The 53,750-nt window shown below is 32.7% G+C and overlaps 3 protein-coding genes and 1 long non-coding RNA gene across 4 annotated transcripts; 3 read left to right on the top strand and 1 right to left on the bottom strand.

The window, feature by feature from the left end:
* Positions 1-13,674: 13,674 nt before the first annotated feature.
* On the bottom strand, positions 13,675-21,274 carry LOC133176566 (uncharacterized). Its single transcript, XR_009719485.1, has 4 exons — positions 21,195-21,274; positions 18,324-18,419; positions 13,943-14,047; positions 13,675-13,727 (listed from the first exon to the last, which is right to left on the bottom strand). It is a non-coding gene; the product is annotated as an uncharacterized LOC133176566 (long non-coding RNA).
* Positions 21,275-26,379: 5,105 nt separating this feature from the next.
* LOC133176553 (SLIT and NTRK-like protein 6) lies at positions 26,380-27,252 on the top strand. The gene has a single exon (XM_061311668.1). It carries the CDS (start codon positions 26,380-26,382, stop codon positions 27,250-27,252), a length of 873 nt encoding a protein of 290 aa, XP_061167652.1.
* A 9,076-nt stretch (positions 27,253-36,328) lies between these two features.
* On the top strand, positions 36,329-50,393 carry LOC133176552 (MAM and LDL-receptor class A domain-containing protein 2-like). Its single transcript, XM_061311667.1, has 18 exons — positions 36,329-36,332; positions 36,421-36,559; positions 37,551-37,626; positions 37,909-38,103; positions 38,374-38,506; positions 39,124-39,240; positions 39,564-39,670; positions 39,798-39,919; positions 42,961-43,103; positions 43,629-43,742; positions 44,395-44,486; positions 44,598-44,727; positions 45,088-45,263; positions 45,563-45,650; positions 48,890-49,141; positions 49,393-49,629; positions 49,946-50,068; positions 50,185-50,393. The coding sequence occupies exons 1-18, from the start codon at positions 36,329-36,331 to the stop codon at positions 50,391-50,393; spliced, it is 2,457 nt and encodes an 818-aa protein (XP_061167651.1).
* Positions 50,394-51,409: 1,016 nt separating this feature from the next.
* On the top strand, positions 51,410-52,806 carry LOC133176551 (plasminogen-like). The gene is made up of 3 exons (XM_061311666.1): positions 51,410-51,518; positions 52,154-52,399; positions 52,649-52,806. Exons 1-3 carry the CDS (start codon positions 51,410-51,412, stop codon positions 52,804-52,806), a joined length of 513 nt encoding a protein of 170 aa, XP_061167650.1.
* Positions 52,807-53,750: the final 944 nt, after the last annotated feature.

Below are 53,750 nucleotides of genomic sequence, written 5' to 3'. Positions count from 1 at the left end.
AGTGTTGGCATCTCCATATGAGTGAAAAATTCTCCAGAGGGACGTTAAACAACAAACAAACTCTCAATGCCCAAAACAGTTTAACCTAAAAGTGAATGCAGACATAGATTATTCTTTAGACCAAGTATAGTATACTCCATATTGTTTTGTTGAGGACACAAAGTTCACAGTGGACATCAAGTAGTTTTTCCTGCTATTTATACCAAGCTTCTTTTACACCATATAGTCACTGAGTGCATTCGCTTTCCAACTAATTGATGAAGTTCTGACCTATGCCTATATTTGTTTAAATTCTTTCTGATTTAAGAATACATTTGACCAGTTGAAACCAAGAGTACATGTACTACATAAAATTTCAAGGTTGTGATAAAGATTCAGTAAAAGTTATGCCCCATCCAGTATAGCAATATGTGGATGCCATGTTCAATATACATATTTGCTATCATTAAACTTGCAGAGACCATGAATCAAAATAATTCAAATGCTTAAAAATCATTTTATTTTTACTGCTAGTCAAAATACAGTCACTCAAGCATATCCTTTGTTAATTTGAAAAAAAAAAATGATAGTTTAACATTTATTATTAATACCATACCAAAGCACAAGATAGTGCACTTCTTACATAATCCAATGATTCATGCTGTGATTTTACCTATTTAGATGTTTCTTATTTACAGTTCAGTATACATGATATACCAGTACAATGTGACACTAACCTAGTATCAGTTAAATGGATCATTACTATTCTGTTTTTAAGAAGTTTGCAGGGTAAAAAGTATAATAAAATAAAAATGTTGATACATTTATTGATTGCATATGCTAAAAACTTTTATAAAATATCAAACATTGTATCATAACAGCTTTTACAAATGAATTCAATACATTCAAAGGTACAAAAATCAAATTATTTTCATCCACAGTTTTATCATATTCAGTTGAACAACAGCTACATCTATTATATAAAATGTATGGTAGTTGGCACTGATGGTATATATATCCTGAGCAAAGAAAAAACATACCTAATCAAAGAATACAAAGCTCACTTCTATAAATGTTATCTACTAGTAAGGCAAAGTCTCACTCAACAAACACTCTGGTAATTATATCACCTGGATCCAAAATCTATGCAAGTTGGTCTGGGTTAGATTTAACTGCTCAATAACCCTGAAAATGTATGTTACATCCAGCATCAGAAGCAGGATACATCATCTATGTTTACTGATCACCAAAGAGTATATTGTTACTTTGAATGAACCTTCTCTAAAAAACTGGTCATTAATCCAGAAAATCTAAGTCAAATCAAGGATTGGTACCCTGAAACATTTACATGTACATACATCATCTTTGCAGGTTTGTTCAACATAGAGTTTATAATTACATGAGAATAGGACTGCTCAAAACAATCTTGTGGAGTCCCCGATGTGGCGCAAAGGATAGAGTTTGTAATCTAGAGTCGCGAGTAAGGATTTAATCCTTAAGTCTCAGGTTCAAATCCACTGGGGATGTGGGGACCAGTCCTTCAGATTTAGACCATATAAACCGAGGTCCCGCCTAGCAGTTGATGTGGGCACAAAAAAGATCCCTTACTGCTCAAGGCCCTGAGTGCAAAGTATAGGTCAAATTTTGCAGCTCTCCACCAGCAAGTAGTGGTATCTCCATATGGATGAAAAATTCTTGAGAGCGATGTTAAACAACAAACAAACAAAAACAAAAAAAAAACACATGAGGAAAATGTAGATCAGGTCAAGCATCTGAAGTAAATCTGTAAATGTGCTTTAATCCATGCAAGTTTGTCCAGGTAGAGCTTAGGAATGAACCTTGCTCCTTAAATTTTAACTGGGATGACAATGCTAGGTATATAATAAGAACTCATCTAGACTGTCCAGAAAAGCTAAAAAATATTTAGCAATTTCTTGCTTGCATGATTTAAAAAAATCTGCAATCTAACATTATTTCAAAAAAAAATTCAACACATTTTCTAATTTTTAACAAATTCAATGCACTATGAGACGATTTAACATTTCTTAACCACATAAACTGTACTTAAAGTGCAAGATACATGCATTATACTGTATGTTAAATCTTTACAGTTTTCTTCAAGTACTCTAATAGTATATGAAATATGAAGATTACCAACAGTGATCAAGCTTTAAAGTCCATTGAAACAATACATAATTAGAGCAGAGCAAACACAGACCTCTAAAAACACCAGGTGCAATGGAGGAGAAAGCATTTCCTGCCATGTGCTCCTTGACATGATTGGGCAAATGGAAAAATCCACAAACAATTCAGTGTAAACAATTTTGATGAAAAACAGTAGTCAACATTCAACTTAATGATCGATTGAATTTGCTATAACAATTAATTTACACGTAATTGTACACACATGTATGCATACTAGATGAATTATTTCACAATATCCAAAATTGGACAATAATAGTTCCTAATCTAGCTAGACAACAGGAAATTTTCATTATTACTTAAATTACATGAAACTATTGAAGTCTGTGAGCTACAAATTATATCTAAAAATTATACACATTTTAACAAGTGTTTACAGTTTAGTGTATTTATTATACACAAATGATGACTTAGTAATTATGACATACTAGTAAAGTCCACAGATTGACTTCCAGATTTCAGCTCAAAGGCTTGAAGATTTTTAGTGGCTCTTTCATCATTTTTTTTTTTTCAATGAATATTTTCATTTTCAAGACGCTGTTTTTGTTGAGGTCTTTTAGCAGTTTGATGAAATCCAAGAACTCCAAGGGCAATTTAAGAACTCCTGAATTTCTTTCTTACCTGGAAAAAATAAAAATTTAAAAGTTTAAAATATATTCAACTTACATGAAGAAAACTAGTAAAACTAGTGATAATGTAATAGACCTTTCAGATGTTCCAAAGCAGCTACATGTATCTAATTAAAAAATATAAAGTTTGAAGTACTTAGAGTCACCTGTACTCTGAACAAGGGATATATGTATTTGACAGACAGATGAATGAATAGACTGATCACTATAGAGCACCTTAGTCTTTTTTCAATAATCTTTATATTAGTGAAAATCAAATAGGAACTAGAGTGTTTCAAGGAATGTATATGTCACCTACTAGGTATCGTTATTAAAGAGGTAAATAAATCTAAGAGTGGTCAGCTATTAATTTAATATTAGCATGGAGGTTCATGCATTTGCCTGCAAGGAAAAAAAGGATCCAAAAGTAAAAGACTGGGATAGAATCTGGCAATCAAAGAAAATATGGTTCCCCAGTCCTCAAATGAATAATTTAATTGAAATTATGAGGAATAACTATTTTTCATTTTATTAATACACATGTACAGTACCGACCAGACACAACCTAACACCAGAGCGAACCCAAAGCGCACCCCGGGTTCGCTTTCTGGGTTCGCTTGGGGTCCGCTACGGGTCCGCTTTGAGAAATTTTGGGTGCGCTCTGGGTTCGCTCTGCGTTCGCTCTGGGTCAGCTCTGGGTCTGCTAGAGCGAACCCGGCGTTCACTTTCAGGGTTCGCTTTACGCACTCATGCGCCAAGCGGACCCCGCTTTAATCTTGCCGCCAGTAAGCTCCGCCCCTTGTTTATTCGAAATACAGCAGTGAAATCGATCATTGTTGTTTTTGTGGCGATCGATACATGTGCATGTACAGTGTCTGCAATGTTATTGTTCACTACATACACGAACGATCAAGTTTTACACAAAATAGTTAAAAATATTTAGGAGTGGATTTAAAAAAAACAACAACAACTTATCAATAGATATTTTAGATTAAAAATATTTACTGCTGCAATTAATCGACTTTGGAAAACTTTTTGATACGTAAAAATGTAATTTATCATCGAATGCGGCATGTTTTATCACATGATATAGGTTGAATGTGAGTTTTGATTCAATTGGATTTTATAATATGCAGTATTGGGGTAAAAAAAATTTAAAAATGGCCTAAATAATGAATGAATACTTATATCCATCTTTCCGTTTATGAATTTCAAAAATCAGCATTTTTTTTTTAATTCATTCATCTGCAGAAATTAAAATAATAATAAGTATCAGGGATAAAAAGTAACCCAGACAATCATGTCGTGTACATTTGTCGACTAATTACTTATGTTAGTATTGGGAATTAATAATTTTTTTTTTTGTAAAAATGTACATTTCTAATGTATTGATATAAAAATATCATGACCACAATAAGCAGTTAACGGGGCCCATCATCAGAGAAAAAAATTAAACATCTTAAATATGCTTTATCATTTAAAGTTACGCTGTTTTAAAAGAATACAATACTGTACGACTTGTTATATTGCTTATTTACTACCGATAATTAGTTCGTTCAATAATGTACATGTAAATTGCGCGTTGTTTTCTTTTTATTTCAGTTAATAAAAAAAACAACAACAACAAGGTTAATCAAGCTTTACATTATTTTTTTGTAAAAGATAAATCAAAATAATACCACAGTAGTTTACGATTGGACATACTGTGCATGTACATTTATGCTGTTCTTTATTTATTTATTTATTTATTTTTTAGTCTTTTTTACTTTTTTTCCAATTAAGAAGATTAATAATTTTGATGTTGATCTGGATTTAAACAAAGATGTAAATTAGAATTATAAAAATAAGATAATTGAATGAAAGCATGTATCTATGCATACTCTTGTACAGTATCTCGAGATAATGAAATGCTATAAGTTGTCAAAATGCTTTTTTTTCTTTCTTTTTTTTAAGTTATAATTGTGATAACCATTATTTTCCTTTAAACATTAAAGAACTTTTTGTCTGATAAATTTACGCAATATAAATAAATGGATTTTAAAAATAAAAAATAAAAAAATAAATGTGTAAATATAACATGCTACTTGGATAATTAAAATATAAATATAATTATTTTTTTAATCGTGATAATAATAATTTCACACTGTACATAAACACGCTTTGCTTGTGGAATGTTTTATTTACATCGAATGACAAACTGGCATGCTGATCGGTCGACGCACTGATTGGTTAACACGTCTTATCGCTAATCCTGATTGACAGCTCAGTTACGCAACACTGAACGCGCGTTCGCTTGCTGGGTTCGCTACTGAATTTGGGGTTCGCTTTCGGCGTTCGCTCTGGGTCCGCTGCGGGTTCGCTCTGGGTCCGCTGCGGGTTCGCTCGGGGTCCGCTATAGCGAACCCCAAGCGAACCCGAAGCGAACCCAGGCAGCGAACCCGGGGTGCGCTTTGGGTTCGCTTTCTGTTAGGTTGTGTCTGGTCGGTACTGTAGGTGCTTCCAACAATCCTCGGAGGAAAGGAATTTCAGACTGTCTTTACTTTAATTGTCACTTTGTCAGTCAACACAATTCATGGTGGAATACTGATCCCAATGTATTTTCATAGTATTTAAATATAAGTTTGTGTGGTAACTGAATTTCATACAGTTTCAAAGTATAGTATCATGAGCTCAAAAACATATATAAATGCTAATTATCAAAACCCTGCCTCTCAAAATTTTGGAGATATAAGGTGTGACAGACGGACAGACAGACACCAGGTAAAGTGATCTCTAAGTGTCGTTCTGCTCTGCAGTTGACATAAAAATGAAAGTTAGTCAATTTTTGACCATGTATATCACTTCAGTGATGAAAGGAATGCTGAAGTGGTAAGTCTATCCTAATTATTTGAAAATACGGCATTGGTCAGAATACAATACATATGCTGTCCAGCCTTAATTTCATTGGCATAAAGCAGCACAAAACACGATTTGATTGGATGGTGCAACTTGTTTTTCTAGGGGGCGCTGTTGCAACCCTGGAAAAGAAAACAGGACTGGGGCTTGCCCCTAGGGGGCACTTACTGACCAGAAGTAAACAAACAACAGAAATAGCAATACACTAGAAATATGTCCATAGGACATGTATGCCTGCCGAGTGTATAGTAATGCAACATGAAATTTTGTGTTAGTGTATGAAGTTTGATGAGAATATCTTGAAAAGTTTCTTTAAAATTGAAATTGAAATCTAAAAAAAAATGGATATAGATGATAAATTCTCACCAAATTATGTATAGATGCATAGCCTTAGATATCAATATTTTAAATGGTTTTAAAACCATGCAAAATGCAAATTGAAGGAAAGTGAGGTCAAGGTCACAGGAAAGGTCAAAAGTTTTTGAAATAGTTGAATAGGTCTTACTAATTATATATGTATCAGCATATTAAGTTTGATAAAAAATATCTTGAATGATTTCTTTAAAACTGAGCTAGTCACAAGCGTGGCGCCATGGTTAGAGCGTCTGCTCTAGAATTGCGAAGTAAGGAGTTGATCCTTATGTCGCAGGTTTGAATCCCACTGTGGGACATGGAGACCAGTCCTTCAGATGAGACCTTATAAACCAAGGTCCCGTGTCACAGTAGGTGCTGGCATGAAAAAGACCCCTCACTGCTCAATGGCCATGAGTGCAGAGTATAGGACAGAATTTGCAGCTTTCCACTGGCAAGTGGTGGCGTCTCCATATGAGTGTAAAATTCTCGAGAGGGCCTGCAGATTACCTGTAATGATTGCGCAGCTATGTTTAGGCTTCCCGAAGCTTTAAAATGCGCTCAAAACATAATATGTCATTGCGAGGTTGGTTTTAGTTTTAATTTAAAAGTATTGAACTTAAGTACTTCCAATTTATATAGAGGATTTCCTCGGCTATGTATTAACATATTTGTTATGATATCACATGACTTTGCTGATCACGTGACGGTCATTTATAATTTTTTGAAGTGTTTCATATAAATCGCTTTGGCGCAGTTGATTTACACAATAATTATTTATTTAACATTTTGTTATAAAAATAAACTCATCGTATCCTTGTGTATCCGAAATGTGCTTGGGAAAAGTCATAGTATTACTTATATACTAGTATACAAAATATTTCCAGAGAAATTCAACTTACCTACAAATTTGAGGGTATTTTCCACACAATATCGTAATCTGTATTAAAACAAAGCCAACACACATTTTTCCCAAGCAAGATTCAGTTAGAGAACAACCTCTTCTTACAGATTTCAACAAAAATTCTCAGATTAATCCTCATTCTTCACCTGCGCCAGACTCTTTTATACACACTAAATAAATTCTACCTCCAACCACGGGTATAAAACAGAGTACATTTCAAAAGTATATTTTTCATAAGCATTTTGAACATGCTGAATTTCAATCAAGAGTAGGTAAGCGGTGTATTTTTAAAATATTCTGACATATACGACTTAAAAAAACCTTTAACGACCCGTGAATTTTGCAATAGCTACCTAGCATTTTACATGCAGTTTCAAATAAAGTGTAAAGTTCATGACACTCTCCCCGTCATAACACATCAAGATTTCAGTGACTTGACGTCATTTTCCATTATGACGTCATATTTTGGTAGTTCAGAGATGTGAAGGCACAGAGTGCACTGTGATATTCTACGGGAAGCCTTAACCTACCTGCGTGACCAAAATCCCTACTAGGCTTTAAACTCTTCATTCTTGACCTGTATTTCATCAAATAAGATTTTTCCAGTTAATTAAGGTAAAATTACTAATTGTTAAAACTGTAAATGATTTTTTTTTTTTTTTTTTTTAACCTGAGCCAGATTTTTACTTTTCTAAAAAGTGTCTGTATTTGACTGTTGGTTCCACCTATCTCAAGGAAATGATCTGTAAAAGTAAATGTTAGAAATCATAATCTGTTCTCTATCTACTATAATCATGAGAAAAGGTGTTGAAAATTTACAGATGGAGATAAAATCAGCAGTCATATTAAAGGCTTTTTTTCAATAATCAATTTATTAGTGAAAATCATAAAAGTATTAGGCAAAAAGGAAAAATAAATGTTGTCATTAATTAACCTTGCATATCTCTACAATTTTCTGATAAGAAAATTATACCCGATAGATGCAATATAATCACCCTTTGCCTGCCCCTAAATTAAATTATGAAATTTTGATAGATTTTGATCTAGTAAGCAATTATTTAAAACAAGGTTCTTTTAGAAGTGCCTAGGGTCGAAATTCATAGAAAAAAACTACAAAAAACGTGAAAACCTATTTCTATCATACTGGTTTATATTTATTACAAATGTCCTCATAGTCAGCATAGCCCAGAACGATAGACCGCAGACTCTCACCATGAACATTTTTAGTGTCCTGGTTCGAAACCATTTGTTGGCACATTTTTATTTTTTCAAACTTTTTACCTGTATAAACACTAAAGAACGAGTGCACTAATGGGCCCCGGTAAAATGTGACAAAATGAAGAATTAAATTAAGCATAATTTTCCATCTCAGATCATTAATTGATATCTAAACCATAAGATTCAACAAATTTTATCGCTGAAATTCATGAATATACAAAGAGCAAAGCCATACAATGTGGTAGGGGTCAGCCGACATTCGTGATTTTTTATAGTAAATCGAGGACGGTCATTCATTTCAAAGCTTTTGTTTATTGTCAGCCTAACATTGTACAAACTTGTGCGATTGACAAAAAATGCATTATACATTTATAAAACTTGTGTGAAAGTAGGAAATTTGTACATAATTAGGCTTGTACTTAAAATATTAAAAATGTATGAAAAGTTCAATGTTTTTCCTATAACAAGCAAGAGCTATTTACCTGTATGACCTATGTTGAACCCACCCGTGGAATAAATTATTTAAAATACTGGTAGTCACGTGAGTTCTACCCAGGTAAACATTCCTCAAAGATGCTCACTGTAAAACATAACCACGTTTTGTATCATTATATCGAAGTCAAGCCGCATAGAGAAGTTTGTATGTATTTGGTTTTAGGAACACGGGATGGTTAGGAGAGTTTAGTGTCGTTAAAATGTCATCATAAATAAAAGTGTCAAACATTTTTAACATTCATGCAAGACAATGGTACTGGTATTGAAAGCCACCTAAATACACTTTTTTTCATTTTAAAATTTAAAGGAACTAATGTTAATAGTTATTGTATTATTTCAAACGCAAGCATGCAAATTTCTTAGTTTGATCACTATGGATACAGGTATCTATACAACTTCATTCGATTTTTTTCTCGGGTAAAATAGCACAAGAAGTATCATTCGGCAAAAGTGGATGCTCTTGTGTATCCAATCAACTGAGAGATATAAACCCCGTATGCAGGTGATGAAGGTATATTGCTGAATAAGTAAGGGAAGTTGACGATTGAAAAGTTAAAGTCATCACGTTTATCATAAAGCTTGGTTGTTAGATTACCATTAATGTAGAACTAAAGCAATACATGAGAAACAAGAAACTACACACATGTGACCTAAAGTCAGTGACCGGAACATATATCGGTAAGCTTTTTCTAAAGACTGAAACCAATATTGGTCCTATAGGTCATCTCATATTTTTAACTAGAAGTGTTCCTTTGATATACTATATTTTACTTAATTTCTATAGACTTACTATACCCTGAAAAAAAAGAAGGAAAACAGGAACTACCTATTTAAATGACCCCGACCACCGAGGTTAATCTAAAGTTTGTCCCTGCCTACCTGAAAAACAGACTGCCTCGGGCAGTCAGTAATTTCCAACTCTGGTTATGAGATGCTAAATGTTTAATATTTACAATTAAATGCTTATATTTACATTTTTAAATTCATGATCGATTGAGAAAGTCGATAAAATCATTTCTATATTAAGTCTGTATACTGTATAGGGGGAAAATAACTCGCGGTGTTAATATTCGCTATATTCACGGTGTGAATAAATCCGTGAATTCAAGAAACAGTGAATAAGTTTTCAATAACCTACATGTTATATTTGGAAATTTGAGAATAGACTACGATAGGTAAATATACGTGCAGTGCATGGTCATTTCAGTAATTACGAATTGTACTTGTCATTCAATTATTTTAATTAAAATGCTTGACATTAATTTAGATCACCCAGCAGATAATAACCTGTATTTGTTTAAAAAAAAAACTGTTTTAATAGCCAACGCTACATGTTTCATCAATCAAAACACTAGGGTCATGGGTTTTGAATACCCGTACGTAACTATGTTACGACGTGTATTTGTTACCTGCATTATCATGTTTTTATCGACATTTTGGTTTTAAAAAATCATTCAAATAACTATTGAACTTGCTGATGTATATATAAATCTACCCTGTTGTTCGTGAAGTGAATACATAACGCTGATTAATGCCTTCTAGCTATGCTATGGATTAAACGGATATAGACATTGAAGGGAGTTACATGTAACCTTAGTTATATACCGATTCCGCGAATTCAACAAACCGCGATCGTGTCAGAGGAGAGAAAAACATGAAAATTACAACCCCTGAAATTAATCCCCTATACAGTACTTCAACCGAGAAATTAGTTGAAACTGGTTCCAGAAATGAAGCTGAAAATGTTCAATAGTTTACAGACAATACTTGACACATGATGACTGAACAAGAACAGATAGCAATAAGTAATTTAAATGACTCAGGTGAATTATAACCTGTTCAATCTTAGATCCATCTTTTTTCTAATACGAGGGTTGATCCAAAAGTTCATGGAATTTAATTATTTCTAAAATTTTATTGTGATTTGATGAAAGCAAACAATAGGCATATTTATAATATAGAGTCATTATGCAACAATACTGGAAAATTTCACCACGTTCCAATTACCAATAAGGTCACATGAGCTTTCTGAACACTGATAGTTGTAAAATCCGGGGGAGACTTCGACGTAACGTCAAGTTAAGTATGTCATGTCATGTTATAGGAGCATCTCACCCTCATGTTCAATTCAACTAAGTAATTCTACAGAATATTCTGCCTTTTTCTCTTTTTTTCTCTCAAGAAAAGCCTGGGTATCCACCAATCGACTTATCTTTATATTACACTCATATTTCAAAAATACTCCCCATCTTTCCATATGACGTTCCAATTTCAGTAGCAAAGTCAAGCACAGTACGTCAGTGGTCAACATCCATCAACGCTTGATTTGTCTACGAGAAAAACAGACCCTCCAAAAGCAGCCACACCTTTAATCAACCTCCATGGAAGTTCTGTTGTTCTTAAATTTCTCACGCCACTGGAAAATCAGTTGCTAAATGCATTTTTCTCCAGCCTGTATCAGTAGTATACCCCTTTAAGTCAGAGTGTTCCTAAGATTTTAACAAAACTTATAACTTGACTGAAATGTGACGTTCTCTAACAATTAAAAGATGAACAAGAAATCATCAACTAATAATCTATATATCAAGTTAAATCAGTAAAACTCTCACAGACAGGTATATTAGTGGTCAAGCAATCGTAATAATGACAAAATTCTCATTTTATTTGCCACTTAGCGCATGTTTTTTCTTATATCACGTATTAAGAATTAAAATGATAATGAACGAGTAAATGTCTCCCCTGCATTTTAAAACATCCTTTGCTATGGCAACTGCCATAGAGTTACTATCATTAATATTTAAAATATTTTTTTATTAAAAAAATTCAACAAGTGTCTATATTTTTATTTGTAATTTTCAACCACTTTCACTAATAAATAAATAAAATAAGAAGAAATTCCATGAACTTTCGGATCAATCCTCGTACACGTCAGTCATTAAATTTATATAATATACAGTATGCATAAGGGAGACCAAATGTATTATTACTGCATTAAGGAGACCAACCACTATCCATATGTAAATCAGTATTCAACCACTTTCACTAATAAAAAAATAAAATATGAAGAAATTCCATAAGCATTTGGATCAACCCTCGTACATGTCAATCATTAAATTTATATAATATACAGTATGCATAAGGGAGACCAAATGTATTATTACTGCATTAAGGTGACCAACTACTCTCCACATGTAAATCAGTATTCAACCGCTTTCACTAATAAATAAAAAAAAATATGAAGAAATTAGTGATGAGACATCGGTTAATTTTCATAATCGATCATCGGTTGGAATTGGTTACTGCTTCTGATGCGATTTCACCGATTATAATCGGATTTCTTCATAGTTTTGTATACAAAAAGCAGACTATTACAATAATTTCATTTATTTCTTTAACATAAATATATAAAATACATAATATATTATTTTCTTTGTTGTTTTGCTTCTTTTACACTTTCTAGACCTAAAAATATTTACAGTGGACACCCAACATGGCTGCCTAGTGGCAGAAAACGAACTTCAAAAAGTTAAGGGGGGAATTGATCACTCTATATTTAAGGTAAATGTTGACTAAGTTGCATATTTTATATCTCAAATAGAAGATACAATTAATATTTTTTGAATAAAAAGAATCAGCTGATTGATCAAACCAAATAGCAAACACAGATTTGGCAGAAAAAAAATTCACCCGGGGGTAAATTGAATGGGTCGGTCGGGTTATTACAGGAAACAAAAATAATTTTTTTAGGCCCTATATATGCATCTTCAGTTCTTAATCACCTCTGCTTCGTGCTAGTTGGCTAGTATCAGATGCAGATGCCATTTTCTTTCATTAAGAAGAAATGAATTTTAAACCAGAAATGGATAATTCCGGAATGTATTGTATTAGAAGTATGTTTCCAATGATCGATTATGAAAAACTATAATCGATCATCGGAATCAGTAGCATTTTTTTGTCGACAATCGATGTTTTCTGATTATCCGTACAACACTAGAAGAAATTCCACGAACTTTTGGATCAACCCTCGTACACGTCAGTCATTAAATTTATATAATATACAGTATGCATAAGGGAGACCAAATGTATTATTACTGCATTAAGGAGACCAACAACTCTCCACATGTAAATCAGTATTCAAAACTTGAGATTTTAATACCCTAATAATTTACATGTTTAGTTACACATGTTACATGAACTAAATCTATTTACCTTTGTCATAACGCAAGAACTGTTTTACATTCAGCCAACTTTAACATTACACATGCATACAGTGTATGCCATGCATTAGGAAGACCAGATGCATTATTTCAACATTAAAGAAACCAACTACAATGGAACAATTAGACAGTATTCCAAAAAGTTCATTCCAATACCATAGTAATTTCCCTTAATTTGGTTGTATTTAGATGACTTAAATCAATTTATCTCAGCCAGAATTGGAACAAAAAAACTAATCATAAAAGTGGCCAAACACATGAACAGACAGATGGACATGATGATTCCTATGCTTATATACTCCCAAAGTTGCCAAAGTAGAGCAGATGCAGTGGTTAGAGCGTCTACTCTAGAGTTGGGGAGAAAGAAGCTGATCCTTACATCGCGAGTTTGAATCCCACTGTGGGACGTGGAGACCCGTTCTTCAGATGAGACAGAGGTATTAACCGAGGTCCCATGTCACAGTAGGTGCTGGCTCGATAAAGATCCCTCAATGCTCAATGGCCGTAAGTGCTGAGTATAGGACAAAAATTTGCAGCTTTCCACTGACAAGTGGTGGCGTCTCCATATGAGTGAAAAATTCTCAAGAGGGACGTTAAACAACAAACACTCTACACCCAAAACTTTGTTTGCAGAAGATTTTGTGATACATGCTTTACAAGTATACATATTGTTCATAAGGGAATAAAAATGCTATAATATATCATTAAGGAAAGCAACTGAAATTAAATCTGCACTTCTAATTGAACTAAACAAAATTACCCTTTGTCAGAATGTAGATTTATAAACAGGAAGGCTGTTTTTCTTCATTTTTTCCATGTCAGATTCAGGCTGTTCTTGAAAAAATTCTGGCATTCACCCTGTAAAAGTGAACAGTGCAGATAATAAAGAGCTTCTAAATAAACTGCATAATATTTAAATGATCCACTTAAAAGGGATAACAAATGCATTTAACTCCATCAAGGAGACCAACTGATATCCATATATATATATAAATCAGTACATGTATTTTAATTGTGATATTTTAATATCCTAGTAATTTACATGTTTAGTTTCATGAAATAAATCTATTTACCTTTGTCCAATGACCAATGAGCACAAGCACTGATTTTTCCTCTTTTTTCTTAACGGAATCACCAGGGCCAGTCTGCGGTCCATATGATTCTGGCATATGTACACTCTGTAAAATGCATATTTGTACCATGTATAGGCATATGAACAATATTTCTATACTACATACATGCATCATTAAACTTAATAATCTTTTTTTTCCAAAATTCATTATTCATAGTGTTTTGCTGTTAGCAAAATTCAACAAAAACTATACCGTATATATACTTGCCTATAAGGTGGTCCACCTATAAGTCAGTTGTATTTTTTGAGGTTATTTTGGAGGGATTTGCTATTGACCCGCTTATAAATTGGTACAACTTTTTGCCAGAATCAATTGACAATTTCAAATCAATGCTCTGATGTTTTAACCTGGTTTCAAAATACTAATCTTTTTATGACTCACCTATAAGCTGGACATAGAGTATATACAGTACCTGCATTATACATGCTTTAGGAAAACCAAATGCATTATTGCAATATTAAAGAGACCATTGTGGCAAATGAAATCAATGTATGAATTGTATTCAAAACTACGGGTGTACTAATTTGTCTGAAGTATATCATGATATAATGTGATACACAAAGACTTTAACAGGATATGTACATATACCCACATGCCTAAATGTAACAACAGGAATTATCGTTCCACAATAATTTATTGAAATTGCCAATATGAATAAACAAAAGCAAACTTTGTTTCGATTGTATGAACTTTAAGTTTTCTTTTTCCACTACGGTCAGATAATCTAACTATCCCCCCTGGTTGGCTACCGGGTCCTTCGTTAGACTGCCTTATCGGACATGATATTTACTGAAGATTTGATTTTTGGTACTGACTTTTATACTCTAAATAATGTCTTTAATTGTTTAATTTCTTGAGGTCAATATCACTTTGATGTGTTCAGTGTTTACTTTGATATGTAATGATGTGTATAAGCGTGTATTTTCGATAATTTAAATTTCTAGTACAGTAATCATCCCCAAGCCGCTGTTTCATTATCGTGTCATAGTATCTCTGAGAGTGCATTTTATTAACACCTCCAAATCACCTGGCCTGTGTAATTAAATTTAACTACCAAAAACAACAGCTTGGGACTAATAAGGTGTGATTATCAGCAATGGTCCCATGAAGCCTGTGCTAGACCTAACGGAAACGTTCAACAGAACGTAAAATTAGCATAATGGGATTATTGTGTACTAAGGTGTGAATTCAGTGGAGCGATAATTTGTTGGACTTCGAGATAACGCATGTGTTTATAGCACTTGGGACAGTAAATCTACTTCGAGATAAGCGAGGTATTCAAGATTACGTGTTCGAGATACCGGGGGTTTTTTTAAATCATGAATATAATAAAAACGGCTGGGACCCTTGATTCACTTCAAGATATCCGTGGTATTCGACATACCGGTGTTCGAGATACTGAAGTTTACCTGTATATCGACACATATCTAGATTAATGAATATATCGTATCAAAAACAAGAGGCCCATGGGCCACAACGCTCACCTGAGCACATTGGCTAGGAAAAAGCACAAATCACTTCAGTATTGAAAAGTTTAAAGGGGAGGGGGCTTGGATTTTGAACTACCTGAGGATGCTTCCATATCAATATAACAAATGGCTTTACTGTTCTTGAGCAGAAGATTTTTAAAGATTTTTTTCCTATATATTCCCTTGTTAAAAATTTGATCCCCCATTGTGGACCCTCCCTACCCCCCCCCCCCTTCCATCATTTGAACAAACTTGAATCTACACTACCTGAGGATGCTTCCATATCAATGTGACTAAACATGGCTTTTCTGTTGATGAAAAGATTTTTTCCTATATATTCCTATGTAAAAATTTGATCCCACATTGTGGCCCCACCCTACCCCTGGGGTTTATGATTTGAACAAACTTGAATCTACACTACCTGAAGATGCTTCCATATCAGTATGACAAAACATGACTTTGCTGTTCTTGAGATAAAGGTTTGTGAAGTTTTTTCCTATGTATTCCTATGGAAAACTATGATCCCCCATTGTGGTCCCACCCTACCCCAAGGGGTCATGATTTGAACAAACTTGAATATACACTACCTGAGGAAGCTTCCATATCAATATGACAAAACATGGCTTTGCTGTTCCTGAGAAGAAGATTTTTCAAGTTTTTTTTTCCCTATATATTCTTATGTAAAACTATGATCCCCCATTGTGGCCCCACCCTACCCCCAGGGGTCATGATTTGAAAAAAAACTTGAATCTACACTACCTGAGGAAGCTTCCATATCAGTATGACAAAACATGACTTTGCTGTTCTTGAGAAGAAGATTTTTGAATTTTTTTCCTATGTATTCCTATGTAAAACTTTGATCCTCAATTGTGGCACCACCCTAACCCTGGGGGTCATGATTTGAACAAAGTTAAATCTACACTATCTGAGAATGCTTCCATATCAATATGACTTAACAAGGCTTTGCTGTTCTTGAGAAGAAGATTTTCAATTTTTTTTTCTGTATATTCCTATGTAAAACTTTGATCGCCCCTTGTGGCCCCACCCTACCCCGAGGGGTCATGATTTGATACAAACTTGAATCTTCACTACCTGAGGATGAATCAACATCAATATGACTAATTGTGACTTTGTTGTTCTTGAGAAGAAGATTTTTCAAGATTTTTTTCTACATATTTCTATGTAAAATTTTGATCCCCCATTGTGGCCCCACCCTACCCCTGGGGGTCATGATTTGTAGAAAATTTAATCTACACTACCTGAGAATGATTCCATATCAATATGACTAATTGTGGCTTTGTTGTTCTTGAGAGAAAGGTTTTTAAAGATTTTTTTTCTATAAATTCCCATGTAAAATTTTGATCCCCCATTGTGCCCCCCCCACCCCGCCCGGGGGTCATGATTTTGTACAAACTTGAATCTACACTACCTGAGGATGCTTCCATATAAATTATGACTAATTGTGGCTTTGTTGTTTTTAAGAAAAACAATTTCAAGATTTGTCCTACATATTTCTATGTAAAACTTTGATCCCCCATTGTGGCCCCACCCTACCCCTGGGGGTCATGATTTGAACAAACTTGAATCTGCACTACCTGAAGATAATTCCATATCAATATGCCTAATTGTGGCTTTGTTGTTCTTGAGAAAAAGATTTTTAAAGATTTTTTCTATATATTCCTATGTAAAACTTTGATCCCCCCTTGTGGCCCCATCCTACCCCTGGGGGTCATGATTTGAACAAACTTGAATCTACATTACCTGAGGATGATTCCATATCAATATGACTAATTGTGGCTTTGTTGTTCTTGAGGAGAAGATTTTTAAAGATTTATTCCTATATATTCCTATGTAAAACTGTGACCCCCCATTGTGGCTCCACCCTACCCCAGGGGGTCATGATTTGAATAAACTTGAATCTACACTATGTAATGAAGGTCTCACCTAAGTTTCAACTTTTACAGCCCAGTGGTTCTTGAGAAGAAGATTTTTAAAAGATATCACTAAATTTTCACTAATTCTTAATTATCTCCCCTTGAAATAGGGTGTGGCCCTTCATTTGAACAAACTTGAATCCCCTTTACCCAAGGATGCTTTGTGGCAAGTTTGGTTGAAATTGGCCCAGTGGTTCTTGAGAAGAAGATGAAAATGTGAAAAGTTTATGACAATGACGACAGACAACGGACAAATTTTGATCAGAAAAGCTCACTTGAGCCTTTGGCTCAGGTGAGCTAAAAATAACTTAATTCCAATACATTTTGGGCAGGCAGTTTTTTTTAGGTAATTCTGTGAAAAACTTGGGAATTTCAATCACCAAAGATTATATTTACCGGTAACTGTTTTGAATTAAAACTGATAAAAATGATATAATCATTAAGGAGGTAGCACATCTTAAATGATTATTACAAAATCATAAAAATACATAGACAACTTTACTTAACATGTTGATTTTACAGTCAAGAAAAGTTTGAATTTGAAGTGTAATTTTTAAAGACGGTGAGACATAAAATTAAAAATGAGTAAAAAAACAATTATTATTTTTATAAAATTCATGCATAATGATTTATAAGACTTTTTGACAGAATTGTTAAAGAATTCAATATATTGCATATCGCATTAAAAAATGTCTTTCTTTTTTTTTTTTTTTTTTGCTCAATACACAGCCCTAGCAAAAATGATATATACAACAAGGACTTTGATTGGATTATTAACATTCATTCGATTGATCATAATTATTAACTGTTATTGCACTTCATTTTCAAAATGTTGTTAGGTACATTGTTTGTTCACTCTTTTGCATTGATATTATAATTTATAAAAGAGTATTTTAGCAGAAAAAATTATCAATTTACCTTTCTTGGAATAAAGACATGTTGACCCTTGAGCTGAGATTTTCTCTCTTTCCATAGATTTGTTACACTGGGGTCCACATGATTCTAGCAGAGACCCTGTAAAAAAGGACTTAACTATGGAAAAGCATGAAGAATATATGCCTATTATACATATCTTAAATTCTAATGAAAACAATGTTTTTTAATTAAGATTCATATATTTCTAATGATTGACATAATACAAATTCAAAATAAAATATCCATGTCTATATTATACACTGTACCTTAAGCAGACCAATTGCATTATTACATCCTTCAGGAGACCAACTTAAATCAATTTTTGAGAACTACTTGTGAGAACAATAAATTTGTCTACTTTACAGTACTAAATGTACATGGAATCTATAGGATCATGTTACTTTAATTGACCTGCCTTAGTTCAACACAGTAATCTAACAAAGAAATTGAGCCAAAACAACATTTTAAGACTTTTTGAACAGTGCATGTTCCTATCATTTCAAAACCATTACCAGTAAAAATGCTAATATAGGAAAATGATGACAATTAATTAATATTGTACTTTCAGGTATATTAGATGAATTAATCTGATTCGTCAAGAAACATTTATTAAAAAGCACTATTATCCGCTGAATAATGAAGCCACGCCCAGTGTCGCAACAGTCAACATTGCTTGACGACGGGTGATATTCCAAAAAATAGTGACTGCGCAGATTTATGCGCTCAAGGTTCACTATTATTTGTATTTGTATAAAACATTCAGTATAATATAATAAATATTGCATGTAGTTGAGTGTAATATTGAAAATTTTCACCCCTCGAAAACCAAATACGTCAAAAAGGGGATGGGTTTCTTTTCCAACTTCTACATAGTTTCGCCCCTGCAAAAACTGGTATAGACCTTGGAAATGTTTAAACGGGCTAAGAGAAATCAAATGCATCAAGAGTACTTAATTGTTTTTACCCAAGTTACATGCCAAAAAAGATTCAGAGAGACGTCACATAAAGTTAACGTTGATTTGAACTGAAGTTAGGGTGTCAAAAGTCATTCACGTCCAAAAGTGACATTGATCATGTGTGGTAGATATTAAACTCCTACGGGCTAAATATGCTGCCATAATCAAGTGAGGATCTTTCCCTAATTCTATATATAAATCCATTTAGTACAATATTATATGCACTTAAGCAGCTGTTTATGACATTGTAAAATTATATAAACAAGACCGGATTATATAATTTATATCAATTTATATAATTAATAATATAATTTATATAATTTTATCAAGATAAGTGTATGGGGTAGAGAGAGCAGACATTGAGAATCAATGTTGTCGGACCTCATGAAACTAAACTAACAGTCTTCCAAATAACCCGGGAGTCCAATGACAGGGACCTGTTAAATTTGCAGCCGGGCATGTAAAAATTGCCAAATTACATGTCTGAAGAGGGCATATGTGAATCTTCTTTCATTGTACAATCTTTACTTGCCATTTACTCTGTCCTACCCCCATTATTCGCTTAAACGTTGCTATATGTAATGTCGATGGATTGCCTGTCTACATTCTCGATACGACCTGTCAAATGATTGTCAATCTAATCATTGAAGTGTTTAGTTTAACCTATTTGTTTTCTCGAAGTTGCTTGCTAAATTACGAGATGTTCATCAATACCACATACTGTGGCACTACAGTCATGATCCCATTTCTGAAATTCAGTTCAGCTAAACCGGCCAACAAATGACCAGCATGCAACTCAAAAGTTATTTATGAACAAAAACGCTTTATAAAATGGCAATCACAGGCCATGGTTGGTTTACGACGCTGAAAAAATTAATATAAAACCTTTATACCTAATGGGTTTTTTTTGTTGCACAATACTGGTAAATGTAAGAATTTTGAGTAGGACATGTACAAATTTGAATGGGCTGGGTAAAAATGATAGGTCTACATGCCCGAAGGGCATGTGCTGAAAAAGAATTGTTGTGAAGACTGAACTTAAGCGACAGCGCCGGGTGATCATATAAAGTCCCCTTTATTACATAATAATTTGGCAAATTATCAACACATCAAGCTAAAATTTCCAACGGTGAGAATTTTTATTTTTTAAGTTGAAACCTCGTGACCTGTGAAAAAATGAAATTTGTATCCCATCTAAAGTCTTAAAATGTATCAAGGTAATTTTTGATACAAATTTGCGGTTGGGGTTGTAAATGAAGGATAAAACCAGAGACCTCGGAATGGAATACTCGGAAGTCTCTGGTTTTATTCTACCCCCAACTGGAAGTTGTATCCCATCTAAAGTCTTAAAATGTATCGAGGTAATTTTCGTGGAATAAATGAGTGCTTTACAATAAAGAGACTCGACCAGAGACGTCTGAAACGATTTATTTGACAAGAAAAAAGTCTCTTGAAGCGAACAATGTCATTTTAAAGTACGTTAATGATTGATAATGATACATGAACAAAATACGAGCTTGAAGTGGGGGTGCCTGAAATTGAGTTAGATACCTTGTGGTAAAAATAAGTAGGGGTGCACCGTATATGAAACAAGTGCCTGTGATTGATAGTCTGAAATTTCTCTTCACCTAAATATTAAAAGCTTGCAGTGATCGCTATAAATCTATACAACAGTCAAGTTACATATGGTAAACTAACATAAAAACAAGATTACAACAGTCATGATTACAGAAGGTATATTTTGAAGACTCTAGGTCAGTAGGTGAATGTAAACAGGTAAACACACGTGGGACAGTCACCGCAAATATGAACCACAAAACGACTTATAACATTAAAATGTAAATATTCATCTGCACACAGATTTTGCATAATAATAATAATTTTTAAAAGTGTAAATTAAAATATAAAATAAACAAACCTCAAACCTTGTAACAAGGCTTGTTTCCCTACAATCTTATTCTGGTTCTCTGTGGTTCACTGAAAATGCAGGGAACCAGGATGCGTTATTAACTCGTACACAGATTTGTTGATACGAATAAACCTATAAACATATATATATACGAAATAAAATATTATCGTAAAAAATGAAGAATTTCAAATTGCTTGAAAAATTATCTTTATGTAGTTTATAATAAATGGTTGTAATTGTTTATTAATTTCTATCTATCCATTAAAATTTGATACGTATATCAGCTTAATATGTATCCGTCTGAACAATTATTGTTATTACACTCCCTGTCACATCTTCATAGTTAAGCCTGTAAGCATGGTAAGTAGGAATCAATTTCAGTTGAAGGGGACCAAAACCAAACATTTTTCAGTTTCATTTGGTGGGGAGGGGGGGGGGGTATAAACCTCATATGATTATTTTATCTCTGTCACTGAACTGCTGAAAATAATGAAGGGAACTAGACTGCGAGAATGATTTGTTTACAGAATTAAAATACGAAATAAATTATCATACATACGAAATAAAATAATTTCATGAGAAAATGAAGAATTTCCAATTGCTTAAAAAAAAGAAGCTTTTCATGTATGTGATTTACAATAAATGGTTGTACTTTTATATTTTCTATATATCCATTAAAATTTCACAGTATCAGTATTTCACTATTTGTAAACATTAACAATAATATTAAATAAATGTTACACTCACTGTGGCTTTGACTGAGTTACTGTCACATCTTCATAATTAAACGAGAATATTCCCTTCCGTAAATATTGCTATATATATCTGAACTGTTACCAATTCATCTTTCTTTGGTGAAAGAAAACCTCAGGGATGGAGAATAGGCCCGTACGTAATTTAGTTGGAGGGGGGGGGGGTGAGCACAACCAAACAACATTTTTCAGTTTCAGTTTGGGGGAGGCTACAAACCAAAAAATTTTTAATAAGCAAAAGAAAAATACATTGTCAGAGTTTATTATTGAGGGGGCCCAAAAGCAAAAGAAAAATAGATCATCAGAGGTTATTATTGAGGGGGCCCAAGCATAAAGGAGCAATGTTTTCTATAGTATACCTAAATTTCAGCAAAATTACAGGGGGCCTGCCCCCTCCCCCCGTTCCTTCAGCCATGTATTGTATCAAATCTGCTTCACCCTGATTCAGATTTTTTTTACAGCATATATATTCTATTAGCAGAGGACCACATTATATTAATAAACAATTATTAAATTACAGCTATTTTTTTCTTACAGGGTCTGTTTATATTCATTTATACTATATCATGATGATCATGTCCTGCATGATGTTTACAGAAAGTTTAATTTAAATTTTTAAGCTCGAAATAGCTGCGTCAACTTGCGAGACTATTTTTTCAACGCTCGGCCTAATCTCTAAATATTTAATTTGTTTGTGGACTTGCATAAAAGAATTAAAAAAATATAGGGGCCTATCATTTAACTTTATTTCGAATTTCCTTCAGGATTTTATATACCGAACTATAGTCTAACGATTATTTAAAATCATACTTTTTCTCTTGAAAGCTAAATTACTAGGCAAAAAAAAAAAAAAAAAAAACAACAACAAAAAAACCAAACGAATGTTTGTCTTGTGTATTCTTAATTACAACTTATTACTGTATCATTTTAGTTACTTACCCAAATTTCTCAACATCCATGGTGTTCAGAGGTCATTTTCTGAAAACTGAAGGGGCATTCCGATGGCATTCGGAACAAATGACGGAAAGCACTTGCTAAGAATTCAAAACATGGTTCATAAATTTACAATATTTTTCCTTTTTAGGTTTTTAACATAAAACATGGAAAACTAAGTTAAAGAAACACTCATTTGAACAAATCAAAAGCGGAAAAAATATATATGCTAGATTTTTTGTTTAATTGCATGTTTTTCATGGTCTCCAAAATGCAGAAAAATTATCCTTTGAAATTATACGTAGGTTATAAATTCTTTTCTTTTTTAGGGAAGATGATAGAAATTAGACAACTTTTGAATGTTAAATAACAGAGTTAAAGATTAATAATATTTAATGGCAGACTGTTTATTTATCTATAAAAAGACATTTGCAATACTGATGAGGTCAAAATAATAGGGAGACCGAAAAAGGTCGCCTTAATCCAGTGGTCTCCCTAAGCCAGAAAATATATCCTCCTTGGTCTCCTAAAGCCATATGTCATATATATATATATATATATATATATATATATATATATATATATATATATATATATATATATTAAATAAAATACAGTAACTGTTGTAATAATGAACCTTGTAGCTCTAATTCTAAAGTCTATCCGGAATTTACATTTACAAATAGCGGTTATAGTAAAGTTTGACAGGAATGTACAAAAAGGTCTCATCAAAGGTCTTAACTTAGAAACTGTCAGCAATATACAAAGAAGTCTTATACTAAAGTCTGACAGGAATGTACAAGGAGCTCTCATACTAAAGTCTGGCAGTAATTTAGGAATAGCTGTTATAATACAGTCAAACAGAAATGTACAATTAATAGATCGTATACCAAAGTTTGTACCTAGCACCTGTCAGGAATGTACAACGAAATCTCAGAATAGAGTCTTTACATAGAACTACTGTCAGGAATGTACAAATCCCATACTTAAGTCTATACCTAGCACTTGGCAGGAATGCACAAATAGCTCTCATACGAGAGTTTATTCCCAGCATTTGACTGGAGTGTGTAAGAGTTTATTTGTAATCTTGCGTAACATATGATGCTTGAAGATTTATTACGTCATTGCTGAATTGTTATATTTTATATACTCTTGGTTTTATTTAATTTCTTAAATAAAATTATAATACAATTTTAATAATTTTAAAACTGTGCCCTCATATCAGTTATATAGTTTTAAGAAGTACAAGAGCCGTTCATTTCTACGATAAAATGTTTTCTTTGGTTGTTAGTATGGAAAATAATGTTGCATCTGTTGCAGAAATAATATATAACCCGCGTAAGCGAGTTAGGAAAATTCTAATCGTAATATCTGCAACATTAATTCCTATGCTAACAAAGAAAGAAAGACATTAGTGTGTATTTATGTCTGTATAAATAATCATATAAAGTAAGACTGATTACTTTAATTATTGTATTATTGCAGCCCGGAGGACCGGGCTGCTCTATACATATAAGTTTAAGTGTTGGTATATGGGGATTGAGGTGGGAGAAGTTATTCAGAATTAAAGGTTTTCTAAACATTAACAAGATTGTTAATCAGAATGTTCTTTCCCTTTATAAATTACGAGATACACAATATATTTACTTCCATAAAGTGAATCTGTAAAAATATATATGTTTTTCATATTTAATATATAAAGTTGCATATCATTTACTATCGAAAAAACGACAGGTCCCTTTTTTTAGAACATCTAATTTTACTTATCGCATAAAAACGTAAAAACGTACTTTACACAGTTCGTGTTTTATTATCTTAAAGTGAAAGGCATTTTTGAAAATAGGTGATGCATGTGTCTGGTTTCAAATTATATTTTATGCAGCCAACATTTACTTGAGGAATTGATAAAGTTTAAAAGGGTATCGTTTTTGTTCGATTTTCATCCGCCTATAAGTTTTCAAAATAGTCTCTACTATCGTCTCCATCATTTAGACGCATGCCTTTTTCACACATATCGAAGCGGTTTGATGATCAAGACTCATTTCCATTGTTTACTTTATTTATTTCCCGGGCGACAATTGATGGTTACATCAATGTTTTCTTGTTGATATTATGTGCGTCATTGATATGTTTCATTCATGAATGAACGAAATTTATAAGTTGGCTTGTTAAAGGAACCTGGACACAGTGCATTGTTTACAATTCTAAATGTCTATTTTAAAAAAAAACAAACAAACTTCAGTTTAATGATTTGAACTTACTTGAATATTCTAAGAATTCAATGACAATGACATTCTTCATAATATCACGTCAAATGCCAGTGTTTGTAAACAAGGCACGAGCTCTGTTATTGTTAGTGTTTACGTTTTACCGGGTGTGTTCAATTTGTTTAGTCTGTACACATCACTGAGCACGGACGGACAATATACTTGTGAGTTGGTTTTGCTTTCTAACATTTCTACTCTGAACTTCCTGGATTATAGTTTTCATAAATACACAACAAAATTTCTGCTTATGGATATATTATGTTTTTATAAAGTTTACTTTGTGGAAGTGCAAGGAGATGTGTCAATCAAACGCATCCCCAAAAACGTACTTTTAATAATTACAAGATAAAAGGGTTTTTTTTTATCACGCTTTAAACATATTTCGGTGTGAAATTGCTGTAGCAACATATGAACCATTATATTATTTAGATTATTTAGAAAATTTTAGAAAATATGAGCTTCAAATCTGTGTCCAAGCCCCTTTAAGCGGTGTTTACTTACAAACGACCGTGTTTTTCATAAGAAATAAAGGAGATAATATTCAGTGGATGTAAATTAATACTTTGCATTTACACTATTGTCAACCTTTTTACTTAACCATTGTAAAATTCCCGAAAAAAGTTATTTCCGTGGGATATAATTGGTATCGTAATCTGTTGTACAATAAAATCAAAATCAAAATCATCGAGCTTCTTCCTACAATTAATGTTTTGATAAGCACTATATTGTTTATATCTCGTTGGTTGTTAAATGAACAATTAATCTAGATCTGATACCGAATCATATGCAGGGCTTTCTGAACTTTTAAGTACATATAATTCCCATGAGTGACAATACATACCTGGTACCTGCGGCTTACAATGAATCAGACCACACAAAAACAGGAAGGCAATGAAGTGTAAAGTTAAGTGCAAAATTAAACATAAGTATATAAAACACCGCAATTCTCAAAGTTTTATTAAACAGATGTTCTTCAAAACTTTCCAAAAAATGAATGTTTCTGTGTCGTATATTCTAACAATTTTCATTTTATTTTTTAGATATTCCTTTGCATCCAGCTATGAGCAAAATTGTAGTTTTCAAAATATATCCACTGAAACCTTTACGTGTTCATTTAATGTCACAAAAGAATGGAATTTCTTTGAATTTCGACGATGGCTGAATTCATTTTTGAAAAATCCTCAGGAAGTCATATTAAACATTGACTGTGGCCATGATGGTTCTCTTATTATTCCCAGACGGATGGCAGGAAGCTACGTCACAAATTTCAACATCCGGGGATGTTTGTTGGTAGAAGATTATAAAACCCAAGATCCAGCTCTAAGTGTTGAACTGACGACAGACGTCACTTTAGAGAACTGTGTTATAAAAATTAACTCGTACGAGTATGTTAAAAATCAAATCGAAAATCTCTCTGCAAGGAACTGTGATGAACAATTATCATTAAAAAGTGAAATAATGCGTAACGTATCTTTTACTTTTACAGAATTCAACAAAACACATTTATCAGTAATTCTGAAAGACGCCGGGGTAAATGCAGAAGCCTTTGCACAGGGCATTTTGAAGGCAGAGGAACTTTGCATCTATGAAAATATGACCTATTATGAGCGCTCGTTCAATAATCCAAATTCAGGAATGCATAATAATCCCCATCTTCAGACACTCTACAAAATGCCAAATCTGAGAGTCTACAACTTTTCTAGCAACAGTCTTCTTCAAATTCCAAGTACACTAAAAACAATTCGTTATTATTATCCATCGTTGGAAATCCTGGATTTATCTAATAACAATGTAAAAGAAACTTCCTTTTCACAGTTAAATTCATCTTTGAGTTCTGGTCCATTGTATATCGACTTACGAAACAATAATATCACAAACGTTAGTGAAAACCAGGTACAAGAGTTCTTGGAGAACGATGTAATAGTTGATCTTAGAGACAATCCCATTACGTGTGACTGCAGTGCAGTGTTTTTGAAAAGCTACCTTTTGCGAATTTCGACCGCATGGCCAAAGTGGGCGACGACAGCGGATATTACATGTAGTCAACCATCTAAACTAGTTGACAAGTTATTGGCTGACTTTGATGACGAATTCTTATGCAATAGCCACCCTTAAGAAAATAAACATATCATTACTATATATATATATATATATATATATATATATATATATATATATATATATATATATATATATATATATTAGTGGTGTTTGATTTATAGCTTTATAATTTCCTGGTACCTCAATAAAAAAACCCTTTCATTTTGACAACTTGATTCTTGTTTTGTGTATATACGTACAATTTATGATATTCTTTTACAGTCTCAAACACGGTTTAATAAATGTATGAAATCTTTTGACGTCAGGTACTCCATCAGACCACCTAACTGAAATGTTATGGGTTTTTTTTTTGGTCTGTTAGTTAGATTCTTGTCAAGACATTTATATATATATAAAACAGGAATTTAGAGAGTATTGCAAAAGATATATGTCTCTTTCCTGCTCCGAAAAACATTGACAATACATATATTCATATTTTTCAAAATATACGTTTCTTGGAATCCTGCAAATTCAGTTTTCTAGCACTATCGGCAGTTGTCATGCTGTGAGTTTGTTGGATTAATCCCCCGTTCATTTCAACACATGTACTTAATTAAATTTCATGAATTTATTTCCATATTAACACATTACATTATAAGCATGCGAACACCACGATTCTTGAAAAAAAAGAATTTATTTCACATTGCAGCAATAACAGCAATAACAAGTGAGACAGGAATAAAAAAAAAACTGTCAAACAAAAATGTGTGAAATTTGAAAGTACTTTCTTTTCATAATCTATATTTTTAAATTTATTTTTATATATTCATATTATTGGAAAAAAACAAACTAACATTCTCCATTTTAGACAAAGAAGGCCGATTATTCCATTTAAAAGGGCCAGAGATCTATTAAACTCGAACTTTATCTGAATCTCTCCTATTCACAGTCGTGTACCAAACGATATTCCTAAAAGTTTTCTTTACTAAATGATAAAAACCTGTTGTAAATGATTCATTTTTAATATACTTATCACTTTTTGGGACTTTCAGATCCTTTAAAGAAAAAAAGAAAAGAAATGGTGATCAATAAACAATGGAAAAGAAATGCATAATTTTTTATGGACATAAATTATGAACAGAATGTTTTGCTAGAAAGAACGATTGATATTAAGTTACTAAGTAGGCAGTTTCTCATCTCTCTATCACTGAATTATCGCATATAACGTCACAGCAGAATGGCGCAAAAATCCGATTGAAATATGCATATCGCCGTTTTTGAATTTCAACTCTAAATTTCGCTTAAAATATGCTTACAGCAATGTTTATTATATTCAGTAGTTTAATAAAGAAAATTGCAGATATTTTTTTAATAAAAAAAAATATGCTTGATGACATCTACAAAAGGTTAACACATGAGTCAAGGTTTTGAATCTGAGTTTATCGGGATACAGTTTGTGGGCTGTCAGATATGTACTAGTTCACTTACTGTTCTTAAGGAGTGTGAAAAAGGTAAATGGCTTGAAGGCATTGAATTATCTATTTCATGCCATTTTCATTTATTTAATGGTGGTTTTGTAGAGTATTGTTTATTACAAACTTTAGACAATTTCATCATGGGTTTGTTGTTGATTTTCGCATGTTGTTCATCCACCCGGCAAATAAACAAATAAACGATGTATGAATTTAAAAAAAAATTATGAACCATCAGAAAGTGTTCTTTTATGTCGATAACACATTTGCTCGCTAGATGACCCCATATAGAGCCTTTATAAAGCCTGATGTACAATGATTATTACCCATTGTTCAGTTCAAAATGCTGATACAAACGTGTTTCGTGTTGTTAGTACTTTGGAACTCTGTATTTTCTGTACCTTTAAAAGAGAAAGATGAAGGTAATCTATTTTTGAAATTGTAGTTAAATGACATATTCATTTGGAAGATATGCACTTATGATTTTTTATGTTTAATTTATGAAAGAAATTATGATTATGATTATGATTATTATGATTATTATTTTATATATATATATATATATATATATATATATATATATATATATATATATATATATATATATATATATATATATATATATATATATATATATAAATTATCATTGAATAGATTTCATTAAAGAAGAAGTCCGAGAATTACTGGAATTTTTAAAGGAAAGCGAACCCGAAGACAAAGCTGCGGTATTTAGAAGTTAAATCTTTTCTTATGTTTATGTGTAATTAACATTATTTATAATCTAAATTTTGAACAAAAAAATGTATTTGAGTATTTAAGTTGTTGATACTTATTAGTGAATTTGTAACCAAATAAATTTCCCATTTGAGCATTTATTTTACAATTACGCACAAATTCTTTTGCAATCTTTATTGTTGACATATTAACAGTTCTTTAAGCCATCAAATGTTTTGGATGATAATTCTGACTCAACCTGTTGATTTCTTAAACTTATATTTGCCAACAAAGGAATAGATGCTGTTAGTATCAGTACCTTAGTCTTTGAAGTCTTGTAAGGGTCATTATTATAAACTGTATTTTAAGAGAACTTTTAATTCTACGTCTGGAAATGATTCAATCCAACTTAGACTTTAAAAATTCCAGTCAACCATGATCAATCTACCATCCCTATACTGGATTCCTAAACTTCATAAAAATCCTTCCAAACAAAGATACATTGCCGGGTCTAGCAATTGCTCTACCAAGCCCCTATCTTTACCTCTTACAAAAGTATTAACCGCTGTAAAGGAGAAACTTCAGAATTACTGTGGTGCTACAACATATTCTAAAAGTGGTGTACATCAGATGTGGATTCTCAAAAACTCATAAGAACTTTTAGAAAATTTAAAATCACCAATTTTTTCTTAAGTCAATAACATCAAAACATACGACTTTTCTACACTTTAGACAACCATTCCTCACGGTAAATTAAAACCCAGGCTTTATGATAGACAACTGCTTTTTCAATAAAAATGGAACTCGGAAATTTTCATATCTTGTAATTGGTTATCAACAAAATTACTTTGTAAGAAATCACTCTGTTTCTACCCAAAAGTACTTTGAAGTTGATATTTAAAGGATGCTGGAGTTCATCATTGACAACATTTATGTAGTCTTCGGTTGAATTTCGATGGGCACTAATTGTTATTAGCCTATTGTTTTGATATTCCTATGAAGCAGAATTTATTCAAAAACCTATATGAGAAGAAAACACTTGCTGTGGCCTCGATATTCAGATATTTAGACTACGTTTTATCAATTAACAATAGTCATTTTCATTCATATGTCTACTCGGTATATCCCATTGAACTCGAAATAAACGATACCACAGAGTCTGACATATCTGTTTGACTGTATGACAAAGGAAATGACTTCAGCTTTTCCATCATCAACTTTCCTTATTTATGCAGTAATATTCCGCTATCACTTGCATATGGTGTTTACGTCTCCCAAGTTATTCGATACTCAAGAGCATGCTCCGAGTACGATAATATTTTTAACCGAGACAGGCTACTAACAGAAAAGTTGATGTTACAGAAATTTCAAAAATCTCGTTTAAAGTCAGCATTTCGTAAATTCTACGGTAGTTTTAACGACCTTGTTAACAAATTTAAAATATCATTGGGTCGTATTTTGATTGACGTGTTTCATACAAATTGTTAGGCCTTTGATTTTATACTAAATTTGACTACTAAATGTTCCGTCTACCTGATCAATTATAGGGCCCACGGTGGGTGTAACCAGTCAACAGGAACCAGGTATCACCTCTGGAATTTCCAGGGGTCTGTGTTTTATGCCCTGTTTACATATTTGTATTGTTTGTAGATTTTTTTTTAGATCAATCACTGTTTGTTATCGTCACCTTTTTCATTCTATAAAAATTATTCGATCAATTTTAGGTAATTTTTTTTTTCAAATATTTAGTTTTATCGCGTAAAACTTGATTTTACATTTTATGAAACAAGCATTTCTCCGGTATAAAATCACCCTTTACAACAACAAAGGGTATGACTATGTTTATACTGAATTTGCATGAAAGAAGATAAAAAATATGAATTGTAGTTTTGTACCATTGATGATTAGACTAATAAATATCTTGATTTAAAATACCAACATTTCGATGTAGGGCCTGATGCCTCCAGGGGTTGTAGCATAATCTTCTTCAGTTCTCTTTACATACAATTTATTCACTTCGTTTGTTTGTTTGTTTGTATATTGTTTAACGTCCCTCTCGAGAATTTTTCACTCATATGGAGACGCCACCACTTGCCGGTGGAGAGCTGCAAATTTTGTCCTATACTCGGTACTTACGGCCATTGAGCAGTGAGGGGTCTTTTTCGTGCCAGCACCTACTGCGACACGGGACCTCGGTTTATACGGTCTCATCCGAAGGACCGGTCTCCACGTTCCACAGTGGGATTCGAACCGTCGACGTAAGGATCAACTCCTTACTACGCGAGTCTAGAGCAGACGCTCTAACCACTGCACCACGCGGGCGACTATTCGCTGCGTAATTTTCAAACAAAAATTTTGTTTTACAGGAGAATATGTTTTGAAAAGTAATTTTTTTAAATTCTTGTGAACATTTTTAGGGAAAACTGCAATTTTACTCAGATTTTACTAGACGCTGTCGGGTAACAATCGAAGAAAAATCAGTCCAAATATTGCCAAATATTCACATTCCATACTCGGTTTACTTATAATCTACATGTACTTATACACTTCCATGTACCCATGGATCACAAAAATGACGCCACAATGTATAAAGATGTGTAAGAAGAAATATCTGTTTTAGAATATTTATTTAAAGAAAATACAACTATATATCTTAGTATAAATGTAAGATGGTAGATAGATATATATGTAAGCATTAAATAACTTTTGTGTCAGTGCTATCAATAACACTCATTGTGAATCCACATCTTGAAAATGCGCTGACGCACATTACTCTGAAATTATTTTGATTCGTTGGGGGGGGGGGTGTGACAATTTTCGGTGGTCATAAAAATTTTACTGGTTCGCGGGGACGTAATTTTTGGGTAGTAAATATATATACGAATGATTCCATCGTTATTCTGACGAAGCCAGTGGCGGATTTAAGGGGGGGAGGGGCGCTCCCGGCGCGCGCCCCCTAAAACTGTCAAAGTTAGCGTAAATCATAGTTTCGTCGAGAAAATGTAAAAAATATCTACTCGGTAAACCTCGTTTTTACCCTACAAAAACTCTACAATCCAGGAGCCTCAAGGCGGCCCCCAGACCCCCTGCCTACTTTTGGCACCCCTTCTAACTTCAATTCCTGGATCCGCGCCTGAAAGCTATTTTTGATGGGTATCTACCCAATAAACATTGCTCTCCCATGAACAATGATGATTCCACAGTATTCAGTTTAATTTATTTCGCAGTAAAACTAAAGAGTAGAATTACTCATTAAGTGCTGCTTAAATAAAATATTTTCGAACATATCATATTTTGTACTCATTTAACAGAATTTTTTTTATCTTTCGTATCTCTTTTTCTTCGATCTTGTTATTAAAATTTTGAACCTTTTACCATGCTGACTTTGGATAAAATTTTCTTCGAAAATAAATTTATTCTGATGTTCCATTGTATCATTTAGAGAATCGACCACGAAGAGAAAGGAAGGAGACTTTTCAAAAATTACTTTGGACAGGAGGATCTCGATTTGACCCAAAAAAGAAAAGTCAAGAAAAATAAGGGCCAGAAATCTACTGAGGAAGGAGGTCTAAAGAAGCTTGATAATCAGGAAAAACACAGCAAAATGATTGACGAAGAGGTAAGGACTCTCTCTCTCTCTCTTACAATATTGGACATACTGTTAAATTCAGAGAGCAAAAAATCTGTATAACGTTTTTACGAGAGAAAATCTTATACATACGTCTAGAAGAATAAAAATATCACTAGCAATAAAACAATATTTCCTATTTCATATCTTTGAAAAAAAAATGCATATACAGTATCATAATATTACATTGTATTTCCCATGCAGTTATGGGTGCATGCACATTTTTGAATGGAATGTGACACAAAAAAAAAAAATGAAATATAGCATCAAACAGTTGTGAAGACCCAAAGAGGAGAAAACAATTAATAGCAATTTTAACAAATATAAATTGTAAGATATTCATAACAATGGAGACAAGGAAAATCATTATGTATTAAATTGTGTTTATTGAAGTGAAAGATTAAGGTTCATCGATACTCTGATAAGAGAAATAACTTTTAATGACATAATTGTCTATAATTCCTTTATAAATTTGTCAAGTTGAAGTGTCTTTTCTGTCCATTTTTGCCCCGCAAGCTATGCTGTAATTGTTTGTATTTAACTTTAAAAATATATTTCTTTTGGAAAATTATAAGAGTTAAAAAAACTATATGAGTGAGTAGAGGGTTTATGAACCTTAAGTCACTGTCAATATAATTTCGTTGTAGGAAGTTGATCCTGACGACGTACGGTTAATGGAGTTACTGGAAGGAATGGCAGTAGAGAAAAACGGAAGGGTCTTCAAGGTGAGCTTAACCTACCTGTCAATCTTTAAAAACCCTCTGTAAAATATGATAAGCCTCCGGGTATAGACTCGGTTGACTGTTAATTTTTTCCATAATTGAATAAACATGGACTGTTTAATCAATGAAGCAATTAATTGAAGCTCGTATAATCTGATACCCTTAGGATAATGTCTAGTCATTTAAGCGAAGCCTGAACTAGTTTATCACATAATTGTTTGAAAATAAAACAAGTGTCAACAAATACTGGTGCTGAAGAAGAATTTCATCTCTTAATACAGTTTTCTATCAGAGAACAAAGTTTGACGATATGAACTTTATGCATGATAGAAATATTTCATTAAAAAATATACTGCAGATATTTGTGTGTCTGATTATTTGCCTTTTGTCCTTTTACTTGTTTTATCATTTATTTGTAGAAAAATGACCTAAATAATGATTCATAAAGTTTCATTTTAATAATTCAATACTATTGTTTATTCTAAATCGCTATTACCCCCCCCCCCCTCCAAATCGCAAAGTTTTCTTTTGTTAACAATGGATTACAATAGAAAGCAATAATTTACAATAATTCATATATAAATCTTTATGTCTACTCTCTACTATGACACTTTGACTACTTTAAAACTTTGCACTAGGCATTAATTTCAAAGATTTAGATAAAAAAAGGCTTGATTGTTGAATATGCTAATGAGATTGGAACTATTCAATTCTATTTCCCCCCTTTACCCAGTATTCTGTTTTCTTTTCGTTTTCTCTAAGTTATTATGAATGAAAAGAAAATATTTATGTTTTGAGTGAATGTATAAAACTGTTATATTTTAAAGGCCAAAGGTTTGCATCCCAAGTTGTCCATGATTGCAAAAGGTCAAGGTATGGACAAGCACCCCTTAACCTCAGAACAATCTCAGATAGAGCAGATTTCGGGAGATCAGGTACTACTAGTATTCTAATGATTTTGTTCGAGTGAGAATCTCTAAACACACAGTTAGTTTCAATCGTATCTGCATGTACAATCCTCATATGAAAAAAATATTAATGTCATCTGCATGTACAATGCATGTACAATCCTCATATAAAAACAATATCAAAGTCATCTGCATGTACAATGCATGTACAATCCTCATATGAAAATAATATCAAAGTCATCTGCATGTACAATGCATGTACAATCCTCATATAAAAACAATATCAAAGTCACCTACTCTTACGACATTTTTATTAGTCCCCTGCCGGTGAAACCGGAGGGGACTATAGGTTTCCTCTAAGTCTGTCCGTCCGTCTGTCTGTCTGTCCCTCTGTCTGTCTGTCAGTCTGTCCCACTTGGTTTTCCGCACTTTTTTCCTAAACGCTTGCTGATATTGAGCTGATTTTTGGTATGTGAGTGTATCTTAATGAGTTACAGATCAAGTTTGCATTTCGTTCCGCTTCATTGATTTTTGACGGAATTACGGCCTTTTCAATTTTTACGGGATTTCCGCAATTTTCTTCTAAACGCTTGTAGATATTGAGCTGATTTTTGGTATGTCGCTTTAACTTGATTAGTTATAGATCAAGTTTGCATTTCGTCCCGCTTCATTAATTTTTGACGGAATTATGGCATTTTCAATTCTTAACGGGAACCAGATTACACTTGCCGGTAGGGGACTAGTATTGCTAATGCAATACTCTCAGAATGCTTGTTTTATTTTATGGCAAAAGAAACCTATTTAATATGTTGCGTGCAAATGCTTTTACGATCTATTGACTCTGCGCTTCAGGTACGCAGAAAAAAGAGAAGTTTTTGGAGGGCAGCTTGGAAGTGGCCGAAAAATATCGTTCCTTTTGACATAGACAACAACACTATAGGTAAGCCCATGGTATGGTTCCATAAAGTGTAATAGTATTTGTTTATTGTCACTGAAGTTAAGAAGACATTTACTTGGCTTTGGATTGGGTCTAATTTAGTCAAATATCTGGATTTCAAAACTGCGTTCATATGGATAATGCTAAGAAGTGAAATTGCAAGCTTTTAAAAAAAGAAGCTGTCCGTTTTTCACGAATTTCACTCAATCCGAAACATAGAACATATATCTATCTATCTATCTATCTATCTATCTATCTATATATATATATATATATATATATATATATATATATATATATATATATATATATATATATATATATATATATATATATATATATATATATATATATATATATATATATTTTAAAAAAGAATTCAAGACAAAACCTAGGAAAAGGGGTGGGGGTCCTTTTCGATTTTGTTACTGAAGTAGCACTGTCTCAGAAATTAGTTGAAATCTTAGAGTTTTAGTTCGTTACCACTTAAACAAACCATGGCTGCATCGGAAAGTATATACATATGTACTGTGAGGAATGTTTATAGATCTATAATATCTTTTGTCATGGCAATAACTATTTCCCGCATTAAAGGCCTGTAGTATCAGCAACATGTATTAAAATATTTACTTGATAAGATAAAAAATAGCAAGAATTCATCACAATGTAACCAATATACATCTTGAAGACATGATGATAAAATGATGCTTTCTCAATAATATTGTAGAAAACATCTTTCTTTCTGCTATTCATTTATATATAGAGCAAACATGGGTAGGGTACCAGATTTTCAACATTGTATCAAACCATACACGTTGCAGTTGCTTGAACAATATTCATGGAAAACTCCCATTTTTTGCAGTAAAAGAAAGCAGCTACGCTATCTTCAACAAAGCAGCTGAACTCTTTAACAATTTAACCTGTCTTAAGTGGCTGCCTTACACACCGGAACTAGCGGAACGAGTGGGTCACAATAATTATGTACAATTCCGTGATTCAGAGTAAGTATATGGTTTAGATCTATTTAACCAGAGTTCTTTACATTCTTGTAAAACCCTACTCTTTTTTAAATTTTGGATGTTATATCTTGGTAGTATGGAGGCATATATACCCCCTCCCCCCCCCCCCCCCCCAAAAAAAGAAGAAGAAAACTGATTTCAAATTTTCTGAATTACCCCCCCCCCCCCAAAAAAAAACTTTTTCATAAACTATCTGAATTATTTCTAAACCAGTTTGTAATGGGGACACATATTTTGAACCAGCCTTTATGATAGTAGCTAAAAAAAGAGAGAATATATTTGACAATAGTCTCCTTATATACAATTTTATCATGCAACACATCTAAATGTATTTAAGAAAATAAAAATATCTAAAGCACTTTTGGTCGAAATACTCATATTTGAGGCCAACACGTAAGATTAGGGCTGGGACGATACAACTTTTTCTATATCGATACGTATCCCGATATTTGAGCCACGATACGATATGTATCACGATATGTTTAATTGGTTATAACTTCTTTTTTTATATTGAAATGAACAAAACATTTCTTCGCAAATAAGAATAAATTATTCAAAGAAATTGTATATCTGTTGTAAAACTTAATTATTTTGCACAAGTGATCTTAATTATTGTGTATTTCATATTTATATTTAAATTAAGCATATTTATTTTAGATATCAAACCCAAAATGTTAAGTAAACAAAGAAAAACATGAGTCAGATTTTTTTGGGCGATATGTCGATGTTTCTTCATACGTATCGATATGCGTATCATCCTCACATTGAATCGATATTATCGATATCTCGATATATCGTCCCAGCCCTACGTAAGATTGGTTTGTAATATACCTTTTTGTAGCGGATGTTGGTCCTATGTTGGGTATATAATGTACCTTTTTGTAGTGGATGTTGGTCCTATGTTGGGTATATAATGTACCTTTTTGTAGTGGATGTTGGTCCTATGTTGGGTATATAATGCACTTTTTTGTAGTGGATGTTGGTCCTATGTTGGATACATAAGAAGCAGTCCTCAGGTGATTGGAATGTCACAGAGGGGATGTATGAGTGTAAGCTTATTAATGACATAAATTATTAATACACTATTAAAAATGTCAAGATCTGAGAGGAGAAAATGTTTGCTCACTAAAGAGAACTTTCAAACTTTCTGTCAAAGGACCTCTTGGTATACTTTTTATAATTTGCTTAATTTTGTTATTAATTTTTTTTTTATTATTTTTCAGATTTCTGTTTAAAGGAAGACCAAATCTTAAAACAATTTCATACAGTCTTTCATTAAACAGAAAAGATGTGTGAAGTATGAATTGTGAAGTATGAACTGTTTTTTGAAGGTTGGGATAGCTGTGCATGAGATGCTTCATGCCGTGGGTTTGATGCACGAGCAGTCACGCACTGACCGTGACGACTACATACGCATGATCAAAGAAAATCTCAAGCATAACTTTCACAATGGTAACATGGCAAAGACTAGCACTTTTGACCGCAATGCATATGACTATGAAAGCATTATGCAGTACGGTTTATGGGTAAATATCTATACAATGATCATTTATAAACTTTGAAAAAATATCGTACATTTAATTACTAGTATCATCGGAGAGCAAATTCATTATTATTTTAAATTTGAACCATAAACATATTATAAAAATTATCAATAAATTAATTTTGTAATTAAATAAACATGCTAGTAATGATTAACTGATATTTTAAATCTCAATTTACAACACTGTTCAATTGTGAAAACTTAATACCAAAGAATATAAAATGAATTATTTCAAAAAATTTACCCATTTCAGTCCTTTTCCGTCACTGGAGGTCAAACAATGGAGTTTTTGGACAGAGATCTGGAGTTTCTGGCTGGGACGGGGGCCGGGGTCGGTCTTGATTTCTATGATGTAAAGGATATAACCGCAAATTACCAGTGTGCAGGTGAGTTTCTGTTGACTTAATAGTTTAGATATCAACTGGTTTTCGGGCCTTCCAAAAGCTGTTGACAAGCTTTTCCACTCACTTATAAACAAAATTGCCTTCCCACAAACATTTCCTGCAAGTCTGCTCCAAACATTTGCTGCAGACTTGCTGAAATGAGGATTAAGTAGGATGACAGCCTATACAAAGCCTTTATGTTTGCAGCAAACATTTACGCAAAATTGGTTTGCTGCAAGTCTGCAGCAAACATTGGGTTTTCCAAATATGGAAACCCTCTTTGGCACAGTCATGCATGTTATCATTAAATTCGCAGAAAAGCTATACCCTGACCTTATTATGAAGACAATTCATCACATATGTCTGAAACTACCATGTAATATGATGGACGTTTCTTATAGTCTATCTTAACGTTAGTAGATAATGTTCCCATATAGGTATTTGATTGAAATGTAATATAAAAGGTTTACACGCATAATTATTATGTTTATGACAGAAACTAGACACTAGAACCCTTTTTCATATGACTGTTTAATTAGAATAAAAGAAAAATTATGCTCAATTACCAATTTATGTGAAAAGCATTTCACAGACATTTATAATGAATACTGCATCTGTAGGAGAGTGTGTGAACCCACCAAGGTGTGAGAATGGAGGATTTGTCAATCATAACTGTGTCTGTTACTGTCCAAAAGGTTACCAAGGTGACACGTGTGAAAATGTGATCACTGATGATGGTAATTAACAACTTAATTAACGATTAAAGTATCACAGAAATAGTAATTGTTTAATGATATAAATATACATGTATATGCTATTTTAAGAATAAACTGAAAAGAAGCTTACTGCAACAATGTAGTTTTTGGGGTTCTTTTTGAAACAGAAGTATTAGTAAGGTAAAGTCAACTTAAATATCTTTTCCCTCAGAGTTTTAACTTTTCTTTTGTACAGTTGTATTGTCTTTCTTAGTTATTGCACGTTCTCTTTAAAGTAAAATAATAGTTTCAATTCATATCAGTGAAGTATCTTGAAAAAAATGACCATTTGAGTATTTTCGAAGACTGTGGTGGAATGATAGAAGTTCCTCTCGGTAAAGATGTATTTGTGACGTCACCAGGGTATCCAGTATCTTACCCAATTGGAAAATTATGTAGATGGGGCGTAAAGGTTGGTATGAAACTCTTCCTCACATGTTTTTTTTCAAAAACTGTAGTCATATTTGCATTTGGCTGAAGTTAAACTTATTGCGTTGGAAGAAATTTTGATTGAATTTTATCTTTTACAAAAACTACAGGCACCCGAGGGATGGTACCTTCGAATGACGGTAGAAGAACTCCACCTGGCGGACAACAATTTGAATAGATGTTACCATTGGCTGGAAATCCAATATAACCTGCCAGGACAGACAGGAATCAAGTCAGTACTGTAGTTGTTTAGTATACTTTAAAATACGAATAATTTAATTTCGAGAAGTTTGATTAAGACTGTGTCCACTATATATTTATGAGATATAGTAACCCAACTGAAAAATTTCCATAAAACTAGATGATACTTTAGTAATGAAATATTACTACCGTATAGCGTGTTATTTTAGCGGAGGTGTTAATTTTGGCTTATTTTGGCGTTTTGGTAGTGGTCTGATAAAATTTTAATCGCTAAAATATTCAGTGTTCGTCTTAGTGTAATTTCGCAAAGAGTTGGGACCCTGAGTCCGCGAAAATAAATTACCCCAAAATTATTGACATATCTTTAGCCAAACAAAACGCTGAATTTTACACCCGCCAAGAAAACCCGCTGTATCAGTACGGTGCTGACTTCTCTTGATCTAGATATGTGCATGGTAAAGGTAACTAAAATAATCTACACTTTGTTCAAGTGGACATAAACTCTTCCAAACTAAATACAGTGATTTGTTTTTGAATCTGTTTTAACAACGCCATATTTTTTCTTGTCTTGGTGAATAAGTTTCACATTTTCTTTTTGGTGATCAAAATTAGTATTCTGCTGTGCATTGTGGTTTCTGAATTGCAAATCTTTCGTTAAAATATCTAATTTATAACACATACGCATACTTGAATGTCACAAAAAAATATTCCATTGTAATGCGTGTGTGTGTTTAAAAAACACTGAAAGAAATTTGATGGGAGAAAGGGAGTGGGGTGGGGGCGAGGCTATACCAACCTTAACATTTTATAATCTACACTACACTGTTATCCCACAAAATCTGAAAATTACATAGCAATTTCTTTCGAATCAAAAGTAAAAAAAAAATATTTATGGATATTAGCGTTATAATACTGCACTAACATAGAAATGGAATAGGCCTGTAATAAATTTTTATTTTATTGACTTAAATTTATCACCAAGTCTTAAGAGTATGCTCTGTAAAATTAAAAATAGATTCACGTTTATATGGTCAAATTTACCACATTTAAAAGTTTTGATTTTCGGCTTATATTTTTTTTAAAAATCAAATTTGGATTTTTTTTGGTAATATACATGTACCACTAAGTCTGGAATTTCTCTTTCTCTGATGAAAAGCTATAATTTCTGCAAATGGGTTAATTTAAAAAAAAAATGACCAAACATATATTTTTCAACCTGCACTAAAAGTACAGGCAATGGGAATAAATTTCTATGTCTCAGCTTACGTCTTTAGATAGTGTCTAAATACATGCGAAATATCTAATTGATATCTCAATTCACAAAAAAGTTATGCCCCAAAATGATGCTTGAAATGTCAGGAGTGCAACACCTTATTGTGACACTTTGAAAATTCAATATTTTTTGAAGATCTGTGATAAAAATATTAATGGTTTATGGTGGAAATAACGACTTTCCTGATAATATTCAAAGTATTGAGCTTTAAATGTAGACTGTAGCAACTTTTGTTTGACCAAGTTGTGGCCATGGCTGATGTTAAAAAAATGTTATATCATGTCAGGAGTGCAACAGAAAAAATGTAGTGTTGCCAAAAAAAAAAAAAAAAAAAAAAAAAAAAAAAAAGTCGATTTGAAAAAATTTGCAAAATCAATCAAGTCAAAAAAGAATTTTCAAAGTGTAAAACAATAACTGATGTACAATTTAAAACTTAAAAATGTTATATAAATCACAAGCAGTATAAATGAGAGTCAACTATCTGTGCATACCCAATAATGTCAGGAGTGCAGCATTTGACGTTTTATTCCCCAGCATGAAAAAAAAACTTTTATCAGTATATGATTCTCTGATTTTTATTTTGGAAAATAAAGAGACAGAAAACATTTTTACCAAATAGATTTATCAATTACAGGGTATGTTTGTGTTTCAGATCTATGTTTCTATGGTCAGGAGTGCAACACATTTTTTTAAAGATTCAAGTTATACGATGAAAAAACTTCTACTCATGCTACGAAATATTCTTTAATTAATAATGATCTTTTTCAATAATTTAGTACTAAATTATTAACAGTTTTATTATTAAAATCCTTCTCTTTTTCAATTTGATCAATTCAGATGTGTTTTTATCTTTTCTTTGATTTTTTTAAGAATGTGAAAAACGCAGATATTGAAAAATTGTTATAAAGTTCAAATAATTCGACCTCAACTTCACTGAAACAACAGAACAAGTTCTGCTTTAATTTTCACTTCACGATTCTACTTTAAAGACTCCCATGCTCTTGTTCAGGAGTGCAACAATGTTAGAATTATTGCTTATCAAATATGAATAAATATAAAGAAAAAGAATGATGAGTAGAATGTTTCTGGTTGACCTCAGTTGCTTACAGTGTTTGTCCTGTGAGGGAAAATATACTATAAAATATATTTTATCTTCTAAATATATATTTTAGCTAGTTTTTTTTGTATTTTAGAAAGTGTTTTAGGATAAAGTGATATTTTCTTTTTGCAAATAAAGTTTTACTAATAAAAATTCTGAAACTGAAACACCAAGTGTTTTTTCTATTGCAACTTCAGTAATTGCAACTAGAATGCATGTACAAAACGATGATATAAGTGAAAAATATGTCATGGGTAGTTGAATTTTTTCAAAAAAATTCAATTTGGTGGTCATTTTTTTAAATTCACCCAAATGTGAATAAGCTTTATTTTCTGTTTTACTTATATGACCCGGTTTTTGTGAGATTTTACAATTACGGTTTCTGTTAGATTTACAATTATGCTTGACATTTCTGTGCTGATAATTTACTTGAAAGCTTTTCTGGTTTGTTCATGAAGTTATACCCTAAATTTCTGATGATTAATTAAACTTTCAAGATAGATCGGGGATTTTTTAACTTGAAAGAATGTGATTCTCTGCTGATCTGTTATCTGAACTTAGTTACAATAATTATGACCATAAATTTTGTTTCGTTTTGTTTTATTTACTAAAGTACTAATTTAGAGGTCTGGTAAATAAATTATCAATAATTCAGCTTTTTGCTTTGTTGAATTGGAAGTAAGCCTTCTTTTCTATTCAGGCGCTGTGGAGATATTATTGGTGATCAGTGGACGGGATCCAAAGACAGTCCTAATTTTATGACGATTACATTTGACAGTAAATTTGTACAGGACAGACCCGTAGAAAAGGGCTTCAAACTCAGGTTTAACGCTGTTGGAAGAGGTTAGGCTAAGCATTTTATAAAATTGAAAGAAATTAAATTGGGATTTGTCTATAGCATACATAAATAAAACATACTAAATCTAAGTTGCATATTAATATTTAAGTGGAATAATGGTTATTTACTCGAAGAAAAGTTACAGGAAATAATATTGCCACTTCCACTTTTGTTTCCAGGCCTAGTCATAAAATGTAAGAAAGTCTCTAGACAAAAGGGTCATATTTAATAATTACTGCGAGAATTCATACTCTGCTCATGAGAAACATTGGATAAGATTTTTCCTTTACATTTATGTGTTGAATTTTGGATGAAGTCTGTGGTCCACTCTGATTTCTTGTGGGGATGGGAAACTTTTATGTTCATTTCATAAATTGATTTATCGTTCCACCCAAAAGGGCATTGAACGATTTCTGGATCTTGATTTACCCTTTTACAAAGCCTTGAGGGTGAAACTAGAATATACCCGGTGTGGTATTCGTTAGGTAAATGTCTGATTCTTTGGTTTATTTTTCTTGTCTGTTATTTAGGATGTAAGGATAACCCTTGTGTATATGGTACTTGTCACGAAAGCAAGATGGATTGCCAGTTTACGTGTTCCTGTTATTCTGGTTTTGAAGGAAAGTTGTGTGACAAAATGTCAAGTAAGTTATTTTTCTCTTACTTATTACAATACAAAAATTCTTCGTCCAGAATTGTATGAAAAGGACATGGTTGGAATAGTGGACCAAAAAGGAATAGAAGTTAAATGGTGGATCAAAAATGAATAGAAGTTGGATCCATTTAAAGTGAAATACTTCACTGCCTATTGAGACTCTAAATGACGGAGACAATGTACGTGAAAATAGCAAGTGTAGTGTTAAGTGAAAACAGATTAAGCAAAGTAGCCATGTTGGGGTCAGAAAACTTCAACTGGTAATTGAAGCATCCTAACCCTATTCTGGCCATTGAGGATCTAAAGATTTAATGTATAATCACATATTTTCAATAAGACACATGAAGGGAAGTAGATATATGAGTATTTACCTATTTGAATTTGGATGGTGTAACTCTTTGAAAGTTGTCAATCCCCCCCCCCCCCCAATAACGTCTCAGACATGGTTTACAACATGTTGCTTAGTGCCTCGATGTTCTTTGCATTTGTTAGTATACTATTTGAATCCACATAACTAGAATGGACATCTAGAAATCATCTCCACTTGTGCATTTCATACGATTACGTGTACATCAATCCATCTTCGTAGATGCATTTCACCTTTAACGATTTAGTTAAACCTACACTGAACATTTGAACAGGTGATGCCACATTTGAGTGTACTTTTGAAAAGACGAAATGTTTCCTAGACAACACCAAAGAAGGAGACGACTTTGACTGGGCTGTTAACTCGGTAAGTAATGTCTGTAATTTATACTTTGTTTATTCTAAATCAAATATAACATTTTACGCTCATTTTTGTAAATAATTATCTTTTCATTGAATTAATTTAAATCTTTACTAGGGCCCAAGTAGTTCACAAGGCACAGGGCCTGATAAGGCACACAAAGGAAATCGGTACATTTTTGCAGAAATGTCAGACCCTCGAGTCAAGGGAGAAAAGGCATGGCTGGTGTCTAACTTGGACCTGCCAGGTATTTCTATAAAAAATTCTAAGTCCCCTTACTCAATGAAATTTTTGGATTGAAATTTTTGGCTAAATACTTTTAACTTGTTTATATACATATATTTGTCAACTTTAAACTTATGCATAGCACCATGCAGACATAAATATAATACACAATTCTTGTGCTTAAAAGGCATGATAGTGGAAGGTTAGTTTTCGTTAATTTCTGTTGATTTTACTCAACCTAAGGAAGATCCATATTGAATTAGAATGCATACCATCAACTTTAAATTAAGTGATATTTATTTTCTGATATGAGTTTGACAAAAGTTTTAAGTATATTGTACTTGATTGGTCCTCCGTTTTGCGAGATCTGATTCTTTTGTAGCCTCAGAGAGATGCCTTTCTTTCTACTACTACATGTTTGGTCACACGGTTGATTCACTGAGTGTCCTGATCTCCGGGCAAAACAGCTCTCAGAGCGTCATCTGGTCTGAGACCGGAAACCAGGGCAGCAGGTGGAAATTCGCTCGTGTCAATATTCAGCAATTAGAAAAACTGAAGGTAATACGTGATCCACAAAATATTCAGATTATAACACATGGATCTGATAATCTATGCATCAGATCATCCTTTAATTAACTTTTTAAGTATATATTTTTCAAGTTTTTATAGAGATTCAAACTAGCAATGAAAACGTGTGCTCTGGGGATATAAGAGTATCTTGACAAAAAAGTTTGACCATAAGAGTATTTTCGAAGACTGTGGTGGAATGAAAGAAGTGTTCTACGAAAACCAAATCTGAATTCGAAAAAGATTATACCTGATTACGTTATTTATGATCAATATTTTTGTTAAACTAGATTGTGTTTGAAGCTGTTCGTGGTGAAGATTGGAGTAGTGATATTGCCTTAGATGACATAGTTCTTACTGTCGGAGCATGCGTAAATGGTTTGTATTTGACATAACCATGAATATGTTATAAATACAGAAAAACGTCTGAATATATTCATTTTGGCATAAATATAAAATCAAGTCTGTCAACTTTGACTTATGAGAATCAAATATTATTAAGTTGTGTAAAGATAACAAATGTTGAATGTTTTAAGTTGAATATCAATGGATAGTTGCTAATTTATGATTTATTTTGCGTTTTTTTTCTTAAAAGAATATATATCTTTCTGTCTTTGTATCTATTTACGTAGCAATATACCTTATCATATGCATGGAATTTAAGTCTCCCAGTTGATTCGATATGCAAGAACATGCTCTACGTACGAACAATTTCCAAAACGAGGCAAGCTATTGACAAATAAGTTGATGAAACAAGGATATCAACAGCCTCGTTTAAAGTCAATATTTCGCAAATTCTACAGTAGATACAGTGACCTTATCAGCAAATACAATCCTTTCATTAAGTCGATTTTTGACTGGCGTTTTTTTATGCAAATTGTTAGGCCATTATTTTCATACTGAATTGTCTGCGGATTATTCCGTTTGCCCGATCATTACAAGGGGCACACGGCGTATGTGACCGGTCGACAGGGAATGCTTCCTCCATGGCTTTTGATTCCAGCTCTGGTGTTTTAGTGGTCCGTGTTTTATCTACTCCCAATCTATATTGTTTCAGTGGACTTTTGAGCTTGATTACTAATCGTTATTTTCATAATTCATCTAAGTGTCCATCTTTTACTAGGTTCATCCATTCAACTACATCGTTTCTTTTTTGTGTGTGTTTCCCTTTTGTAAGTCTATAAATACAGGTATTAAATAAGGATCATAGGTATTAAATTCAATTGATAACAGTGTACAAGTGTATACATGCATATTAGTATTTTGTTTTCTATGTTACGAGGGTTGTCCGTAAAGGTCGTGGACAAATGGTATAATTTCCTGAATAAAGTCCGCACTAACAAAATATACAATAATATTTTAATATAAACCATGATTAAGTAAATATATAAAAATTAAAACAATACACACTATTGTATGATAGTTATAGGTGTAAATATTTGTATATACAATCCGCACGGCCCAATCTGACGTAAAGCTAATTTCATGACATCAAAAATTTGGATTTTGAATTTTTATCATATGATCATCAACAGGCGCTACATTTTCTTTATTATGCCACACTGCCAAGAGTGTGCAATAATATTTATGTATAGACCATAATTGATTTAATTTTTAAAATTCAAAACAAAACGAGCGTCATCAATATAAACAGTTCGTATACATAGGCAACACAACCCAATCCGACGCTGAGCTAGATTTATAACAACGTCATGAATAGAAATATCCTATTTTCATCAAATAACAGTGTCTCTGAAATTGTACACACCGTTGAAAAGTCGTGTAAACCAATCTCAAATCAATGAACTAAATATATTCCAATAATTCAGAGTTGTTTGAATAAATACTTTGTCTCTGACTTCGTTTCAACCATATTTAAACATAATTTTATAAGACGTTTTTCCGTTCGGATGGCCGACGTCGCTTTTTCTGTCAATTTTTGAAACATATTTCTTGCGACTTTTACTTAATATTTTCACTGTCTGTATAATAAGGCGATACTAAAGATATCAGAAAATGACGATAGCCGCTTTATTTGTAACATATTCAATTTTTATTAAGCTTTGACTTGTTTTATAAAGAAAATAATCATTTTAATCAGAACACTTTAGTTCAAAGTTTATGTTATTTTAACCCTGGGCCGTGCGCACTATCTGCAACCTTGAAAGCCCCAATTTTTACAAAAAAAAAAAATTAAGTTCAAACAAATAACAAACAAACTATTCTGACTTTGATTTTAATAAAAAATATTTTGATATGCAATAAGTATATACATGTATGTAGAACCATTCATTTTGACAAAAACGTCATTGTCCACGAAATTTATGGACAACCCTCGTATATCCAAGAATTGGATTTTTTATCGGCCCGTTTTCGTAATTCCCAACTAGATTGGGTCTTGTTAAAATTGGCAGAATACAAACAACATGTCTAACGCTGTGTTCAAGTCTCTTAATTAATATGAATGATGATGTACTAAAGACCTACTCAATTTACATACATGTAAAGTCACTTTTTTAATTATAAAGGAAATGGCTTACAAAAAATGTAGGAAATATGGCCATTCAGTATGATTGTTGAAAATGTACATATCAGTCTGCATAATTTATCATAAAATCATTCTGTTTCTGAACAATTGGCAAAATACTAATCTTCATATTGAGGGTAATTGTTAACATTTTAATTTTCATTTTTAATAAATTTTCAATTTGAGTTATTTCCATAAACATGATAAAGAATATGGTAGCATCTTGTTTTCTTATCTAATAACAAATATTTACAATTTCAAGTTCTATATTAGTCTGTGTAACCAATTTGAGTTTGAAGAATTTTTTGTAAATATTTGTAAATTCCTTTATCTCAATAAATTATTAGCTGCCAAGCTTAATATTTTTCAAAGATAATGATTAGAGAAATATTATGACAATTATATTAAAAAAAATTTAATTTAATAGCCTGGTCTTTGAAGTTTTGGCCTATCAATATGTACTAAATTTATCATTTCTTCAAAATTGTGCCAATTTTTAAGAGTTGTTTGTATGATCAAGATATAGTGACCTTCAATTTGAACAGTATTGCATGGTTTTTTGGCAGACTGGCTCTAAAATATAATTTACAACCTTTTCGAATATGAATTACAAGATTTTGCATATATATTAATCACACGCTTACGAATATGAATAAAAATAAACGATAAACTCAGTAAATAACTATACATGTAAAAGAATATACACCACGATTTTACGAATATGAATGAATGACAACTTTTCGAATATAATTCACAAATTCTTGCATATAAATCAAAAGATTTTGCACATAAATCCCGAGATATCTATGATATTGCATGCAACATTTTACAGAAAATAAAATTATTATCTTAGAATATATGTATGTCATGGACAATTAGAAAAAAAATATTCTCTTTTAATTACGTAATCAACACGCTAGAAATGATAAGAGAAAATTTGCATATGCATGAATCAAATGCATAAAACATTTTTATTTTTACAAAATATATTAAATTTTTGGTGACATACATGTATCTCTGAAAAACTGGAAGAAATTCGTTATTGTCATGTAAGAGTCCATGTGATTACAATATCAACCTTACATTGCAGTGACTGAAAATATTGAGTGTGTGAAATCAAACCGAGGCGGGGATTACAAAGGTAAAGTTAACATAACAAGGACCGGAAAGGCGTGTCAGCCCTGGGCAGACCAATCGCCCCATTCACACTCCGGCTATGCAGCCCTAGTCAATGATTCCAATTACTGTCGGAATCTTTACCCCCAGAGCAATGACTACCACCCGTGGTGTTACACTATGGACCCGAACGACCGGTGGGATTACTGTGACATACCTGCTTGTGGTACTAGTATTTGTTTTCAGTGTGTATGAAAATATCGTCTGTTTGACGTTCGATAGGTGTTGTTCTAATGATCTGTGCTGAAGATATTTTTTTTTTAATTTCTTTCAAAAAAAATGAAGCCTGTTTATATTTTTCAAATTATAAAAGTATTAAAAAAGCACATTGACCAGTTAGGAAGTTTACTTGTTCGTAATGTTTTTTGTATTGCAAATATTGGTTATGTAAAATAAATCCCACCATTTTGGTTGTAGAATATGAAGAATGCAGACGTTCAAGTATCGGATACGAGTATGCTGGAAGAGTGAGCAAAACAAAGTCCGGGAAAACGTGTCAGAGGTGGGACTCCCAGTCACCTCATGAACATCCGTATGCGGGTCTGATGGCCCACGAGAATTACTGTCGGAACCCCAGGGGGAGAGAGCAGGAACCCTGGTGCTTCACAGAGGATAACTCCACACGCTGGGAATACTGTGAAGTGCCAATGTGTAGTAAGATTTCAAACAAAGTACATCCCTTCTTTTTTCTGTTGCCTCGTTTGATCCTGAGACTGGCGTTAGTTACTGGCGTAGTATATTCTGCAAAACTTGTTTTAAAGCTGAATATATACACGTGCAGCTGGCTTAATCCTGATATGTGGAATAGAAGTAATCTGTTTATAATCTTAGGCATACCTCTTCTTAGGTTTGCAATGTTTTCAAACAGGAAAAAAGCATTAGTTTAATATTGGACTTTTGTACATTAGATACACTCGTTTAATTTACATTTAATGCTGATATATAAAGATATATATCTTATCCGTTTCAGATGACGAAGCTCGGGAGTGCGCATTGCTAGCTCAAAATATAGATTACTTTGGACAAATCAACACAACCACAAGTGGTCGATCATGTCAAAGATGGGATCAACAGAAACCGCATTCTCATTCAAGTTAGTAAGTTTAGACGAAAAGTTAAAGATTACGTGGTATGAGCACTCATTCGTTATATCTCTATTCAGAATAAACAAGTTATACTGTAAATGTACTGTACTGTTATATTTGACAGTGCCGCTGACATCTGCCCAGGAGAACTACTGTAGAAACATGGGCGGTGAAGACCGTGCCTGGTGTTATACCACAGACTCCGACAAACGATGGGAGAGGTGCAATATTCCATCTTGTGGTAATATCCTCCATATTGATAAAAGATATATATATGATATATGCATCGCTGTTCTACTACTGTTCTACTATTGGTTAAAGGGGAAGGAATAAATACTAGGATATATACGAGTACATGTATTAATCCATTCTCCATGGCACCTGATCCCACCTCTGATGTTTTTGGAGGTCCCTGTTTGCTCTGCTCCCGATTTGTATTGTTTTAATGATCTTTTAGCTTGAATACTGTTCGTTATATCTCCATATTTTATTATTATATAATATTTAAGGTCAGATGATGCATTCCTCAGATATGTGTTTTGTATATCTTTGTAATGTTTAAAAAATGTGTAAAATCATATAACCTTATGCTTTCTAAACTGGTTTCAAATTGTCTTAAAAAAATCAAAATGCTAAAATTTTTGATATGATATTGCCAATTTAAGTTATTTGCAAAAGGATTATATAAGGAAACCATCATCTGGTATCTTGCACAAATATCTGGTAAGGCACCTCAATTTTTTGTGAGTAAACATGTTAAAGTAGCAATACTTCAATGATAAAATCTTAGAAAAATTTATATATTATTTAGGGACGTATCGTCTGTCCTTAATCAATACTTGTATTTTGTTAGGTTCAGGGATGAGTTCAATCGGAATATAAAAGAAAATTACATTTTTAAATGAAGTCAATACTGTTTTTTTTTAATAATCAGACAACCTAGCGTGTTTTTCAAACCCATGTTACAACGGAGGGACATGCACTAATAATGGAGACTCCTATAATTGTTCCTGTTTCCCGGGTTACCAAGGAGACAGATGTGAAACTGAGAGTCAGTATTTCTTGTTACTTACCTGTATAACCTGAATTCAAAATTAATCATTAGACATTAAAATTCCATATTTTAGAATCCACATCAAAGCATCATGTGGAATCACTTTAGCCAAAAACTAGTATTTAAAAAAATAACATGGGTTTCTCATGTATTTTAAGTTCCATTAAGGACGGAGAACTGTAAACGGTCCAATACCGGTTGGGAGTATCGAGGAACAATATCGGTAACAGTCAACAACCGTACCTGTCAAAGATGGAACGAAACTTCTCCACATAGACATAGCTTTACCACGTCAATGGCTAGTCATGAGAACTATTGCAGAAACCCGGATAAAGAAGCTGGCCCGTGGTGTTACACTACTGACCCATATAAACGATGGGAACTCTGCGATATACCGACTTGTGGTAGGTATACCGTGTCTGAAGCAGAAATATATCAGTGTAAGCTATTAATGGGAAATATTAATATTACATTTAATCGGATTGCTTTTTTTCATTTTCGATGGAGTTCAAGGATTTTTTATTTTTATGATATTCCAAACATCTCTCATGACTTTCGCACCCCGTAGTTTGGTATGTTTATGTAATGTATGAATATATAATCAGATATTCTTATTCATGTCCATTGTCCTTAACATGATATATATTGAATGGAAAACACGCAGGATAACATAATATGCAATTATTATTTAACTGTATGACCGAAATTATGAAAAGTGATCGATCAGAGGAATACCTTTCTTACCGTGCACTAATCTGTGTTCAAAATTATAACTGTGAAATGTATCACGCCAAAAAAAAATGTCCTCCTCACCTTAGCAATGCAATAGCCAGACCCTTTTAAACTTTCGTCAACCAAGATTGCAAGAAATTCAAATTGACTGTAAAAACAAGGAAACGGTGTTTATACCTCCAGAGTATCAAGTGGTATGACAACATTTGCTGACGAACTTGGCATCATCAAACTGCAGGTGTTTTGGGCCTTTGTACCATTTTCGTGTTCAGTTAATAAGTTTATACGAACCTTTTTCATGTTGCAGACACTCCACCATCTGAATGCTTAAATGTAGTTCGAGGAGAGGATTATTTTGGCCATGCCAACAAGACTAGAAATGGCTACACGTGCATGCGCTGGGATTCCCAATCGCCACATAAGCATGGGTATAAATACATAGGGGATCAAGGGAACTACTGTCGTAATCCGTACGGAGAAGAACCTAAGGGACCCTGGTGCTATACCACAGATCCCAACAAAAGATGGGACTATTGCTCTGTTCCTCTATGTGGTAAGCGACTAAAACAAGAGTTGGGAATATTGCTCTGTCCCTTTAGGTGGTAAGTGACTACAATAAGAGTTGGGAATATTGCTCTGTCCCTTTAGGTGGTAAGTGACTACAATAAGAGTTGGGAATATTGCTCTGTCCCTTTAGGTGGTAAGTGACTACAATAAGAGTTGGGAATATTGCTCTGTCCCTTTAGGTGGTAAGCGATTAAACAAGAGTTTGGAATATTACTCTGTCCCTTTATGTGATAAGTGACTACAACAAGAGATGGGAATATTGCTCTGTCCCTTTATGTGGTAAGTGACTACAACAGGATATGGGAATATTGCTCTGTCCCTTATGTGGGAATTGACTACAATAAGAGATGGGAATATTGCTCTGTCCCTTTAGGTGGTAAGAAACTACAATAAGAGATGGGAATATTGCTCTGTCCCTTATGTGGTAATTGATTACAATAAGAGATGGGAATATTGCTCTGTCCCTTATGTGGTAATTGACTACAATAAGAGATGGGAATATTGCTCTGTCCCTTATGTGGTAATTGATTACAATAAGAGATGGGAATATTGCTCTGTCCCTTTAGGTGGTAATTGATTACAATAAGAGATGGGAATATTGCTCTGTCCCTTATGTGGTAATTGATTACAATAAGAGATGGGAATATTGCTCTGTCCCTTATGTGGTAATTGACTACAATAAGAGATGGGAATATTGCTCTGTCCCTCTATGTGGTAATTGATTACAATAAGAGATGGGAATATTGCTCTGTCCCTCTATGTGGTAATTGATTACAATAAGAGATGGGAATATTGCTCTGTCCCTTATGTGGTAATTGATTACAATAAGAGATGGGAATATTGCTCTGTCCCTCTATGTGGTAATTGATTACAATTAGAGATGATAATATTGTTCTCTTCCTTTATATGGTAAGTCAAACCAAAAAAAGGTAATAAAATTAAGCTAAACTGAAAAAATGTAAAAAGATAATGTTTTATATCTATACCTTTTTAGAAATTTTATACATAGAAAAATGTAGACTAAAAATTTATCAACAATAAGATATATATTCCTAAAAATATGCACATCTGATAATGCATGCAACTAAACCTTCTGAACAATTACTCTTGATGATATATAAGCATATAATGTTGAATTCTTGCCGGAATTATTAATACAGGCTATTTAAGACGAACTTTTGTGGAATATTTTCTTTTTGTTTTAGGTGGGAAAATCTAACCCGAAGATAGATGTCCACTCTGTTTCAGAGTGAATCATTTACACGTACTAGAAAAATGTACAGCACCTCTACGAGCGGAGTTCCCATGATGATAATATTTTTATCATTATATATTGA

This window comes from Saccostrea echinata, unplaced genomic scaffold, assembly GCF_033153115.1.
Source record: "Saccostrea echinata isolate AGI-Se365-2 ecotype Australia unplaced genomic scaffold, CSIRO_AGI_Sech_v1 ptg000076l, whole genome shotgun sequence".
Classification (NCBI taxonomy): Eukaryota; Metazoa; Mollusca; class Bivalvia; order Ostreida; family Ostreidae; genus Saccostrea; species Saccostrea echinata.
Note: the sequence above shows the minus strand (reverse complement) of the source record. Positions and strands in the feature narration are given on the sequence as shown.

Bases quoted from the DNA above. Each gene is read 5' to 3' on its own strand.
- LOC133176551 (XM_061311666.1), top strand. From the start codon at position 51,410: ATGGCTAGTCATGAGAACTATTGCAGAAACCCGGATAAAGAAGCTGGC. The intron at 51,519-52,153 runs GTAGGTATACCG...TTCATGTTGCAG, and splicing joins CTGCGATATACCGACTTGTG to ACACTCCACCATCTGAATGC. The intron at 52,400-52,648 runs GTAAGCGACTAA...TTATGTGATAAG, and splicing joins TTGCTCTGTTCCTCTATGTG to TGACTACAACAAGAGATGGG.
- LOC133176552 (XM_061311667.1), top strand. The intron at 43,743-44,394 runs GTAAGTTATTTT...ACATTTGAACAG, and splicing joins GTTGTGTGACAAAATGTCAA to GTGATGCCACATTTGAGTGT. The intron at 44,487-44,597 runs GTAAGTAATGTC...AATCTTTACTAG, and splicing joins TTGACTGGGCTGTTAACTCG to GGCCCAAGTAGTTCACAAGG.
- LOC133176553 (XM_061311668.1), top strand. From the start codon at position 26,380: ATGGCAGGAAGCTACGTCACAAATTTCAACATCCGGGGATGTTTGTTG.